Here is a 72089-nt window from a genome sequence, read left to right as displayed (position 1 = left end):
GCTCCATTGAATTTGTCTTTGAATAAAACACTTGTAAATCTATCTCAGCTGTATGGAGAAATTTACACTTACCGTTGCTGTACAATAGTTGTAGTTTGTAATGTATCCCATTGTTAGTTTTTTCACTGTTAGGTTCCTAAAAAAAATAAAAAAATAAAATAAAAATAAGGATTTGTTTGGGGTCAGATTGGCATTCTTTTATTTGTGTCTGTTTTTGTATATTTAGAAAACGCATGCATTTTATTTGTATATGCATGTTCTTTCTGCACAAGGATGAATATGTACGTAAATGCTGTTTTTATTTAATAAAGTTTATATTTCAGAAGATTTATACGGCAAATGGTAATAATGTTTCCCATCACTATTGTACTAAAAGTGTGTATGCATAAATATATATATATATATATATATATATATATATATATATATATATATATATATATATATATATATATATATATAAATTCTGTGATATTCGCGATTCTCATGAAAACTCTTTTAGGGCGCACGTGTTTCCAAAAGTGTAGATGTGGGAGTTTTAGCGTCAAAATTCAAAGCAGTATTCCGAAGTGGCGCGCTTACTTTCTCCTTTTCCACAAAGTCCACAAAAGCTGTCCTTTCGATCTCCACTGGCTGTCCCTGTCTGTCATAAAGCGCCAGGACGAAGTGGAAAAAATTGGATTTTCTGAGGTTGGATGGCGGTTGTTTCTCATAATGCGCCCGTGCCAGACCAACTCCACTGCGGGGAGGAAAAACAAGACACCAGTGTGGGTTAAAACAAGAGGCATACACTTGAGATATAGATGCAGATAGAATGAAAACACACTGGAGATGGGAGAATTCTTGATTTGTCACTTAAACTGTAATATGATGTAATGAACAGGGGAAAGCGGCGAAGAGGTGCATGGGGAGAGTGTAATTGATACATGGCATATTGGGGATTTAGGGGTCGATCTGAAAAATGCATTAAAAAATCGGATGATTTGGCAAACGTACCTCTGGGCGGCTGTGTTCGCATCCACCACCCCAGCCGTGTGCATCCACGATCGGACTGAATTCATGCCACTGCCCAACGGTTCCTCTTTCATAGTGGTCCCCCCTCTTGGTATATTTTCCTGAATCCCAAACATTAAAACAGTTCGCGTGCAACCCACTTCCAGCCAAAGAGATGAAATAAGATTGTGAGCAGGGGCGCGTCGTTCCTCCAAGAGACCCTTCGGATATCAATAAGTGTTTGTGATTTGTTGAAAAGAGCAGAAGAAGAAGAAAAGAAAAAACACCCGGTTCTCAGTCCCGATTCCTTCTTCAGTCCGTCCTGCGTTGGCACCACATGAACGATTTAGTGCGTAAAGATTCTCAAGCCCCTCCAACAGCTTGTTTGGATAGAAGGATGGAGATACTCCCGTGGAAGAAGCGCGCGAAGAAGTCGCTCAAATATAGGGGATATTGTTGCTCTTTCTTTCTTTAATTCAGTTAAACATTTCTTGTAACTTTGTGTTGTTGATGATAATGCTCTTAGCTTGGTGTCATCCTATAACAACAGCATCAAAAAAGGCTTCGGGACACTGCTGAATCCACCACTTCTGGCTCCAAAAGACAAATAAACGCGTAAATGATCACCGTGGAGGTGTTCCCGGACACGGGAGAGGATGATGAGGGGCCTTTAGCGCGTCTTTGCAGAATGGATGGAAGCATACAAAACTCAACCCTCTATCCCCCAGGACTGGAACCTTTCCCGGGAGCCAAAAACTCCAGACCCACGGGATACACGCTGTCAGAGGATGACGCGCAAGTGGGCGTGCCTATGACCATATATGGAGAGGATCGACGCTTCCTGTCGCTGGGCTTTAAGCTTGGACCGTGAGTACATACACGACTACATTCACTACACTGCTGCTGCTTTTCCAGCGGCTTCGCTGTGATTTGGTCCCTTCAAATGAACATCGTGTCAAGTAATCACAGATTAACAAATATCAATGAGAATAAAAATGCGCAATGCATAGGAACACCCTATAGATATAAAGATATATATATATTAAATAATGGCAATGCACCAACATGCAGTTGGTGGGCTGTTCACATTAATCTTGATGCAAGTTTATAGAGTGCAAAAGGGGGAAAAACGAGAGAGATAAGGAAAAAGAGAGCTGACCACCCATCCGCTTGGCCCAGAGGATGGGCAGTTGCAACTCTTGTGGTTTGGTTTCCAGATTAAAATTCTTACAATCAAAATATCTAAGGTGCCTGTTTGGAAATGTCCAATGCATAACCCACTGATCACTTTTCACTATATTTTATCTGCGATTTATAGGCATCACTCTGAAGTCAGAAAGATGTACTGGCATTTTAAGAGTAGTTGCTCCTTGTAATAAACACCCTAAGCATCTGCATAATGGCGTAAAGCGTGTCTTAAATTATGGGAACATTGACTGATAGAGTCTGAAACAGTTTGCGTGTGCGAAGCGATCCGATGAGATGTCAAACTCCTCGCCCTAGTGCGTAAAAGGCGTTAATTTAGTAAATTATTGCAGAATTACTTCTGAAACTGTGAAAGGACTCGGGGGAAACATTGCGTCCACCCTCTCCTTCCATGCGCTATAAGTAGGATGTCTTTTGTAATAAAAATATAATAATTTATCAGGACAATAAGGGTTGTTTTTCGCTTTTTTTGGTATAAGGTTTGCGATCTTGCCAGCGCACCATGTATGTTAATATTTGAATTGATGGATGAAAATGGAAGTCCGATGTTGGTTATCTGGGGACCCTGTGCGCTGGAGGGAGGGATGGATGGACGGAGAGAGAAGAAGAGAGATGTGTTTTACAGAGCAATCTATTCTGCTAGTGTTGGGGGTTAATGACTATTGCCAAAGATAAGTGAATTATCAAAGCTGTTGCTCTTGCCTCGACTCAAAATCCATCACATTGCATCGTCGCCTAATTAAATACGTAAGTAATAAAATTATATTTTACGACAATTTAAGATTGATATGTTTTTATTTTATTTTATTATTATTCGGAATGACTTTGATCCATGCATACACCGAATGCCTCTGTGAACTTTAATGTTAAATCTTATTAAGTTGCAACGTAATCGCGATGACATATGAAATGCTCATCTTGATCATAAAACAGTTGTTTTATGTTTTAAATAAAATGTTATTATAAATTATTGTTCTCTGAATATTAAAACAAAATTCTGTTTATGATGATAAATACATCTAAAGTATCCGTAGACCTATTTTGCACTGTCTAATATGAAATGTGATATCAATTTGCGTTATGGCTGTCGGATTATATGCATTTTTAATAAATACATCCTCTACACATTTTACTTACAATAATACATATTTCACATTTGCTAACTGTAGGCCTTATCTACAGTATCTCTAATACAGATTACACACCAAAGCGATTTCAATCTGATTACCAAATTAGGGTTTTAGGCTAAATCCCTTTAAATCTGATACTGTTGACTAGAGAAGTTCAACAATCCCATCGCGTAGGTAACGATCCCGTCCTGAAAAGGAGTTTTAAACCTTATTTGACAACAAATGCAGCTGCCCCTCTATTTTGGAAGATATTAGGCGAAAATGAATGCAAATCTGTGTTCAGAAGCCATCTGGCCGGAGACGGCAGAATCAGCTGCTCGCCTGAATCCATCTCGGCTCATTTCTGAGGCTCATCTGGACCCCGGAGCCAAAGCGTGCAAAATGCGCTCTTTAATTCACCAACTTTCACTTCCACTCCTCGACATTCACCGAGCAGCGTTTGAAAATAAAGTGCGGGACCGATTTGGGTGTTTTATGACAACAAAAATGCATTACGCAATTTAACTGCAATATGCATATTGCAAGTTATAAAAATGTGTGTAATAAGTCGTAGACCAAGGTTTTTGTTATGCAAAAAAACAGTGCCAGATTCAGAAAACCATAGCAAGAAAAATACCACCAAATAATACAAATGTATTATTTATTATTGTTATTATATTATAACGTGCTTTTTAATATGTACATTTTACGCATTAAATATTTAGAGCTTTAACATTTGTATATGCGTGCATGTTTATGGTGTGGATTTAGCTCTATTATGTCTACCCATGTTAGATCTTATTTGGAGAGGTGTACTAACAGAGAGCGCCGGACAAAGGAAAAGTTAGTCATGCAGAAGGTGTGTGTGGGTTTGAATAAGATTTGCTCGGCGTTGCCAAGACCTCCCGAAGAAACGACCCTCCTCCTTATTGTGTGTGAAGTGTTCCTTTTGTGTGAATTTACGGGGTGAGGCTCCAATGATCCCCAACAAATTTGCATTTAAATAGCGACATCAACCGATTCGCGTGCCACACACCAGTGGCTTTCCCAGATGTCCAGGCAAAGTCAGTCAGATGGCCAGTGCCCAGATGTCCCCTCCACGTGCATCATACCAGCGCACCACGAGCGCGTAAATACACGCGGACGCGGATTTGCATCTTTGTGCACGGCCAGCTCATTCAAAGCCCAGTTTTAATCTTAGAGGTCTGAAGCAGAGGGGACACCTGCAAGACTCTAGAGAAGGTGACTGGAGAGCCGTGATCATAATAAAATTGGTTGGATAGGGTGAGATGTCACATTCTGATCCTCAGTCGTCGTGTTGATAGGCCTGTCTGTCTCCAACATCACAGAAACGCGTTGGCATGTGCGTTTGGACTGATATTGGCATTGAGACATGAAATTAAATTACCAGCCGTGAGATTCTGAGCTGCATCATGTGCGCAAAAAACGGACAACTGACCACTTAGAGAGCGCGTTATGTATTGAAAGGCGTGAACCAGCTCATCATAACTCATATAACAGATTCTCACACCAATACATGCCGAGAGATTATTATCAATTCCAAGCGCTCAAGTTTCTAAGCGTGCCATTTCATGTTCTGTTGTCAGGCTGTTTTCAAGAACCAGAGTAAAGAGCATCTGTCTTGACTTGAGCCTTTTCATAACATCAAAACAGAGAGTTTATTTGGTTTCAAGTGTTACATTTCATGTTTATGTTTGTGTTTCATAGACAATCAAGTCCTCTTATTTTAAAACGCGGAAATAATTTTAAATTTGCCGTTTTTTAATAGGGCACGTGACAGAGAAAATCAAATATGCATAAACGTCAGCGCATGACAAACAATCAATCATTCGTCTTTGCATTTTTAAACTGTTGCATATCTTCTGTTCGCCTTAATCATGACAACTAATTACATCGTTAATGACTAGAAAAGGAGAAGAACAACAACAACAACAAAAAATAAAAAAATAAATGAGGGCAAATAAACTCTAGATGAATTATGAGCATTGCTATTTGGCTCAAGTCACAATTTCCGATGCAGATTATTGTTATTTTTGGTGCTATTATACAAAGTTGTGCATAGAATAAATAAAGATGTTTAATAGTACATATATGCATAAACTAAATTAGACCAGTTTATGTATTGATTTATGTATTTTATGAAAAAGGTTAAATGCATATTTAATTTAACTTTATCTCACTGCGTATTTGCAGCGGGTCTAAATAAATCCCCTAAACAAATAGTGAATAATTAATACTTAGCCTATATAAAATAAACAACCAATATCCTTCATTTTAAATTATTTTTATTGTTTACAACAGCCACCAGCCATGTGAAAATATCAAAGACATTTGAGCATCAGCCTAAATGAATAAAATGTGAAAATGTCCTTTATTTGTTTATTTATTTATTTATTTTCCGGGGGGAAACGGCACCGGCTTTTTGGTGGAGCAGCCTTGAAATCTTGAAGAGAAATTTGATAAAGAGCGCCTCCTTTCGACAGAGCTGTGGAACAGCGTTTCACATCGCAACCCAATTAGATGGGGAAGATTTGCAACTCCAATCAATACTCTAATATCGATCAAACAAGAACCAACCAGTTTCCGATTTTCTTTTAAAGAGTTTCAAAATGTATCACCTTACAATTGTAGTAGTTACATTAAATATGTCGGTGCACATGAAATAATTTTAAGTAGAAAGCGCAGATGGACTGCAGCAAATAAATAAAATGATAAAAGGCTTTAGTATAACTCTTATGAAGTGGTTGGCAGCATTTCTTTAAATATATGTCGAACTTTATTTCGGTTTTCAATTCATGAAGAGTATTTTTGTCATGCAAAACATATTAAACATGCCTCAAATAAAATTTCAGCTCATGTATTTAATGCATTTTTATGAAATAGTGTACATAAATCAAAGAGAAGAAAACCTTAAATTAAAATGTACCGTGTGACGCAGGCCGTCGTGCCTAATATCTGCTGATGCTTTTATTTGCGCATAATAAATAAATAAATACAAATCACAATAGCAGAATCGGTGTGCAGAAACAAAATGCATGTGCTGCAAAATGCATGTGTTATTTCTCGGTGAAACAGATCGTGCTGGGGGCACCTTCACTGCAAAAACAGGTTTCGATTAGGTAATTTTAGATATTGTAATTGGCTTTAATTAAACATGTATCGCGCTAATTAACTCAGATTTTTGCTCAACCGCTGGGACTCTCGTGTCGGCTTTGATACAGTCGAGCAGATGTCCCAATACAACTCCAGTGACAATTAGAAACTTCAGCTCTGAAATTCTCTGGAAGTAACTTCAAACCTTATATGCTGTCTGACAACATTAAGCAGGTCACAGTACATGCCGTAAAAAAATAAAAAAATAATAAAACATAATTATATATATATATATATATATATATATATATATATATATATATATATATATATATATATATATATATTATTATTATTATTATTATTATTATTATTATTATTATTATTATTATTATAGTCTACTTTTATTATAAACTATATATGTGCTATATATATTTTATAACATTTGGCTATATTTGATAAAGCCTTTCCCTCATTAGACATATCGAGATTTGATGTTTCCTTCACAGCTATTTGATATGCCACAAATGTTTCGTTATTTAAGACGTCAGCTGATATTTATAACACACTCACATGCTCTCTAATGCACAAGACAAAACGAGTCTATATATTGTCTTTAAATATATGCTTTTTTCTATGTGAAAAATATGTATTAGCCTATTATTATTATTATTATTATTATTATTATTATTATTATGCTATTATATATACGTTGCCATTATTAGATTAAAGTTGGCTCTTTGTCTGTCAAATTGACAGTGTCAGTGTAACAAAGATCGTGATCCACACTTCCTGATTTTAAATGAAAACAGCAGAACATGTGAAACTGGGCTCAGTTATGTCGAGGGTCTGGGTTGCCATATAATAATTAGCATTTTCATTCAGCTCTTGAAATGAAGAGAGAGAGAGAGAGAGAGAGAGAGAGAGAGAGAGAGAGAGAGAGAGAGAGAGAGAGAGAGAGAGAGAGAGCCCGAGGCGCAGCTCCAGGCAACACCTATAGAAAGAAAAAGCGAGCGAATAAAGAACGGGGCAGCCATTCTAGACAATTAACATGTAAAATATCCAGTGGAAATGGGGTCTGAAAAGAGACGGTGCGGGTCAGCTCCACCTCATTTCAGAAGATCCAGTAAACTCCCGTGATTAAAAAGTTTACCGGGAGTAATTAACGGTGCGGGGCGTCAGCTGCACCTGCGCTTCGGTCCTCCTACACACACACACACACACACACACCACCGCAGAAAGACAGGCAGCAATGATTTAAAACATTCTCTAAAAGCCTCATAGTGCAATAAGTTTGTCATCAGCAGCACGTCCTTGATGAGACGTGATTGACCTACTTTCTCGCAGTTATTTTCACAAATCAGCGACTCGTTGGGAGGGCAACGAGCTTGAACATCTGGTAACCGAATGGAAGTGCCACCGGTCCATTTATTCAGGCCTTTTCTATAGGCGCTCAGTCACTTTTGCCCCTGTAGGTGAGACAATCTCGGGGTTTTCTGGCGTGGAAAAGGAGCAATTATGTGGTGTGCCAGTGCCCCACCTACAGGCCTGAGGGGTTAGAAAGACCCTGCAATCTGTTCCTTAGGTCAGGGGCTGCATCTGCTAGTGAATAGAATAGAATAGAATAGAATAGAATAGAATAGAAGACTTAATTTTGCACAATTATCATAACTTACGTCATATGGAATTTTATACGCATATTTCTCACAACAGTTACAGTTTAAAAGCTATTTAAAAACATTGTTTAAATGTCTTTTGGAATCACATGAACAAATATTCATGTAAATGCAGAAATAAACAATAATTATATATATATATATATATATATATATATATATATATATATATATATATATATATATATATTTTTTTTTTTTTTTTTTTTTTGCACCAATATAAAAGTGTAATTAAAGGATAGTTCACCCCAAAACGAAAATTATGTAATCATTTACTGACCCTCAGGTTGTTCCAAACCTATATGACCTTTTTTTTTCTCCATGACACACAAAAGGAGATTTTAGGTCAAATGTTAGTCTAAGTCACCATTTACTTGCAATGTATGAGGAAAAAACTGTAAAACAAACAAACAAACAAACAAACAAACAAATTTCTATCTTTCTACCATTCTACCTTTCTCATTTTACGGAAGAAAGAAAGTCATACGGTTTTGCAACAACATGATGAGTTAATGATTACAGAATTTTCATTCTCTCTCTGTGTGTGTGTGTGTGTGTGTGTGTGTGAACTATCCTTTTAACAATTAAGCAAATGTGGTAATTGTTTTTGAACATTATAACCATTATTTGAAAACGAGAAAACATTTATATGCATTTATTGATTTCTAATTGATTTTTACATCTCTTTTATATCTAACATTGTTTATTATATATCTATTATTATTATTTACTAACGCAGAAATATTATTATATTAAAACATGTTTAAATGTCTTTTGGAATCTCATGAACAAATATCATTTTCACAAATGTATATTCTTTGCACCAATGCAGAAATGACAATGTAGAAAAGTTTAATATTTAAAGGGAGAGTTCACCCAAAAAAAAAAAGAAAAAAAAAAAGGGGAAATTCTGTCATCATTTACTCATCCTTGTGTTGTTCCAACCCCATATGAATATATTTTCTTCCATGAAATACAAAAGATGTTAGGCAGAATTTTAGCCTCAGTCACTATTTACTTTCATTGTTCAGGGAATACAAAAACACATGTAATGAAACTGAATAGTGACTTAGACTGTCTTTGTATTATGTAATTATGACAGAATTTGTATTGTGTGTGTGTGTGTGTGTGTGTGTGTGTGTGTGTGTATGTGTGTGTGCGGGTTTGGATGGTTTACAAGGACATTTTTTAGGTTACAAAATGGTAATTACAAGGGTATTATGCTATAAATGTGGTTTATGAGGACATTTCTAGTGTTCCCATATTTGAAATAGCTTAAAAAACATACTAAACAATGTTTTATTGAAAATATAAAAATGCAGAAAGTTTTTTTTGTGAGGTTTAGGGGTAGGGTTAGGGTTAGGGGGTAGAATCTATAGTTCATACAGTATAAAAATAATTATGTCTATGGAGAGTCCTCATAATGATAGCTGCACCAACATGTGTGTGTGTGTGTGTGTGTGTGTGTGTGTGTGAACTATCCCTTTATGCATTAAACAAATGTGGAAGTGATTGCTTTTAAACATTATAACCATTGCTGTTTTCACAGAGGCGAGTTAAAATCCAGTCTGCTGAGAAAAAGTTTCAATTTATTTATTAATTTCTATATTGATTTTGACATCTATTTTATATGTAATATTGTTTAGAAATAGAAATAGAAATGTAGAAATAGTATTTGCACCACTGCAGATGTTAGGCAGAATGATAGCCTCAGTCACCATTCACTTTCATTATATGGGGGGGGGGGCATGCAGTACATGCAATGAATGCAGTACATGCAATGAACTGAATGGTGACTTAGACTGTCAACCTTTCTACCATTCTACCTTTCATGTTCCACAGAAGAAAGAAAGTCCTACTGGTTTGGAACAACATGAAGGTGAGCAAATTATTACATAATTCACATTTTTATTTGAATGATCCCTTTAAGCATAAAGTGAACATGGAAGTAATTGTTTTTAACCATTATAACCATTGCTGTGTTCACAGTGGAATGTTAACATCAGGCAGTTGTGACAACGTTGATAATTTTCAATTTATTGATTGATTCTATATTTATTTATATATGTACTGTACTGTATATCTAATATTTATTCATTCATAGCAGGGACTAATAGCACAAAGAAAAAAAAACAATTTAATTTAAAAGCGAATAGAACTAATTTTTGGTTATATGTGTGAGTTTTCATCCTAAATGCGATATATAAAACACTGCATGCTCAGTTTGATTAGTGGATTCTGACAGTTCAAACACTGCAAACGCTCCTTAGTAAACACTTGTTTACTTGCAGATTTAAAAAAGCAATTGTTTTATTCCCACGTAAATTTGTTGGTGTTTTGCTTTATTGCATGTTATTGTCACAACTTATGAGACAAACCATGACGCAATGTGACTGGTAAATGTAGTCCACGATATATTCGGAAAGTCATGCTATTTCCTGAGACCACATCACCCAAACACTCCACATGACAGAGTCAAAAAGGTCAACCCTATGAAATGAAAACTACGGAGGAAAGAAATTGAAAAAGTGAGAAATGACAACTCGTACCACGAAGCGGGACTGTTAGTGACTGCCTTGCTGTATCAAAATGAAATTCCCCAGCTGCCAGCTCTAATAGGGAGGGTCAACAGGTCAAAGTTCGCGCAGCCCCTTATTGCTGTGTTACGCTGCAGTTTCAATTCCCAGTGGCACTGTCGTAAGAGTGGAGGCACACACTCGCTTAGAGACGTGTCTTACACTCACGTAATGGCAGGTCAGATTGTGTCATGGTGCATTATTAGCCCATCCATTATTAATTATTTAACCTTAATATAGATATAAGTTTTGATAGTTACATTAAGGCACTTTTTTGATATCACTGAATATACAAATTGCATATCAAGCCTGAATTGTTTCAGTATTCTTTCTCTGATATACCTGTACATCATTGCACACCCAAAAGGGCCATTTTTCATTTTTCATTCAAAATCTATCCACAGATAAAGGGGTGCACTAGATGGTACAGGATTGGCTTTGTCTAAACAGGCTGCTGCAATGACAAGTCCCACAGCTGTAGAGATGGCAAGGCAGTCTGATTGAGTGTGTGCGTGTGTGTGTCTTTAATGCCATGGGGATAACTCCATCTTCAGTGGTTTCAACTGTATCTCTGCCCCAAACAGATTTGCAGTTACATTCTAAAGATGCTCGACACCACCCACGTGCATAACTGAACCTTTAATCATGCAGAGGAAGCAAACAAACAGCCTCTTTAATGATATTCCTCAAAAGATGGAGATGAAAACAGCTGCTGGATTTATTTATTTCCTACAAGCAGCATTTTATGCATTTTTAAGTGTAACACAAAACATCAGACTTGGATTCCTCGAAATTGCCATGCGGCCTCTTTCGGGACATATTACACTCAGAAATGTAAAAGGATCTTAGCATAGTGTCACTCTAAACTCAGAATATTTTTTAAAAACGTGTTGGAAAAAATATACAGTGGGGTCCAAACACCTGAGACCTCTTATCAAAATGCTTCTATTTGCCATTTTTGTAATTAAATGCAAATGGTTTTGTACAATAGGCATAATAATTTACAGTAAGCGAAAAGTTGAACATGCATTTCAGAATTTCATATGTACTTTAATGAGAAAGCATTCGAGCTGGCATGGACTTCAAAGTTTATGCGAAACCAGATGATCTATGTTTTTCAGTGTTTAAAAATGAAAGAGCGTCTTGTGTGCTTCAATGAAAGTAAGGGACTCTTAAATTTTGCACAGAGGAAATAGCATGGTCAATGTCAATGTAAAAAAAAAAAAAAAAAATATGTATGTATATACATATATATAATGAATTTACATTTTTTAAGAATATTCAGAAAACAATGCCAGTCTGTTAGATTAAAATCTTGATTTTTTAAGCACATAAAATGTTGACTATTGTGTGACTTTAGCGTGCTGTAATATTCAACATGCAATTTTCCTTCCCAACTGTTGTTGTGTTAAAGTTCAGTGTCAGCTACTTTTGTGTAATTTATTATTATTATTATTTTATATATATATATATATATATATATATATATATATATATATATATATATATATATATATATATATATATATATAATAAAAATAAAATAGGTGTTTTTTAATTGCTGTAAACAGATGTTGCAATTCTGCTACGCTGGGTCTCTCAGGGTTAAATATATTTCTACTTCATTTTAAAATTTCCAATATCCTAAAACTGTATTTATTTCTAGGTTTAAATGGAAAAAAAAAATCCCAGATTTTTAATGTGATCTCAGACTTTTAGACCCCATTGAAGCTCAATCTACACATTATCAAATGATCATTGATGTGGTTGATTACATTTCTGCAGATTGATTCCTGTAATGAAACGCAAGAAAACGGCTTAGCCATCAAGTTTAGTGGTGTGGTTCCACATTGTGTTTGTGGTTTTATAAAGCCTTATGCAGTAGGTTTTGGCAGCAGCTGTCATACGCAGCTTGAGAGTTGACAATTTCCTGCAGATTTCATAGAGAGAAGGAAAAAGGCATAGGAAGTACAAAATAAAATCTGCTCTGTTGGAAAATGCAAAGATCATTCTCATGTGTGAACTCTACATTATTAACAGACAGAAAGATGAAGATGCAGCCGTGAAAAAAGAAAAGAAAAAAATCAGAGTAAATGCTTAAAATAGGTGCTGTCAGTTCGACACTGTGTACCGGGACCACAGAGGTGAAAAAAGCTGTGAAAAAATTCTGAGAGCTTTAAATTAAACCGTGAAATGCAACATCTGCGTTCAAAAACCTTTTACCCCCAATTTCACATGTATTGTTTTCTTCTTTTTAAATGCTTGTTTGAATATGTATGTGTGGATCTTTTCAGAGATTGCAGGCGATGAATTGCAGCAGTCATTTGCACTGATTTAAAAATCTAAGGGAATGAACAACGACGTGATTGTGGTAAACACATTGCCTTCGTGGAGCGCCGTCCCAGTTTCCTGAACTCCGAGGAAGAGGGTGTGTTTGTTAGTACGCAACTGATAAATGGATTAATTGGTTAGATTAGGCTTTGATCACAGAGACCGCGCACAGAAATATGTTTATTGTTTATTATGATTTTGTTCATTGAGCTGTAGCATGTGGTAAATGTGCAATAAATAAAAGTGATGCACTGGTGTGTACTAGTACAGAAACTCATTGTGAAATGGTTTGGAAGGTGAAATACAGACAATAAATGAGATTTGCTGGTTTTAGATGTGGCACTCTAAAACAATGTTTTTGGAGAACAAAAGACAAGGGAGGATGTTTCATTCATTGAAAGCACACTTGATCAATTCTGATCATAAACTGAACGAAACAGCTCATATAATGTTAGCTACCTTAACTGAGTCATTCCTATTGTACATTTTGCACTCTATAACTTGAAATAAAAATATACTTGTGTCGGAATGTATGGAAGTTTTTAAAAAGGGGGTTTTCCAGGCTCTATTGATTAAAACATATACACTATTTTAAACACAGTGGCAAGAAAATTTAAAGGATGCCAAATAGGATGGAAATGAGGAGCGAAAGTTAGCAACTGGTCAGAGAGAAACTGAGAGTTGGCTTACATGAGGGTGTCAGCATAGTTAATGGCAGTTAATGCACATATTTTGCACATCGGAATTTTCATATGCCTAATGATGAATGTAGTTTCGTCAAACAGGATGGAATGTTTTAGACATAACAGGATTCAAGAAATTCATTGCTATTACTTACTGATATCTGTGCTGTTGCTATCCCACCAAAATGATGTCACTTCCTGGAGGATGATGTAATTAAGGAAATGGCTTTTGTTATTTATTACGAAAAGAATAATGGAAAGTGAATACCCATTAAAATAATATTCCCAAGAAAACATTGTGATGAGGAGGATGGTGTGGCTGGGCTGAAACGATGGACGCCCGGAGCTGAATCAGGCCAATCAGCCAGGAGAGGGATAAAGAGGAGCCGGGACGCCAGTTCGAGAGAGAAAGAGAGAAACGCTCATGGTCGCAATGTCTGTGTGTTTTATGTTATGTTTAAGTTCCTTTGTGTCATTAAAAGTTTACGTTGACTGCTCAGCCGGTTCCCACCTTCTCCTTGCCAGTTGTATGAATATGCTACATTGGTGCCGAAACCCAGGAGGGAGGAGGGATGTGCTGTCGGAGAGCCCTCGCCGCAGATGGAGAGTTGCGACGCTGAGGAGGTAAGGTCCAGTGGTACCGGAGCGGTTCACCAGAAGGCGGAGGAGCCCACTGCCATCCGCCAGGAGACGAAGGAGCCGCTGCCGGCCGATAGGGGGAGAAGGACTTGCTGTCGTCCACCAGGAGGCGGGGGAGCCATTGACGTCTGCCGTGAGGTGGAGGAGCCCGATGCCGTCCACCAGAAGGCGAGGTCCAGTGCCATTGCCTGGTGTTGTGGAGGGCCACTGCACAGCTGGCTGAGGACCAGTCAACAGCGTGTTCGGAGACCGGCATGCCATTTTTCTCTCTCTCTCTCTCTCTGTCTCTCCCGCTCACTCTTTCCCTCTCCCATCTCCCTCCCCTCATCGTACTCAGATTCCCAGGAGGCGGGGAAGACTGGCTGAAAGGGCAACACCTCCCCTCCAGTTTGGGGGGGGGGGGGTTGGGGGGGTAGGTGGGGGGTAAGTCAGGCCAGAGATTTCCCTTGGCATTGGGGGTATGTGACGAGGAGGAGGGCACGGCCGGGCCGTAACGATGGACGTTCAGCCCAATCAGCCAGGAGAGGGATAAAGAGGAGCCAGGGACACCTGTTAAGAGAGAGAGAGAGAGAGAGAGAGAGAGAGAGAGAGAGAGAGAGAGACGTTCGCGGCCGCATTGTCTGTGTGTTTTATGTTATGTTTAAGTTCCTTTGTGTCATTAAAAGTTGACTGCTCAGCCGGTTCCCGCCTACTCCTTGTCCATCATATTAAGTCAGTAAACTAAGAATTTGTAGCATAATTGATTACCACAAAAATGAATTTTGACTTAAAAAAAAAAAAGCAAAAATCTGGGTTCCAGTGAGGCACTTACAATGGAAGTGAATGGAACTAATCCATAAACATTAAAATACTAAGTTTTAGTAAAATACACTGGCTACCACCCCTGGAGTTCGCTAGTTCGAATCCCAGGGTGTGCTGAGTGACTCCAGCCAGGTCTCCTAAGCAACCAAATTGGCCCAGTTGCTAGGGAGGGTAGAGTCACACGGGGTAAACTCCTCGTGGTCGCTATAATGTGGTTTGTTCTCAGTGGGGCGCGTGGTGAATTGAGCGTGGTTGCCGCGGTGGATGGCGTGAAGCCTCCACACGCGCTATGTCTCCGTGGCAACGCGCTCAACAAGCCACGTGATAAGATGCGCGGGTTGACTGTCTCAGACGCGGAGGCAACTGGGATTCCTCCTCCGCCACCCGGACTGAGGCGAATCACTATGCGACCACGAGGACTTAGAGCGCATTGGGAATTGGGCATTCCAAATTGGGAGAAAAAGGGGAAAAATCCCCCCCCCCCCCAAAAAATAAAAAAAAATAAAATAAAAAAATACTAAGTTTTAAAAGTACAGCCACAAGATGTAAGCAATATGTGTGTTAGCATGATTTTAGTGTGATTAAATCGCTTACTAATCTTTTCTGTGTAAAGCTATGTCCAATTTTACAAGTTAGTTGCCATGATGATGTAACACAGTAAACACTCTAATCCAAAATTTAGCAAAACTGAGCAAAAACCTCAAAGAGGACACAAGTTTTAACACAAGAATGAATGGAAGTGCTTTTATCAAATTATAAACTTTCCATTTCTGCCTTTAAACCCTCCAAAAATTGGCCCCAAGTTTCTCACTGTAACCTTGATTTTTGCTTTTTTTAAAACAATAGGAGGGATGAGTCAAAATGTATTTTTGTGGTAATCAACATTACGCCACAAATGCTGTCGTTTGAGTTTAGCTTGTATTGAACCCAGAATATTCCTTTAAGTGCCATCTCTCTGAGTTCATATGCAAAAGCCTTAAATAGACTAACACATTTTCACACCCTTGGGTAGATTATCTGACTTCTGGGCCTCCTTGTTTTGCCCTGTAAATGCTTATTTCTGACAAAAATCATTACCCAAAACTGTCAACACAGCAGTTAATTTGGAGGAAACTAAATGCTATCTGGCCTATATCACCTCCAGGTGTTTTTCAGCATTTACACTGCCTGCAATTTATATTTCAAGCTAATCAGCAAACATCTAGCAACATGTTCATCCCATTTTGGCTGCTTGAGGTAAGTAGAAAGATATGAATTGAATCTGCGCTTTGTGTGAATCGACAGAGCTGTCTTTGCCAGCAACCGCAAAGTTTCTCACCCAGTAGAACAGCATGCGTCTTAATTCTCTTTACCTTTCCGTGGTTCCCCAAGGGACAGGCTGCAAGTTCGCCCCTCTTTGACTCAGATTTGATTTAACCTTTAAAGCCAGGTGCGCTGCTTCCTCGGTAAACATCTTCCAACATTTTCACCGCGACTGCTGCGTAGATACAAACAAGACAGGGGAGCTGTGAACTCTGCATGCATTATTAATCTATAATATGCTTTATTTTCTTTATAAGTAGGGTGAGAGAAGATAAAACGCAAGCATTAGCTGGTTTTGCTCCCTTCCTGCGTGACACACGTGGGCTTCCGTTTCTTTTGTTCACTTCAGTCTGAGCTAGTCTTCTGACATGCAGCCTAGCGTTAAACAGAGCGAGAGTGGCCTGTTTTTTTATGTGTGTGAGTGTGTGTGTATGTGTACGTGCTCTTACACTTCCAGCTTTTCAACTGTTAGCTGCATCTGACTCCTGACTGACAGGTCGACACGGCAGCGCTACTTTACATGCTTTCATGGCATCATGTATGTTGTGCGGGTCTGTGGGGAATGCTTTGAGCGCCTGGAGAGCTTCGAGCACTGTCAAGGCTCACTTAGAGCCACAAAGGTGATCGAGGCTAAGTAAAGAACCTTAAAATACACAGGCATCAGTTGTGCTATTGTTTTTTTTTTTACCGTAAGGAAAGAGGTCTCACTGAGGTCTATGTTCCCAGGAGAGCGTGCGATGCTAAAAGATGTGTTTTTCGAAAATAAAAGCATATTTTACATGATTTGATGTGTGTTTCTACATGGTTTGTGACTGATCAACAAACACAATAGAAAATCTAATAAAAACAATAGAAATATTTTGGATTACTTGAAAACCTATCAAACAAAACATCAATTATGATGAATCACAAAACCTGTCAAGAACACGTCCCCTGTTATTAAAGACCATTTTTGCATTGTGACATGATTTTAATTGCAGTTAAGCTCATACCCCAACCCCCACTCCATTTGCATTACTGTAATGCAATATATATATATATATATATATATATATATATATATATATATATATATATATATATATATATAATATATATTATTCTCATTACTGTAATACTGCAAAATATGATATATTATTTAAATTGTAAAATAATGAATACATCTTGATAGTATTTGTTGTACTTACCAAAATGTATGCTTATTTAAATACTAAATATAATAGAGTATGACAATCTAATGGGGGTTTTATGGCATTCACCATTATAACCCTTGATTTATTCATCTTTTTTAATGTCTACTGGCATTGACATCATACTGTCTAACATTTATATTTCGTAAAGATGTTAGGCACACTATATGATTGCTTTCACCCTGAGAAGGTTTCCTGATGTAGAACAAAAGAGAACCTGTGTGATTGTTTTATATGTTGCAAGCTTTTAAGCTTTAAAATGATCCTTAGTATTGCGTTTCAGAATAATTAAAGGGTTTAACCATACTGAGAGAATATGATTTGTGTGGTGTGATTAATATATTTCACAGCTGTTCAGGCCTCTCTTTCCACATTTTCTTCTGATGATGAATAAAACATATTGGCTAAAGGTTACACATTACAATATCTCTCTCTGCAATGGGATATTGATTCTATTAAAATTAAATAAATAAATAAACAATCCTCGGAATCCCTCCTAGATCATCCATTTATGAAAGCAATTTAACAAAAGCCAAGACACCATTCCTCAAATGCATATTAAAACGGTCTGTGAGAGCATTGTCGGGTGTGATTTTAAATGGACAGATCTTAAGATTTAGGACAAAGGGCTTCCATGAGAGTTTGAATGAGGCGACCGCAAGGACACAATGAATCAGTGACCCACATTCATGTCTGTGAGTCTCTCTTTTACAGATATACTGCAGACACCTCTACAGGTCTTTATTCTTTGCTACAATGTGCAGCTTTAAGTCCATTCATAAACAGGAAACATCAAAAGATTAGGCTGAAAGATGTAGATATCTTAACGGTGCCAAATGGTCATATATACACACAGGTCGACCGTGTGGTGCATTTACACTTTTCGCTCTCTTTAAATGCATTCACAGTGTTACACCCTTTATTTACGAGGGTTTTGATAATGCGCCGTTATCTAGCAAAGTATCTTTAAGTGAGAGCAGAGGTAGCAAATTTGACTCATTAAAGGAGCATAAAATTGTGTCTTTGTGCATGACCTTTTGTTCAGCATCTTTGGAGAATTCTGTTACTAAAGAGAGCAGTTTTTTGAGAGGAGAGAGGAAAGGCTCCACGAGTATTAGGTTCCCGTTGGGAACAATGCTGACAGGTTCACTTTGCAGTGCATGGGTGTAACTTAGCCTAGAATATTGTGGATCAAAGCCTCATAAACAAAGTAGGTGGAAATGGTGTAAGAGTATATGAGATTGAGAAAAGAACACAGCCATAAAAGAGACGGGCCTAAACTTCAGGAAGAGGCAGAGAAAAGACGGAAATTTTGTCACTGCTGCATGTCGGCCTTTGGATTCTTGAAATGAGAATTCCTAACAAGCAACAGACAAATCCAGATTTTAGGAGATTCTTAAGTCTAAAGAAGGGTCTGCCTAGAACAAAAGCTTCTTTTTATTCTCTTTTAATGACCGAACAATGGCAATGTTCAGAACATCATGCAAACATGATACAAATAATAATAATTGAAAATGCAAACCAGCTCATTTTATTTCCTAGATAATAGCTGTATGCCACTCACATACAAACAGTAGTATGCTTTGTTTTTGTAACATGACCTCATCACATTGCACGTTTAATTCTGCGAGCGTGTTACGTTGTGGGATACAGCAGAAAAATTCAAACATTTTGATGCCAAGGACCTCTAAATATGGTGATTTGCTTATGAGGGATCCCCATTCAAAATAAATAAATAAGATTAAAATTAAAGGGCAGCAATATATTTTCATGTAAAAAAAAATCACTTTATAATCATAGTGAGAAAAATAGTAAATGTGATATTGGAATGACAATATGTTGTTTGCCAGTGTTAAATTATTGGATTTTATATTATCAATATTATCACATATACAAATTAAAATATTTTACCACATATCTACTTTCTACCCACTACTAGCATACTGTTAGATGTATAAAAACATTTTCAATTCAGATGAAATCTATTTGTAGTCATCAGAATACAGAACGAAACAGTAATAATGTTCGATTTGGTAAATGCTTCTTTTTTGTACATTTGTTTTAACACTTTTTTTTTTTCGCCTTGTGGCCCCTGATAGATGATTTATTAACATAAAGATGAATTACTATCAAAAGTGTGCTTTGTTGCATACTGTGCATTTTGCAAATGTAGTCATCTGGGTATAGGCGTCATTTATGGGTGGGACGGGTGAGACATGTCCCTACCACTTTTCGCCTTGGCCAATTTTGTCCCTACCACTTTTTGAAATAGCTTTTGACAGATAATTTTCTAATGCAGAAGAAACATTGCCAGTTCTTGGGCAAGAGTTTCCATTGCGTTCACGTGTGTTATAATAAGTGGCGATCTGGTGCTGGAATGTGTTATTTTTATTGTTATGATGAGTAGTGGGTACAAAAGGTGACGCTGAATGACAGGTGACGTGCAGTGTTATAAGTGACATTGCATGACAGGTGACGTGCAATGTTTTCTCGTGCACACATGACGCACACTACTCGCACCACTGTTCCAACAGCTTGCGCTCTTGTCCAGTTAAATCTCAAAGCAAAATGCAAACAAATGTGTCCCGATTCATGATATACTGTACATCCACTGACATACAGATGCTTATCTTGGTTTATTAAAATAAAAAATTACTCGGGTGGATTAGAACAGGGAACAGGGGAGACCAATCAGCAGGCCCAGACAGAATCTGCTGGCACAGAATTGCGACACGTCATTCATAAAAGTTCTACGCATTTCCCATCCATTGCATTTTTGTTTATGAATTATTTTGGCTAATTTCATGATGCTTTTAGCTATCAATAGGAGTGTACTTTCAGGAACAGTTAATACATCTGGCTATGTTTAAATCCCTTACACAGAATTCTGCAGACTTTCCCTAAAAATCAGCGCAGAAAATGCAAAAGAGAGTCCGCAGATTATGTCTGGCCCTGCCAATCAGTCACCATGTGTAATTAATGATTGACAAAATCCTAGGACCCCCAACCCCCAGCACCCCCCACAAACAACTGTCCCCACCACTTTTTAATACAAAGTGACGCCCATGCATCTAGGTATTTTATACAGAAATTGTGCATATTATGCACAGTAGGCTATACATCATATGTACTGCCGCAAATAGTAAAAGTAGTACGATAATATGCTTTCACTTACTATTTTGAAAGACTACTAAGCAGAATACAATGCATACTGCACTGTATTAAGTAAACTAGCAAACCATTCTGAACACAGCAAATGTTCCTATCATCATTAATACGCATATACAATAAACAAAGCAACTAGTCAGCACATTTGACCGCTTGATTGGCTTTTCTCTGTGCTGACAAATGAAAGACGAATGGAAATTTCCCCTGAATGTGCACACCGTGTACCATGACCCCGCTGATCTGTACAATAAACTCATAATAGCCTTTTGTCTCCCTAAGGAAAACACACCGGCAACCTGGGCCACTTACGAGAAAAAAGCAAGAACGGGCCTGCGCACTGGCAGGTCACTGTGAGAGCAGAAGGGGCGGAAAAGAAAAATAATAATTCATCTATAAGGGCCGATATAACAGATATGCACGTCACAAGTGCTGGAGGGGAATACAAGAAGACCCCACTTTCATATCCATGGTGTAAGATAGCAGTTGTCAGGCTTGACCGGTCTGATCTCCTTGTCTTGCTCCTCAGCATCTCATTACTGTCCCTATGAAATGCTCTTATGGGCCACACTTGATCTCCAAATATGAGTTTTGAAGATGAGTTGTTGTTTTCCATGTCCTCTTTCCTCACGGCCTCTTTTATTAGCAGCTAAGCTCTTTACACTTGTAGCATATTGCAGTAGGTTATAGCACTAAGCTTTATTGTCCTACATTATTGAAAATCTAGGCTCTGAGAGTTGGCCCCAAGAGGTCAAGCTTTGTCTGAAGCCTGCCTCTCATTTCTCCACCGACAAAAGCTAACACTCGGGGAGGGTGAGGAAGATTGAGCTGGTAATACACTTAAATCCATCTTGGTTGACTTAGCACAAACTTCGACCTGTCCCCACTGCTCCTCCTGAGCTGAGGTAATTCCTTTATAACTTACAGGAGCAGAAACTATGACTTATGAATACACGGCGACTCAGCCACACTTATAAATCTTCTCTTGTCGGAGAAGCTTGCTTTATGAGCTGGGCCGCTGCTTGAGGAAGTCATATCTGTGAGAAGAGCCGCTCGTGTCAAAACGATTAAAACTTCACATCTGAGGTTCCTTAAGATGATTAAAGGAATATTCCGGAATCAATACAAGTTAAGCTCAATCGACAACATTTCTGGCATAATGTTGATTACCACAAACATTTATTTGGACTTGTCCCTCCTTTTCTTAAAAAAATAAATAAATAAATAAATAAATAAAAATAAAAGGAAAAATCTATGTTATAGTGATGCACTTATTGGGGGCCAATGTTTAGAGGGTTTAAAGGCAGAAATGTGAAGCATATCATTTTATTAAAGCACTTACATTAATCACTTCTGTTAAAAGTTATGTATTATTTGGTTGTTAAGTTGTTTAAAAAGTTTTTACGGTCGTTTTAGGGTTCTAGCGTTTATGCTGTTACATCGTCATGGTAACAAAGTTGGAAAATTGGATATAACTTTACACAGAAAAGGTCGTTAACATGCGTATAGTTTATGTCTTGTGGCTGTACTTTTGAAACAGTGAGTATTTTAAATGTTTACGGTTTGGCCCCATTCACTTCCATTGTAAGTGCCTCACTGAAACCCAGCTGTTTGCTTCTTGTTTTGTTTTTTTAAGAAAAGGAGGGACGAGTCGAAATTAAATTTGTAGTAATCAATATTATGCCTCAAATGCCGTTGATTGAGCTTAACTTGAACCCAGAATTTTCCTTTAAAGTCCTTGCTCCTCATGGAAAAATCATCAACACACAATGCAGGTGTTATCGCACAAAATAATTTCCAGAACATGATAAATGCTGATTCTCTCTCTCTCTCTCTCTCTCTCTCTCTCTCATATTTTAATGTCGATAAAGGGCCAGGCACATTTCAAGTAAATAATCATACATCTCTGTTTAGGAGTTAATAAAATGTTAACTATTCTGTAGTTGAACACTATTGATGGTTCAAAGTCCCCCTGTGAAAAAGGGAATAAGACACTGCCATCTTGTGTGCACTTTTAGGAAGAGCAGACATTGTCCCATATATTGATTGCCACTCAAACTCAGAAAATACAAAACACAAAAGCTTTACTCAAATTAGACTTTATGCAATATATTTATGTATATATGTATATATATATATATATATATATATATATATATATATATATATATATATATATGAGACATTTAGATTTTTAGTCCCACTTTATATCAGGTGTCTTTAACTACTATGTACTAATATTGAAATATATGCAATACAGTGTACTTGTGTAACTACATGTTGCTCTGTAAAATTCACACAAGGTTCACATTTGCTGCTGCTGAGCCACGAGTAGGCTTAGGGTTTAGATTAGGATTAGGGTTTAGGGTAAGAGTTGGGGTAGGGTTAGGTTTAGGATTAAGTGTAAAATTAACAGTGTAACTACAGATGCAATTAAATGCAGATAGTTCAAATGTAAACACAATACAACAACACGATTTTACATAATAAGTACATTGTATCAAATGCTTAAGTACATAGTAGTTAAAGACACCTAATATAAAGTGGATCCACAGTTTTTGGTTTATATATATATATATATATATATATATATATATATATATATATATATATATATATATATATATAGTCTTGATAAAAACACACACACACATTGATTAAGATAAAACAAAACAGTGACACCTATCAATTTTACCTATCTAAAAAAGGTCTCATTTTAAATGAGGTAGAAATTAGCACATTTTTGTTATCGTACAGACATTTTACAACCAAACCTAATTAAAAACTTCATTAACCATGGTGACTTCACAAGGACACAGTTAAAAATATAAAAATATACACTTGAATTATCATGCATCTATGCTCAAAACTATTCAATTATTTACATTTATAGAAAAATAGTCTATCAAATTACTTACCCAGGGTCATTTAGTTGCATTGACTTTGTTTACAGTAGATATACATGAGTAATTCTATTTTGAAAATCAAGACCAAGCAAATGTATAATGTATGCAGTCCTAATCAGCACGGTATAAATTTGTCTACACATTTCACTGCAGTGTGATCCAAACCATCATTCATTGCTTTTCTCATGACTGGAGTGCTCTTGGTATTGTAAACTACATATTGCTACAAAACAATACAATACTAAAAGTAAGGTGAGGTGTAAATCTATGAAAGGCACAAAGTGTGCGGAGAAACCCACACAGCACGCATCAAGTGCAGACTGCTCCTCCGCTTTCATTGCATCGCCTTTTCCCTTCCCGTTTATTCCGTCGATTCATTTTCTCCAGGAGTCATTGGCCCGGCTGATCAATACCTCATGATATGGTTTATATGGCCCTGCCAGAGGAGAGAGAAACATTGATGTGACACAGGTCAGTTTCACTCAACACCCAATGCATTGTATGTATAATGTTCGTTAACCCTACATAAATTGATATTCATATATGCTGACTGGTCCTGTGTCGTAGGCACAGCAGAGTGGTTAGATCAGCTGGTAGGTACTGTGGCCTGCGGGAAAACCGTTCAAAATGTGCATTTCTTTATCGTCATGAATAAATATTGATTTGCAGGAAGTACAACATTTCCAAAGGCAATCAGATTGCTTATATTAATAATGGTATGTATGAAAATGCTGTAGGTAGAACTCTTGTGTACATGTTGCACGGATACGTTTTTGATGAATCTGTCATATTATAAAAAGTGACATTATCTACAAATTTTTGGCTTTGTCTGACCATAAATAACTTAAAGGAATAGTTCACCCAAAAATAAAAATTCTGTTAGCAGTTACTCACCTTCCTGCCATCCCAGATGTCTATGATTTTCTTTCTTCAGCAGAACACAATCGTAGATTTTAAGAAGAATATTTCAGCTCTGTATGTCCTCACAATGTAAGTAAATGGTGACCAAAACTTTGAAGCCTCAAAAAACACATAAAGGCAGCATAAAAGTTATCTATAAGGCTCCAGTGGTATAATCCATGTCTTCTGAAGCGATCCAATCAGTTTTGAGTTATAACAGACCAAAATATGGACTACATTTTCACTATAAATCTTGACATCTGCAATGATTTCAAGCTCGATTATACTTTCTAGCGCCATCTAGAGCTCTGCGCATGCATCAGTTACTAGGAAGTGTAATCAAGTTTAAAATCATGAACGCCAAGGAGAATGTAGATGAAAAGATTTATGTGAAAATGTAGTTTATTTTTTTTTTTTTTGTGCACTTTTTATGTGCTTTAAAGTTTTGGTCACCACTTACTGATGCATTAACCTACGGAGCTGAGATATTCTTCCTAAAATCTTCATTTTTATTTTATTTATTTTTTTCTGCAGAAGAAAGTATTACACATCTGGGATGGCATGAGGGTGAGTAAATGATTTGAATTTTTATTTTTGGGTGAACTATTCCTTTAAAATAGGGAAATATTTAAGTCAACATGACAAGACATTCATAACTAATTTCACTTCCATAATGTGACATATTTCTGAAACAGGATATTCAAGACAAAAAATGTAGGGCGGGCCTTGATCTTATGCATCAGCAACTGATTGGAACATAAAAAGTGGGCATTCCAGACCAGAGTTTCAGTCAACATCCAGCCATCAAAGGTACAGTTCACCAAAAAATTCAAATTTTGTCATGATAAACTCACCTTCCCCTTTCGTTTTATGGAAAGCAGAAGCTCAGACATTCTGCCTATCATCTCATGTTTGTGTTTCACGGAGGAAACACCACATGAGTGTGAGTAAATTATAACATTTTCATTTTTGGGTAAACTATACTTTAGACAGTGTGAACAGCTTGCAGAGGAACATGAAATATTATATTACTCACAGGTTCACCTGCCATACACCTGGGGCAACATTGTCCAGCACCACGTCCTGGGGCTGCCAACACCTGCTGAAAAGTCCAAACACATATTATTTAAAGTTTTGCAAATAGATTTTTAAGTGAACATGTTGGAAGACTAAAACAGTTGCTATAGAGGATCTTTTCCTCTTGTATGACACTTTTCTTTTACCAAGTATTCCAACAGCACTCAGAATGTATTAGTTGTCAATGATTACTAACTTTCTATGGGCTAAAACAATACAGCACATTGGTCATAACAGATACTGTGCAACAAAATAGAACACCTAATAGCCCACGACCTTTAACCCCTGCATTCCACATACTCCATTAACACAAGAACATCAGATAAGAGCAATATAAATGTTCATCATGACACTGTAACCAAGAGAAGGAATAGAAAAAGAGAGCGAGAGTGTCCTAGTCAAAAAATCCCTACAGGTATGTGTAATTATTCATAAATTGACCAACCAATCCTATAAGATCCTAATGGATAAATTCTTACAGATGTTTTTATTTTATTCTTAGAGTCCTACTGGATGTTGTGTAATCTTTAACCCTACTTGCATAGTATTTGAATAATGGGCTACAGGAAAGGGGTTTTAAGGGGATTTCTCCCAAAAATGAAAATTCTCTCATCACTTACCCACCCTCATGCCATCTAAGATGTGCATGACTTTCTCTCTTCTGCTGAACAGAAACGGAGATTTTTAGAAGAATATCTCAACTCTGTAGGTCCAAACAATGCAAGTGAATGGTGGCCAGAACTCTGAAGATCCAAAAAGCACATAAAGGCAGCATAAAAGTAATTCATACGACTCCAGTGGTTATTCATATATTCAGAAGCGATGTGATACATGTGGGTGAGAAACAAACCAATTTAAGTACTTTTTTACTGTAGATCTCCACCTTTGATCAGCCCCAACCAGTAGGTGGCGATATGCATGAAAAATGCGAATCGCCAAAGAAAAAAAAAGAAGAACGTGGAAGTGAAATTGTGCATTAATGGTAAAAAATGACTTAAATATTGATCTGTTATTCACCAACACCTATCATATCGCTTCTAAAGACATGGATTTAACCACTGGAGTCGTATGGATTACTTTTATGCTGCTTTATGTGCTTTTTGGACCTTCAAAGCTCTGGCCACCATTCACTTGCATTAGCCTCATTTCCACTATCGGGCCAAACGAGGCTGTGCTAGTGCGTTCCAGGGCCAGCTGTATTCCCACTGTCACTTCCGGAGCTTCATCGTGCCTCCTCAGAGCTTTCTCTGGTCCAAACAAGGCCAACCGGGGATTGAAGCGAGTTCAATGTCAAAGGCGGAGTTTCCCTGGTTGTGTATCCAGCGCACAACATTACAGGTTCGAAAAACAGGATGGACAAAGTGGTGCCCAAAGAAATTACTTTATGGTTTGGTGAACTTTCAAAGACGGTGTGCTGGGACATCGTCCAGCTTTTAGTGGAGTGACCACTCAGACGGTGAGTTGTTAATGTTAACTTATCTTGCTGTTTACATTCTATATAAACTTGATATTCTAGATAAATAGATAACATGATACCTCAGCTTGAGCTTCCCTCTTGTTTGTATAATGGATGGTGTGTGACGTTGGCACCGCATCGACATATTAAGGGCATTTGGGCAACGTTTCAGAGTTATTGGCCCGATGTGGGAACGCAGATCGATTTTGGTTTTGCAGCTCGAGGTCTGAGGCTATTGGCCCCGGCTGGCCGGTTGATAGCCCTGGCTTGCACTGGCCCGATAGTGGAAAAGCGGCTATTGTAAGGACCTACAGAGCTGAGATATTCTTCTAAAAATCTTTGTTTGTGTTCTGCAGAAGAAAGTCCTACACATCTGAGATGGCATGAGGGTGAGTTAATGATACAATATTTTTTCATTTTTGAGTGAACTATCCCTTTAAAATCCTAAACATTTTATCGTATAGGAATCCTATTGGAGCTATGTGTCACAAAAGATATTGCCGCTGTTTTGTGTTCTGTTAAAATCCTATATAAAAAATTTCCCAAATTGTGATAGAAATACCCCAAGGATTTCAAATCCTTTTATTGTCACTCAACCATATACACAAGTGCAACAGTGGGTGAAAGTCTTGGGTGAAGTTCCAAGCAACAAAGCAGTCATGACAATTACAATAAACATCTAACTTACATATAACACAATTTACACATCTTGTTCACCCCACACAATATACAATATTCACCTAATAATATACAATATACAGTATACAATATACAACATTGGGGGGATTTTTGACTGTTGAAAATGAACACACATCCTAGATCGTACCGTGCCAGGGATGTGGCCATTGGCACCGTGTCCATTTTGAGGAGTGTGATTTGGGGGATTCCACGTGTCCATTGGAGTGTTCATCGCTGCTCCATATTCAACCTGCTCACAGCCTCCCAGTCCATTGCACACTCTTTTCTAAGAAATTCAGAAAGATTAACCTGCATCAAACTATTTGTAGCTTCATTATGTAATGTGATAATGCCAATGAGAGCAAATGGGGCTGCCGTGCCATGATGCTCTGCATAAGCACAGGGAAAATAGCTCACTGTTTCCATAAATCAAAACAGCTGACTATTTCCAGAGATGATCATACAGCTGGGTGTTTAATATTTGAACTAATAATAACTCTTTGTAAAAGGGCAACGGTTCATGCAATGCCACAAAGTCAAACTGAGTTAATATTAGTGAATGTAATGAAACATGCACTATAATGCATATCTTACCTGTATAAAGCTTAGTTTATTAGTATTATTATATTAGTTGTAGTAAATAAGTTTAAGCCCATTTACCGACTCAGTGTGCCACTGTTCCAATTCTCCACTACGCCTTCTCTTGTTCTGCATGGGACTTTTGCAATCCATGGGTTTCTTCAAACGATATAAAGTCTTGCTTTATCTACACAGTTTACCTTTAATTGAAACCACTTGAGGAATTAATGCAACCCACCAAAATTACGTTATGGGTCAGTATGCAATGTCAAAAACACATTGTATTAACCAGCCAGGGGGTCTTTTATCCATAGATAATTTATTAAAAATCGTATAATAGAGTCAAAACAAAGCCAGCACTGGTCGTCCCTTCTGACCCCATGCGATTCTTTCATTCCTGGATTTTTAATTCCGCATTACGTTTCATGTACTGTTCAAGATACCCGACAGACAGTTAATCTAGCCAATCAACAAACAGTACAGCCTAATAAAGGCGGGGCTATAGTGAATAGAGCCTTTTTATTGGACAATAAAGTATAGGCGCGAAATAGCTGCCCAATAAGCTAACTTTTTTTAAATGTTTTTTTATTTTATTTATTTTTTTATGATTTATGAACATGATATTGAGGTGATCGTTGTTAAACTGTAATAATTAATGCTATTTAATTTGTTTCCACGTAAACAGCACTTGCATTTACAACGTAATAATATGTATATACCATCCGAAAGATGACTCATAAACACTTCTCATAACGCTGAATGAAGAAAAGAGAGTATGTTATATTTAACCCACCATTTTTTATTATATCCAACCCATTAGCTGTGAAAGAACTGTGTGAGGGTTATGTTCGATGATAGTGGTTTCGTATATCGTTTTGTAATGTCTTGCGCCAGTAAGAGTCTCGTAATGGGTTCTGTGATCGGTTAGTAATGTCTGGCAGCATGGCGAACTTCACGGATGCGACATCACTGCAGCAGTTTGAGGAATTACTAAAAAATAACAGCAAGTAAGTGAAATATTCATTGATTATCAAGTCGGTCATGACATGTAAATGAACTCGAACAGCTCTGGAAATGAATTAACACATATGCATAAGGTTTAAACGTTTACAGAAGGCTAGATGAAAGGACTTAGAATTGATGGCCTGTAATGATAAACACACATATACAGTACATGTGATATGCAATTTTATAAATGCTTTTATATGGTCTAGAATAGATCATAGTATCGTTCTAATTACTTCAATATTGCATTAGATTCAATGTAAGCTTTCCTTTACATTGTTGTCTCTTTGGTTTTTGGAACATTTGAGAAATCCATGCTGTTTTAGCGCTGCTGGTTGCATTCAAAGTATGTTATTATTATTATTATTATTATTATTATTATTATTATTATTATTATTAATGATAATAATTATAATAGTTTGTTCTTATAATCATCATTCTTCAGGATGAGTCAGTTTTATAGAAGTGACCTGAGTGTGTTTATAAAAATGTTTTCGCTTATTCTGTATTAGTCATCTTAAAGTCACATGACCTGAGAGTGGTTCATTATAATACTGCTGATATTAAAGGGATGGTTCACCCCAAAATGAAAATTCTCTCCTTGTTTACTCACCCTCCTGCATGCCATCCCAGGTGTGTATGACTTTCTTCTGCTGAACACAAACAAAACATTAGAAAAATATTTCAGTGAATCGTGGCCAGAACTTTGAAGGTCCAAAAAGCATATAAAGGCAGCATAAAAGTAATCCATACGACTCCAGTGGTTAAATCCATATATTCAGAAGCAATATAGTAGGTGTGGGTGAGAAACAGGTCAATGTTTAAGTCCTTTTTTACTATACATCTCCACTTTCACATTCTATTTTTATTTTATTTTTGTATTTGTTGTATTTTCTTTTTTTATTTCTTTTGGCTATTCACATTATTTGTGCATACTGCCAACTACTGGGTAGAGAGGATAATTTATAGTTAAAAACGTTTGTGTTCAGCAACATCTGGGATGGCATGAGGGTGAGTAAATTATAAGAGAGAATTAATATTTTTGGGTGAACTATAAATTAAAGGCACAATTCTTTACATAAGTTAGGTTAAAAGTGTCTTGAAAAAGAGTGCAGTGGTTCACGGATCACCCCTTGTTGTTCGAACTCCGCCCATCATCAACCTCAAGGCTACAATGCCATTCACTTGTAATCATGCCCAGTTTGCCTCCAGACTTTTAGTTTGTTTCATCAGGAAATACTGGCTGATCCTGTTCATCTTGTATGAATGCAGAGGAATAGAGAAGTAATTGATCAAGTAATTTAGCATAACTCTTTTAGGTGGTGTAGCTTAGAGTTTAAGATCTGGGCTGGTAACTGTACGAATTTACATTTAGTCATTTAGCATTCACTTTTTAGTCATTTTAGTATTCGACTTAGAAATAAAAATAAAATAAAATAATAATTCGACTTACACATAAGCAATTTGTCATACAAAAGTCAACAATATCTGCAGTATTGCACTGCCAAGTTCCTAGAGTACCCAGGTTGCAGGTTCAAATCCCACATTGGGTTAACTATGAACTTCTTGTGCAAAGCATTTAACATCCTGTTTTTCCTGTAATAATTGCACTTTGAATAAAGCACCATTGGTTAAGTCACTTTGGATAAAACTCTCAGGTGAATTACAAATTAGACGTTATTAATTTAAATTTTTTTTGGATTAGTCATTGGCTTCTTTCTGTGTTAAGATTTTGTTTTCTGACAAACTACTAATAGTACATTGTCAAAGGCTGATCTAATGTTCTCTGCATTACAGTTTGTTAATGCAACTTAGACTAGCATGGATTTGCTTAAATGTGTATTTCCGTTAAACTATCTTCCCTACTTGTAGATCTAAGAGTTGACCTTGAAAGCTCATCTTCACCCGTATTCTCTTGTTAGGTCCCTCACAGTTGTCCATTTTCATGCACCATGGGCTCCACAGTGCTCCCAGATGAACGATGTGATGGCCGAGTTAGCCAAGGAGCACAAACACACCATGTTTTTAAAAGTAGGTGGACCATTGACCCTCACGGCATTGTAAACCTTTAATGTGATATGCACATGTACATAAAAAAAGAAAACAAAAAAAAACATGTTTTTATTCTCTCTCTTTTCTTTTCTTTCCTTTTAAAATTGTAAGTTATTTGAGATTTTTCTGGAATTTAAATTAGCATAAGTTGTATAACCCAGTTTCACTTAATCAGCCAATCAGACTGATTGTTAAAACTCACGAGAAAAGACTAACTCAATTTCATAATGCTACATTAGTTTAAAAAAAAAAAAAATAGAAGTGCAGAGCTGTGTCCCAAATCACATACTTCTGCACTTTTCTATGGCATTTTGTAGTGTAAGTAATAGGGCTGGGCGATATGTAAAAAATATTTTAACGATAATGGCCTTAAAAAATATCGCAATATTCAATTACATCATCAACCCCCCTGCCGAGGGTTGGTGAATTTTTTTTGCTTTATTGATTTTGCTTTACAAATGTAATTCATTTATTGAAATGAATTGAAAAAAACATGAAAAACATAAACAACATTTCTGAATTCAAATTACACTTTAAACTAAAGGAGAAAAGCAATAAAGTAACGAAGTGATCAAAAATTCTTACAGTTGAAGTCAGAAGTTTACTTACACTTTGGTTGAAGTCATAAAAACTAATTTTTTTAACCACTCCACAGATTTCATATTAGCAAACTATAGTTTTGGCAAGTGGTTTAGGACATCTACTTTGTGCATGACCCGAGTAATTTTTCCAACAATTGTTTACAGCAAATTGTTTCACTTTTAATTGACTATATCACAATTCCAGTGGGTCAGAAGTTTACATACACTAAGTTAACTGTGCCTTTAAGCAGCTTGGAAAATTCCAGAAAATGATGTCAAGCCATTAGGCAATTAGCCAATTGGCTTCTGATAGGCTAATTGGAGTCAGTTGGAGGTGTACCTGTGGATGTATTTTAAGGCCTACCTTCAAACTCAATGCCTCTTTACTTGACATCATGGGAAAATCAAAAGAAATCAGCCAAGACCTCAGAAAAAAAATTGTGGACTTCCACAAGTCTGGTTCATCCTTGGGAGCAATTTCCAAAGGAAATTTTCAGCAAAGGACCTAGTGAAGATGCTGGAGGAAACATATAGACAAGTATCTATATCCACAGTAAAACAAGTCCTATATCGACATTACCTGAAAGGCTGCTCAGCAAGGAAGAAGCCACTGCTCCAAAACTGCCATAAAAAGCCACACTACAGTTTGCAGGTGCACATGGGGACAAACATCTTTACTTTTTCTTACTTATCTTCTGGTCTGATAAAACAAAATTTAAACTAATTTGGCCATAATGACCGTTGTTATGTTTGGAGGAAAAAGGGTGAGGCTTGCAAGCTGAAGAATACCATCCCAACCGTAAAGCATGAGGGTGGCAGCATCATGTTGTGGGGGTGGTTTGCTGCAGGAGGGACTGATGTACTTCACAAAATAGATGGCATCACGAGGAAGGAAAATTATGCGGATATATTGAAGCAACATCTCAAAACATCAGCCAGGAAGTTAAAGCTCAGTCGTAAATGGGTCTTCCAAATGGACAGTGACCCCAAGCATACCTCCAAAGTTGTGGCAAAGTGGCTTAAGGACAACAAAGTCAAGGTATTGGAGTGGCCATCACAAAGCCCTGACCTTAATCCAGTAGAAGATTTGTGGGCCAGCCTGTTGTGGGTAGATGAGCAAAATTACCCACGCATGAAATACATTTGGACGAGGAGCTTGCGAACTGGATTCAGCCTTGTCTATTTTGCGGTTGGCGGCTGCTAGTTTCACACCCTGGCCACTGTTTAATATATTTGGCGACATCCCAGATCCATGGTTTTGCCATTTCCCGATATTGTCTATCATCGTCTGTTCGCAATCAGGATCTTTGTAAGACATCGTCGATATCCGATTACATTGTCCTATCACCCAACCCTAGTAAGTAATGTGAGTAGTGTGTTCACACTTCAAATGCAATGAAAAAAGTGTACTATGAGTACCCGGATGATGTACTACTTCAACCGAAATAACAGAGTGTGGAATGTTGGACACTTCATGTACTCAGCGGTCACGATTTGCACTTTGTAGCAGAAGGGGCAGAGTTATGTGGCCGCATGCTGGTTTTACAAAACAATTGAAATAAAAGATGAATATGGCAACTATAGAAACTTCTGTGAAGATAGCACCTTACAAATATGAGTTGAATGCCGTATCATCACCCCATGCTTTGTGAATATATATAAATTTGAGATATGTGTTGGACTAAGATTGGCTAACATGCTAAGGCTAGATGCAATACATATGGTCTGTTCCAAAATTTAGTGAGCTGCCTCGCTGTCTCCTGGCTACATAGGTTGCTGTGTCTTATCGCAGCATTCTAACTGAAATGGAGCTTCATAAGAGACCAATTTGAAACACTCTTCATAGGCGGCAACTCCACGCATCATTCAAATAGCGCTTTTCATGCACAGCGCACGGGAGACTCGACTCGCAACTGATTTGAATACAGGTGACGCAAGATGAACGACGCAATACTCTGAGCATAAATTCGAATAGCACACACCTTTTGGGTCAAATATTCAGTTTTCTTTCATTTTAAAAATGTTTTTATCTATACTTTTTAGTGTTGAATGGGATTATAAGTATACTGGTACTGGTATATTTATAATTAAAATTGTTCTTGCTTTGTCCGCCATCTTGAATTTATTTTTCCACCAAGCTCATCACGGTGCATTCTGGGATTGCCTAACTGGGCAAGGATAAATACGATGATACCTTAGAATTTGGCCAAAACAACATATCTTAGGAGGCAGCATAATTTAGATACCTGTTGGAACATACTTTGTGTCGGGAGCGCTAAACTAAGTTTTGGAACAGACCCTTTGTGTGCATTTGAAACGTCACTTCTGTCTGCTGAAAAACTGCAACACGGGGACACTATACTGTGAAAAATGCACCGTCCTTTGGATGAAAAGTTAAACTGAGGTCCTGACTCTCTGTGGTCATTAAAAATCCCAGGACACTTCTCAAAAAGAGTAGGGGTATAACCCCGGTGTCCTGGCCAAATTCCCCTCATTGGCCCTCATCAATCATGGGCTCCTAATAATCCCCATCCATTAATTGGCTCTATAACTCTCCTCTCTCCTCTCCACCAATAGCTGGTGTTTGGTGAGCGTACTGGCGCACTATGGCTGCCGTCGTATCATCCAGGTGGATGCTGCACACTGGTGGTGGTTGAGGAGAGTCCCCTGTTCACTGTGTAAAGCGCTTTGTGTGTAGTGTCAGAAAAGCGCTATATAAATGTAACGTACATTCATTCATATATCTTCATGTATATACAGTGGGTGTATATATATATATATATATATATATATATATATATATAAATTAGGGCTGGGGAATTTAACTGCATGAGAGAGACCCAGCATGTGCTGGAAAATAATACTTTTGAGATTTAAAACTTCAGCAAATTAAACTTCAGTTTATCTTACCAATAAAGCTAGAATCAGATAATTTACACCCAATGCCGAATAGGACATTCCAGACTCACACATACGTTTTTAGTATCAGATGAAGATCCACCATTATGCACTGCATGCCAGAATCCACTATCTTTGAAGCATATTTTATTGGATTGTGCTGGTGTAATTTCTTTAAGGAAATTATTTTACTTAGCAAATACTTTTGAAGAGATTTTTAACAAAGTCAAGCCTGAATTAGTTTCAGTTCTTACAAAAAATACATTTTAAGAACCATATATAGGTTTTTAATTACCTTTTTAAAATATTTTTTCTTGTTTTTCGCCATGAAAATAGCCATGAAAGCTGGCATGGCATAAGATCAATAACCAACTAACCAATAAAGCTCATCATAAAGACAATAAAGACATAAATTGAATCTGCCCATTTTATCCTACTATTAAAAAAGTCCACTGGAAAGTGGCAGGAGATTTTGCCAAACTTTTAATTTCAGCATGTCCACTGATTTAATGGCATGTATACATATATAGTACTTGTATAAAATCAGAATCAGAATGAGCTTTATTTCCAAGTATGCTTACACATACAAGGAATTTGTCTTGGTGACAGGAGCTTCCAGTGTACAATACAAAAACAGCAACAAGACTTATATATATATACACACACATACATATACACATACATATACACATATATGATTATATATACATACATACATACATACACACACACATACACATACGTAGTGCAAATCTAAATACAAATTGGTTATATACAGATGCAAGGGAATGTAATGGCAGAAGAGGTAGGATGTGTTGGATTATATATAAAAAGACTAAGCTGTATATTGCACATAATTATTGCTCAAAGGGGCAGTTTTAACTGCTCATGAGGTGGATAGCCTGAGGGAAAAAAAACTGTTCCTGTGCCTGACGGTTTTGGTGCTCAGAGCTCTGAAGCGTCGGCCAGAAGGCAACTGTTCAGAAAGGTAGTGGGCTGGGTGAGTGGGGTCCAGAGTGATTTTTCCAGCCTTTTTTCCTCACTCTGGAAGTGTACAGTTCTTGAAGGGTGGGGGGCAGGGGGCAACCAATAATCCTCTCAGCAGTCCAAACTGTCCTTAAATATTTATACCTGTAAAAATGTGTCTAATTAACTCAATTCACAAAACAAATACATGTATATATTAAAATAATGATGATAAAGTTTTTGATTTATGATATCAACTTTAATGTTTGTTTTAATGCACCATGATTAATCGCGATTAATCACACAAAACTGTGCGAATAATTAACCAGTCTGGCAATTCTCTGTTGACCTCTCTCATCAACAAGGTATTTCCATCCATCACTGGATGTTTTTTGTTTTTGGCACTATTCAGAGTAAATTCTAGAGACTGTTGTGTTTGAAAATCCCAGGAGATCAGCAGTTACAGAAATACTCAAACCAGCCCGTCTGGCACCAACAGTCATCCATGCGTCATCCATGCGATTATCTAATTTACTGCAGTGCGTAAAATCAGGCAGATGCGGGTCAGGAGCTTCAGATAATGTTCACATCAACAATCAGAATGGGGAAAAAGTGTGATCTCAGTGATTTGGACCGTGGCATGATTGTTGGTGCCAGATGGGCTGGTTTGAGTATTTCTGTAACTGCTGATCTCCTGGGATTTTCACACACAACAGTCTCTACAATCTATTCTGAATGTCGCCAAAAAAGAAAAACATCCAGTGAGCGGCAGTTTTGCAGACAGAAATGCCTTGTTGATGAGAGAGGTCAACAGAGAATGGCCAGACTGGTTCGAACTGACAAAGTCTATGGTAACTCCTATAACCACTCTGTACAATTGTGGTGAGAAGAATATCATCTCAGAATGCTATTCTGTGATGTGGGCACGCTGTTTTGGCGGCACGAGGGGGAGCGATACAATATTAGGCAGGATGTTTTAATGTTGTGGCTGATTGCTGTATGAATATATAATATTATTATTATTATTATTACTATTCTGTACTGGACAAGGCAACAGTCTTGGATAAGAGACTTTTTATTTGGACTATTTAGGGTTTGTTATTTCTTATCAGCCAACTTGAGATCGTATCTATTGAAGCTTTCATTGAATAACCCTGGGCTGAATGGGTTCTGTAGTTCCAGTAACACATTTTTCTGCTCTCTCCTCTCTGCCCTGGGTCCCAGTAGAGTGCATTAAAACACCTCGGGCTGTGAATGACTTTACCTTCCTCATGGCTTTAAACCAACAGAGAGCAGTTTTACCTTCTGTCATGGGTTAATACTGCCTTTAATCCAACAGTCAACAGAGCATTAGAGTTCTTCAGGCCCAAGTTCTGTCCTTTTATGGACTAGCCTTTTATGAAGTTAATTATTTTGAGGGGGAAAATAATGTTTTGAGAGACGTTTCTGCCCAGGACTTCATTCCATTATAATTTTTTCTACTCTGGTTTATTGTGGTATCTAATCTAGCTATTTCACATAAACCAGCACCTAAAAAGACTAACTTTTGTTGGTCACTTTGCATGCTTTATTTTTTATTTTATTTTTTTATTTTTTTTATGTGTAAGTGGGCAGTTTTTGGCCAGAATAAGCTATAATGTGGACCAAACTTTATGCTTTAGTCTTGGCTATGCAAGACTAAATTCACCACGGCATGAGCCTAAAACCTGGATAATGTCACCTGTTCTTCTAATGTTCATTATTTCAGTCCAGTGTCCTGACCTTTGCCCTGACCAAAAGCACAAAAGAGCCAATGTAATTATAAACATCACCCTGCACAGATTTATGGATTTTAATATCTAGTGGCTGGATGTGACAGGAAATTTAGAGTCAGTGCTGTTTTATGCCTTTTGTTTCTGTCTCTTTGCCCTGAGGTCTCGGTCGGAGACTGAATAAAACAGAAGCCTGCAGGGTGATGTGAAACAGGTCTGTTTCTTTGACAAAATGGCCTGATCATATGTTTTCTTAAGTATTGTCTTTAATGAACCCATTTAAACAGACCACATTGTGCATCCTGTATTATTTTCAACGGCATCAGAAGGTCAGAAGACGGACTGTGGATGGTGCGTGTGTGCTGTCTGAGGCTACTTTTCATTCAACACTTTATATTCCATGTAAAACTTTTTTGTGTTTGTGTGTTTTAAAATGTTTTTTACAGCCAAATAAACTGTCAGTGTGTATGTTTGACATGTTGATGTTTGTGTGATGTTTTATTAATGTGAATTATAAAGAATCATTAGTACAGTAGTTCTCTCCGTCTCTCTTTAGCTGGAGGCAGAGGCAGTCCCTGAGGTTTCTGAGAAATATGAGATCGCTTCAGTTCCCACCTTCCTCTTCTTCAAGGTAAAACTTCACCCCATGTCAGGAGTGCTGTTTGACTTCAAGATGTGCTCAGATTTGCCTTAAATTATGATTTTTATAAAGGCACAATTTTCACTTTTGACAGAGTAGGAGGGTAGTTCAGATAAAGTTGGGAAAAGTCCAAGCAAATTTGAGAAAACAACCAATTTTTAATTTGTTATTTTCTTTTGACAACATTTGTGTCATTATGTCGATTACCACAGGAAATAATTTAGACTGTACCGCAGTTTGTTACAGGGAAAATTATTTTTCCTAGTAACATTCTTACAATGTTAGTAAAGAGGGCCAACATTCTGGAGGGTTGTGCCATGTCCCTTTCTGGTATCTATTAAGCCGCCTTTTCACTACATCTGACAAATGACAGACGATAGACCGGAAGTCATTCATTTCCAATGGAGATTCGCACGGGGACTGCGTGGGGTTCCGACCATCTCCGGATGCCACATTTTCGGATCCTATTTGAGTTTCAGCTGCTTTAAAATATGTCAACTTGTGCGATTTATACCGTATGTGACCACCCGATCGGATGTGATGCGTTCATTCAAAACTATCAACACAAAGTGAGCAATTTCAATCGATTTGACTTAGACAGACAGTTATGAATGTAGAAGTAAAATAAATATTGTTTTGCAAAATATTGTTGCAAATATATCACAAAAAGCTTGTGTAATTGCCCTAAATGTGCGATGAAATGTGTACATATGTAATTTTTTTCTGCACACGCAAAACCTACGTATTAATAATAAAATCTATGAAGTTTGCTTCCTATTTTCTATATTATGGTTGCTGTTTATTATCATAATTATAACTATAAAACAGTATTAATAATGAATAATACTATTAATAATAAATACTGAGTGAATATTTATCATGGATTTATTGAATTCATCCATCTGCACAACAAAATCACACACAGTAATGTCATTCTGAAGTAAACCTATGGTAGCTTCTCCCTTGGCGAATAAAATGAATTGCGAGCAAAATTACAGTTCAGCACGAGACAACGGCAGTCGTATGTGAAGTATCGGAGACCGTGAAAAGGCGGCTAATGCATATAATGTGAAAGTTACTGGGTTTGTTGTCTTCATGTGGTCATGACATTGAAATTGAAAGATTGGATAATGTGTGGGAAATAATGTAGGGCGAGACGTGATTTTTGTGATTTGATTGGATCGTTACTTGTTAGGCTATAACATTATTGGTTAATATGAGTTATTTTTTTCCTCTTGTTTACTTTACAACAATGTGCACTGATGAATCATGATCAATGGAGTGCAACAGTCTGGTTCCGGAAGTAAAAATCCTATTTAATCGAATTTTCTCCATAGGCAAGTGGATTTTTAACACTTACTCATAAACCTTTAAAGACAGACCTGCCGTGTTAATCAATGGCATATGCTTCTGTTAAATCCATGATTCTGTTATTTCAACCATTTATTTAAAACCATGTTTAGTAGTGGAATTTCTGGTGAAGAACTACACTACCCATGATCCTGAAGAGAAACGATCCACCTATCAGAGAGTGGTGACAAACAAAGCCAAACGAGCTCATGACACAATCGGGTGGTCTCCCTACACTCTTAAACTAGTTATATATTTGTATATATTTTAATATTTTGCAATAAAATTAAATAAATTGTTTCTATACTTACAATCAACAACTTTAAATCAGTAGTATTATACTTTTCCGTCATTGTAAATTTGAGTGTCATTCGCAATGCTTCATGGGATTGTAGTTCATTTTCTCAATAAACACTTTAGGTACACAGTCTTGTACCTTTTGTTTTTTGATTTTAAAGCTCTTTTTTTTTTGTTTCAAATCAAAGTTTGTAATATCGTGATTCACCTTGGAGCTGGTTGATTTGGATCATGGCTTACAACTCTTTTATGAAGGATTTTATGAAATCCCATGTGGCAAAAATGAATGTGAAAAATACTTGCGGAACCAAGATGGCTCAATGTTTTGCCCTATAAGACCAGGAACAGTTGGAAAGAAAATGTATGGCCAATTTTGATTTTGTGTTAACTTTAATTCTGGAATGGCACTGTGTTTCCTGTGTTCCATAAACCTAGGATATTGATTTGCAGGACGTTAAATCTAGATTTTTCTTTAGATTTTTCCACAGCTTGTATTCATGTTAGACATGCTTTGATAGTGTTTTGTGTAGCTGTTTATTATCAGAGGAGAATAGAGGTTAGCAAAAAACAGCCTGTAGGGAAGGTCGAGTTTAACGATCAAGTAATCTGAGCTTCAAAATCTCCTCGTGTTAGAATCACGAAACTGAGAAATAATCAGAGGTTAAAGAAACACACGGCTTGGCAAGACTCTCCCTCTCTTGGTGTAACGTGTCAAGAGAGCCCGCGGCCCGCTTTCTCTCTCTCTCGCTCCCTGCAAACAATCTAAACAAACCGGCAAGCATCCTAAAAAATTAATGCAGTTTTTTTTTTGTATCACTACTCACTGTTGAGTGTTTTTTATTTATTTATTTGTTTGCCGACAACCCTTAGGGCGGTAAGAAGATTGACAGGTTGGATGGTGCACATGCCCCTGAGCTGACCAATAAGGTGCAATGGTTGGGGTCCGGTGGGGGCGGTGGTGCCGGGACAGGGGACGTCCCAAAAGAGGATCTTAACGAGAGACTGAAAAAGCTGATCAACGCTGCACCCTGTATGCTCTTCATGAAGGGGTCGCCCCAGGAGCCTCGCTGCGGTAAACACATACGTTTACTCTAGCTTGCATAAATTAACACGCACACATCAGACACACACACCAAGGTAGAGGTTAGATTAAAGGTATCGTCCACCCAAAAAACATTTTACTCACCCTACTGTTGTTACAAACCTGTATGAATTATTTTCTTGGAACACTTTGTGGAACACAAAATGACAAAGTTAGCCTAATTAAATGTTAAAAAGATGCAAAGAAAGTAGAGGGTTATTTAGAGTTTTATGTCTGATCCCTGATCCCATTTGCTGTCATTCATTACTGTCACTCTAAATAAAGGGGCCATTCACTCTGAACACGCATTTTTGTCACGCATCTGTCTGTGCTGTTTTTCTAGTAAACCTGTGCTAGACGGATGTCTTTGACCATTGCACTGTCTTGCTGATTTTTCAGCATCTTGAGCAGAAGCTCTGCATTTTTTTTTTTTAAATGCTGTGTCAAGTTAAAAATAACTAAAAAACGTCTTTCGGCCAGTGTAGTTATTGTTGAATAAAACTAAAGCGGAAATTTAATTGAAATAAAAATAAGAAACTAAAATGATTGGAAACAACTGAAACTAAACTAAAATACTTTTTTCGTAACTCCGAAACGAACTAAAATAAAATAAACATGAACTTGAATAAATTTTAGTTTTTCATACATACAGTGGGGGAAATAAGTATTGAACGCGTCAACATTTTTTTCAGTAAATATATTTTTAATGAGGCTATTCACATGAAATTTTCACCAGACTTTGGTATTAATTCAAGAAATCCACACACATAAAGAAATCCAAACATTAAAGTCCATAAATTAAGTTGTGTGATAAAGAGGAATGACACAGGAAAAAAAGTATTGAACACGCTAACTGAAATTTATTTAATACTAAGTGGAGAAGCCCTTGTTTGTAATGACAGCTTCAAGACGCTTCCTGTATGAAGAAATTAAAACGGCCACAGTGTTCAGGTGTGATTTTGGCCCATTCTTCTAAACATTGTCTTTAAATCTTGAAGATTCCGGGGGACCCTCTTGTGAACCTTGATCTTTAGCTCTTTCCACAAATGTTCAATTGGATTCAAATCAGGTTAAAACATCCACCATTGTGCCTGTACCAAAGCAATCCAAAATCACTTGCTTAAATGACTGGTGTCCTGTTGCTCTGACCCCCATCATCAGCAAATGCTTTGAGAGACTAATCAGAGATTACATCTGCTCTGCGCTGACTCCATCACTGGACCCACTGCAGTTTGCTTACCGCAACAACTGCTCCACTGATGATGCCATGATGCATCTACAATACACACTGCTCTCTCCCACCTGGAAAAAAGGAACACTTATGTGAGAATGCTGTTTGTAGACTACAGCTCAGCATTCAACACCATAGTGCCCTCCAAGCTTGATGAGAAACTCCGGGCTCTGGGTTTAAACAGCTCACTGTGCAGCTGGATCCTGGACTTCCTGTCAAGCAGACGCCAGGTGGTTAGAATGGGCAGTAACATCTCATCACTGACCCTCAACACTGGAGCCCCACAGGGCTGTGTTCTCAGCCCACTCCTGTACTCCCTGTATACACACGACTGTGTGGCAACACACAGCTCCAATGCCATCATTAAGTTTGCTGATGATACGACGGTGGTATGATCACTGACAATGATGAAACAGCCTACAGAGAGGAGGTGCACAATCTGACATGCTGGTGTCAGGAGCACAACCTCTCCCTCAATGTCAGTAAGACAAAGGAGCTTGTGGTGGACTTCATGAGAAGAGAAAGAGAACACCGCCCCATCACCATCAATGGAGCACCAGTGGAGAGAGTCAGCAGCTTCAAGTTCCTTGGTGTCCACATCACTGAGGAACTCACATGGTCTGTCCACACTGAGGCCATTGTGAAGAAGAATCATCAGCGCCTCTTCTTCCTGAGACGGCTGAGGAAGTTTGGAATGAACAGCCACATCCTCACACGGGTCTATACCAGCACTGTAGAGAGCATCCTGACTGGCTGCATCTCCGCCTGGTACGGCAATAGCACCGCCCACAACCGCAAAGTCCTGCAAAGGGTGGTGCGAACTGCCAGACACATCATCGGAGGTGAGCTTCCCTCCATCCAGGACATTTATACCAGGCGGTGTGTGAAAAAAGCTCGGAGGATAATCAGAGACTCCAGCCACCCAAGCCATGGGCTGATTTCACTGCTACCATCAGGCAGACGGTACCGCAGCATCCAGACCCGCACCAGCCGACTTCATGACAGCTTCTTCCCCCAAGCAATCAGACTTTTGAACTCTTGATCTCTCACAATCAATATACATCAGCACTGCACTTTATTAATCTTATTATCTCACACTGGACTGTCATAATTATATCTCTCTTAACAACACACTGGCAACTGACTATCAACCGACAGCCTGAATGTCAATACAGTACAATACAACCTACTGTACATTTTATATATACTATATATATATATATATATATATATATATATATATATATATATATATATATATATATATATATACCATTTTTTATTGTATAACGTGTATTCTATATTGTTGATATTGTATAATGTACATTGTATGTTATTATTTGTATATTGTGTTGTGTGTAATTGTGTATATTAGATTTTAAATTGTGTTGTGTAAATCTGTAGTTAATTGTAAATTGGTATATGTCTCATCACTGTCACGACTGCTATGTTGCTCAGAACTGCACCCAGTAATTTCACACGCTATTGCACTTGTGTATATGGTTGTGTGACAATAAAAGTGATTTGATTTGATTTGAGGTGATTGACTGGGCCATTCTAAGACCTTGATTTTTTGCCTCTGAGACCAATTGAGAGTTTTCTTTGCTGTATGCTTTGGATCGTTGTCCTGCTGGAAGGTCCACCCACATCTCATCTTCATCATCCTGGTGGATGGCAGCAGATTCTTCTCAAGAATCTCCTGGTAAAGGGCTCCATTCATCGTTCCTTCAATTATATGAAGTCTGCCAGTACTATGCGATGAAAAACAGCCCCACACCATGATGCTTACACCTCCAAACTTCACTGTTGGTATAGTGTTTTTAGGGTGATGTGTAGTGCTATTTCTTATCCAAACATGGTGTGTAGTATGACAGCCAAAAAGTTCAATTTTGCTAACGTCTGACCAGACTACACAGACTACACGAGCATCGACATGTAATGGAGTCTTGCGGGGTGAGCGTGCATAGAGGCCATGGCGGTGGAGTGCATTGCCTATTGTATTCTCTGTGACGATGGTACCTGCTGCCTCCAAGTGTTTCTGGAGCTCTTTCCGAGTGGTCCTTGGCTCTTGGGCTACTCTTCTGACTATTCTTCTGACTCCTTGGTCAGAAATCTTGTGAGGAACTCCTGTGCGTGGCTGGTTGATGACGGAGTGATGTTGCTTCCACTTGCGGATAAAGGCCCCAATGGTGCTTACTGGAAGATTCAGAAGTTTTGAAATACGTCTGTATCCGATTCCATAAATATGTTTCGCAACAATAAGGTTGCGAAGGTCTTGGGAGAGCTCTTTGCTTTTACCCATCATGAGATGTTTCTTGTGTGACACCTTGGTAACGAAAAGCCTTTTTATAGACCATCAATTTACTAACCCAGCTGATATTAATTTGCACAGATAGGAGGTATAATTACTTTCTAACTACTTACGGATTTCAGCTGGTTCCTTGCCTTACCTTGCCTTGGAGAACTGCTTTTTCTTAGCGTCTTCAATACTTTTTTCCTGTGTCATTCCACTTTATTACACATAACTTTATTTATGGACTTTAATGTTGTGAATTCTTTACATTTGCGGATTTCTTGAGTTAATACTGATGTCTGGTGAAAATTTCATGTGAATAGCCTCATTAAAAATATATTTACTGAAATAAATGTTGCCGCGTTCAATACTTATTTCCCCCACTGTAATAGGGTGAAAATGGGCAATGTGGGATACTTTTGGAAACTTTACTTTTCTTGGCACTTTTGATTATGATTCAAATGCCACATAACCTGACATTATACCTTTATTGAAAACGTTGTATGTCTCCTACCTTAGTCAAAAGCAAATATTAAGAAATACTCAATACTGGGAAAAATAACTTTTGAAGACCCTCTTTTGACCAGTTCCCAGATTTGTTTTCAGGCAGAATTCTATAGAAAATATCTACAAATTTGACTTTTATTTTTTACATTTTCTTATATGCTTTCACATCATAAGTCATCATATGTAACATTTAAAAACATTAAGTAAACTTTTACTTTTTATAACCTTGAAAAGAGTAACCTCAAATTTCTGTAATTTTCTTTACCATTGCTTTTTCGAACGATGGTCATGAAATGCGCTCTGCCACACATCATGATGTAAAATCATCAATTTAAACCTCAAAAAGTTAATTGTTCACTTCTTAAAGATTAGTTTAGCAATGATTTTTAACCATTTAAGGAAATAGATATGGATACAATTGGGATCAAGCTTAACTGCCCCACCTTCTTCACCCTATATTATAAAACTTAAAACATTTACAATTAGGGATGTCATAAAATATTGATTATTGATAAGCATATTATTTTATCTATATATTTTTGAGGCAGCGGCATTTTAAAATTAGCCGACATTTAAATCAGAATCCCAATTTGCATGCTTTCCAATTCACTCAGTTGGCCCTTGTTTAACAGTCTGGCGTAATAGCATTGGGAGACACACACACACACAAACACACAGGACGAGCTGAAATGGCGCAGGAGATGGCAGTCCAAAATTACGAAGTTTGATGAGTTTGCTGGTTAGTGAAACTTTGCAAACTGAACAATTAGAAATGGCGACATTTATTATGCAATTTCTCTGTATGTAGCATTAAATAGGTCTTTCATTCAAGCTGTCAAACCACAAAATGACGTAACTGAAAATACATTGTGTAGGCTATATGAAAAATACACAAGATCTCACAATAGATCATCCATTGATGGCTAGAGTAAATAATGTTTGTCCTTTGATAATGATTTGGGTCGAATTTAATGGAAACTATGCTGGATTTTAGGTTGCCATTTTGATCTTTGATTGGCTGACTTTCTCTGGGCTATTTCCTTGTTACTACTTACACTTCCACCTCATGTCAAAGATGTTTGATTCAGCGTGCCAAAATATCCTCGCATTAATTTCATCCATTCAAAACGAAATACTTTTGATAGTTCAAAGTGCATGTTTCGTCATGGAGTGAGGCATAGTTAAGCGTTTGACGTTTTGGCTGTGTAAAGAAAGAGGTCTACAGAACAGAAGATGTGGTCTAGGGAATGATGCCGTTTGCCATCCTGAGATCAAAATAAAAACGATATTGAACTTTAATCTCGAACGTGATGTTCGGCTTTCAACGGCTGCCAGCTCCTCTAGCTCTGCTTTATTAATAGAAGATCCTCTGAGTTTACGCCGTTTCGTCTCCGAGCCCGAAACCTGTTGCTCAGCGGCATTGATGTTATTTGAAGCTGTACCAGGTGTCATCGGGTCGGTCCGGCTCGGAGATATTAAAATGTTGGAACTTATTGATGTTCTCATTCACTTGGCTCATATCCAAATCGGGAAATAACGCATCGAGAGCGAGTCATGTATGTTGATGGCTCGCTTTGGGTAAAAAAAAAAAAAAAAAACTTGCACACGCTTGTAGTCTTTAGTTCCACTTAAAAAACATAGGGCCAAATGATCAAGTGTTTGGCTAACACTAACTCTAAAGCAACTGTATATCGCAAATTAGAAGGTTAAGGTTTCGTATATCAATTAGGGTCTCCTGGTCTCTCTTGCTCTGAGTGGGCCGTCCTTCAAAAGGGGTACCAGGCTCGAACATCGGCCCTTTCCTGGAGCGGAGTCGGGCAGAGCGAGTGCTCTCCAGCCCCTGTAGGTGCAGGCGTAGAGGGAGAAAGAACTCTGCAAAATCAATGCAACGTGTCTGGTGGAGTTTGCCCGGAGCCAGAGAAAGCAGCTGCCCGCCTTTTTGCCCGCTCTGATAGAGTCGAGCTAATATACCAGCAAATGCATAAGCGCAAGTGAGCCGCCTGGAGCTGTTTTATAATGAAGTCCCTCATGAGCCGCACAAGATGAAAATGGGTGTTTTACTGCAGGGGCTACACAAACCCTACACATCACCTTACACATCTCTCTCTATCTCTATGTCTCTCTCTTTCACTCCTGATCTTGTTTCCCTCTCTCACTCACTCCTCCTCTTGTGTGCTGTTTCTCTTGCGTCTTGTTCTCTTTGTCTCCTCCCATCTACTATCTCTCTCTCTCACATTTATCCTCTTGTTTTCATCTCACTCTCTGCTCATTTTTGCTTGTAGTCATCTTGTATGAACAGAACTTCTTTTTAAAATACAGAAATCACCTCATTCAATGCTGCAATTTCATCTTTTATTGTGTTGCCCAATATTGCGTAATAGCAAAAAATGGACAACTGAATAATTATGATTGCAAATTATCTCTAAACTGTGTGATAATACGCCATACTTTAGCTCAAAAAAGTTTACCTGTAGAAGCATTACTATTACTATTTGAACAAGCCCCTAACCAAAAGTATTACACATTTGGTGTATAATTTGTCCTGCATTATTTGTGCTACAGACCTCAAATTGCGATTAATCTTATGACTTTCACGTGGCGGACAAATTATTGGAAAAAAATTACACTTGGAGGTGGGTTCTAGGGCTGGGCGATAGGATGATGTAATTGGATATCGACGATGTCTTTCAAATCTCCCGATGCTGATTTCAACACTCATTGACAGACGATGATAGACAATATTGGTAAATGGCAAAACCATGGATCTGGGAAGTCGTCAGATATATTAAACAGTAGCCCAGGTTGTGAAATTTGCACCCATCAGCCTCCAAATGCAACAAGGCTGAATCCAGCTCCTTATTTGCAAGTTCCTCATCCAAATGCAGGTATTTTATGAGCGGGTAAGTTTGCTCATCTACCCGCAATAGTGGTGGGTGACCTGTAAGACATCTCGGATTAACACATGACAAGAAATGCTGTTAAACACAAAGACACGCACTTGAAGAAACACACATTATTATATTTTTAAGACAAAAGAAAAGCCATCAATGCCCATGTCTGATGCGTTGTTTGTTCAGAGGCGTGCAGCGGGAGCGTCTTGTGGAACATGTTCATTTAAAGAGTTATTTATCTTCTCTGTTTCAGTCATCTGAAAACTTTTGCAAGAATAGTGTCGTGTATGAGTGCTGCAAATGACCTAGAACCATCTCAGGAGGTGCTCGAAGTTTAGTTCGCTTTATTTCCATGGAGCAGTTCACGCTTAACATGCATTGGAAACGCAACTCTGCAGGTTCGCTCGAATATAACTTTGTATTAAAGAAACAAAGATGAAAGTGATTAAATCATAAAATAACACAAGACCACGGTCACATTGAACCTAAAATTGAGTTCTATTTTATTGTCTTTAGGTAGCATTAATAGTATTAAAGAAACACAATACAAACATAAATTCGATAAGAACACACCTTTGGCAGCATTATTTTGGTAACACAAGTGAATTTATTAGGCTTCCACCTAATATGAAACTGTAATATGTTAAACTTTCTATAGGTAATGTTTTTTTTTTTTTTTTTTATATTATTATAATTATTGTTATCTTTACATTTATAATTGTATTTAGTTCTTAATTTTTAGGCTATTGATAATTTCCCACCTGTTGTCGTAGACGAATACTTATGTGATGGCAAATGGGGCCATCAGAGACGGTAAATGTTTGGATTTGTGGAGGTGGTTATATAAGATTTTTTTATCACTGTTATTTTAATTGCTTTTTTTTCTTCTTTTGTTTAGTTTAAAGTGCCATTTGAATTTAGAAATATATTTTGTTTACATTTTTCGTGTTTCAATAATGAATACAATTTTTAAAGAATAAATATACAACGACCCTCGGCAGGGGGGTTGACGATATAATCGGATATTGCTGTATTTTTTAAGGCTATTATAAATCAAATATTTTTTTTTAGATATCGCCCAGCCCCTAGTGGGTTCTTTGAACCTTGACCAGTAAGCTAGCCCAGAACACCCTAGCAACTGCATAGCAACACACAAAATACCCACTCAAAACCCCTTACAAACATTTTTAAAACAGCATACAGAGCATTGCAACACCCTTGCATTGTGGCAAATTGTGCGAGTGGAACCATTTGTATTTACTTCCAAAAATGTCAGAATTTTTTTTTTTTCTCTTGAAAATGTACCCTTGAAATTTAAAAAAAAAAAATTTATTTTATTTTTATAAACACAGTCCATAATAAATATTTGAGTTTTTGTTAAAAATAGATCTTAAACATATTAAATACTGTAAGTTTATTATTATTAATATTATTTTTATTTTAACTTGGATTTTGCCATGAAAATGGCCATAGAAGCTGGCATGGAGTTAAATATGTCTTCTGAAAAAAATGTATATATATATAATAATAATAATAATAATACAATATAAAGTTTTTGATTTTGTAGTGCATTAAATAAATTATAATTAAATGATTTTTTTTATTATTTTTTATTTTTTTTTATGATTTGTAAATCATAGTTTCCTCAAAGCTTTAACTGTTCAGACCAAGGAAAGCTAGTAAACAAGCACACAAGCAAACTAAACACTATTTTTAAATAATAAAAAAAAATGCTATCTAATGGTGTGCTTTTATTGAAAAAATGTTTTTCATTGTTCACAGGTTTTAGTCGTCAGATTATTCAGATCTTGAAGGACCACAACATTCAGTACAGCAGTTTTGACATCCTCTCGGATGAAGAGGTCAGACAGGGACTCAAGACCTTCTCCAACTGGCCCACCTATCCGCAGGTCTACGTCAACGGAGATCTCATCGGGGGACTGGACATCTTAAAGGTGTGAAAAGTTGGCGTCACCAACAGGATGCAATGAAAACCCTTAATAATGTTGACTGCGGTCAATGAAAATCCTCGCTTAGCAGTGTCTTCAGATATTGTCTTATTTTTCCCAACTTTAATTTCTTCATCGCTTGATGCTCTGCATTTCGTCCCATGTGTATTATGTTAAGTGTTCGTGTCTCAGGACTTTTAATGGCGTGTGTTCTCGGTTAGCTGTTATTAGTTGTGCGTTGTTCTACATTCCCAGCAAGACGATACTGCTTAAAGCAATCAGAGCACTCCTGCTGACAGAGGAGGGCTAGATTAGCCAGCATCCATCCTGTGTTCTCCTTTCTCTCTGTATCTCTCTTTCAAGGGGTCTTCGAGGGCCTTCCTCATTAAGATAGTGAATTAACTTATTACAGAGAGGTAAAATATCTCAGCAGGGAGCCATTACTCTTTAATGGAGAGTCTGTATGTGTGTGTTGAAAGGGAGTGGAAAATTTGGATTCTGAAGTATTTTATTTCCTACACAGGAGCTGGTTGATTCTGGTGAACTTGAGAATACTTTCCCCAAAACAATCTCGCTGGAACACAGGTAAAGACAGATACACACTCACACAAATAAACAGTTTACGAGATTGCACTTGTGTAAACATTCTCTGTCCTAACAGGCTGAAATCACTAATCAATAAAGCACCCATCATGCTCTTCATGAAAGGCAATAAAGAGGTGAGTGAACTTAGATACTATCTTGTACTGTATGTCTTTTCACCCTCCTTTATACAGTTTAACAGAGTGAGGAGAAAACAGAGGGTGTTTAAAGGAATAGTTCACCCAAATATGAAAATTCTGTCATTATTTACTCACCCTCTTGACGTTCACCCTCTTGACGTTCCTAGTCCGTATGCTGTTATATTTATTTTTTTCCAGTGGAACACAACAGGAGAAATTTTGAAGAATTTTCACGCATCTCTTTTCCATACAAAAACTCTATAAAAAAATAAATAAAAAAAAAAACACATCAAAGTAGTCCAAACAACTGCATATACTGTATTCCAAGTCTTCTAAAGCAATATGATAGCTTTGAGGAAGAAACAGACCAAAATTTAAGTCATTATTAACTGATAATCTTACCTTCTGCCGTAGCTGTCCGATTTCAATTACACTTGTGTTTAAATTCAACAGTGTGCGCTTGGACTTAAAATTAACTTACAGTTATTTAAACATGTATTAAACATTCAAGATTAATATGTTTGATGGGTAAGATTAAACAACATAAGAACCTTTGTCTTGAAAACTTGAGCTCCTGAAATAATAGCATATAATGAATATGTTGAAGCATTAGCTACTTTTAAGATGTTACTCTCTTGTAAATTCCTCACGTTAAGAATGTTTAGCATATTGAGTTATGTGTTTTAAAGGAAACAACGTGTTCTCAATGTGAGTTATGAGTTCTGATTGGTGTGTTCCTTAAAGAAACAGTTCACCCAAAAATTATAATCCTTATTTACTCACCCTTATGTCATCTCAAACTCGTATGACTGTCTTCCGCTGAACAAATGAAGATACTTTAATGAAGATATGATGTCTGTTTGTCCATACAATGCAAGTGAACCAAATTGTCAAGCTTCAAAAAGGACATAAATGCAGCTTAAAAGGAATCCATAAGACTCCAGTGGTTAAATCCATGTCTTCTGAAGTTATCCATTCGGTTGTGGGTGAGCACAGACAAAAATGTGAAAAAAATAAATAAAAATCAATATAAATATTTACGTCAGCAGTCTGCTTGGCAATTATAATTTCAAGATCGATTACACCTCCTAGCTCCATCTAGCACTCTGCACATGTGTCAAGCACTAGAAAGTGTAATTGAGCTTGAAATCATTATTGTGCCTAGAGACTGCAATGGCAAGATGTACAGTAAAAAACGTAGTTATATTTTGATCTGTTCTCACCCAAAACCAACTGGATTACTTCAAAAGACATGGATTAAACCACTTAAATCTTATGGAGTACCTTATGGAGTAGTTTGGTCACCATTCACTTGCATTGTATGGACAAACGGACATCTATTAACATATCTGTGTTTGTGTTCCGCAGAAGAAAGTAAGTCATACGAGTTTGAGACAAAGTAAGTGTAAAGTAATTAGCATTTTTGGGTGAACTATTCCTTTCATTTGCTTCTCTGTCTGTGCAGATCTAAGTTGTAATATTATGTTTATGTTGATGAAAATATAGATGATTAATGTTACATAAAGATGACTCATTTGAGTAAGGTAATTAACCCGTTAATAAAGTTCATAGTACAGGTATTTAGCTCTTGCAACTCACGCAGATGAAGTGGGTAAATCCCCATCATGCCATGACTGGATTATTTCAATCAATTCTTTCTAGATTTTTTCCTCCTTTAAAAAATAAACTGTGTTAGTGCATTGTTCATATCTTGCAGTATTATTTATTTCTCATATTTTTCATCAAAAGTGTTTTAGTATCGTCATGATGTCTTTTTTGCCTTGTTATCGTTGACAAAATAAAAAATGAAAAAGAAACCTTCAACAATGAATGTTTTTGTGAGTAATTTCAATGACTAGATTGACACTGCAAAGTTAGCTATCATATGGACTCCGAAGACTTGGGATACTGTGTACATGTAGTTCTGACGACTTTTATGGTCATTTTTGTCCTTTTGAATGCTTGACAGCTCCTGGTTACTGTTTGCTGTCATTGCATTCATTACATTCTTCATAAAGTCTACTTTTGTGTTCAACTGAAGAAAGTCAAATGGGTTTGGAATAACATGAGAGTGAGGAAATAATGACAGAATTTTCACTTTTAAGTGAACTATTCTTTTAACGTCCAGTAATGAATCCATGCAAAAGGAAAGCTGGGCTGGAAATCGATGCTGGGATGCTCCTGCACTGATAAAGACACGTCTCTCTCTCTTGAATGGAGGCGAAAGACCCCTCACCTCTCTCCTTATAACTGTATTGATCTTTAACACTCACACACTCATGAAAGTCATTCTTTGCAGTAGTTTAAAGTCATTCCCTAAGAGATATCTCTCTCTCTCTCTCTCTCTCTCTCTCTCTCTCTCTCTCTCTCTCTCTCTCTCTCTCGTTCTATTAGCACTTCTCTCTCCCCACATTTATGCACACTTCAGAATTTCTTTTGTAGGTGGTTGGAGCTGTACGTTTCTAAATGAAAGTTTGGTTCTTTTTCAGTTCGGGCTCAGAGGAACCGGTTGCGTCTTATGTACTCAGTTCTTTGAGTTTTTCAAGTAGTCTTAGAATGTTTTGGTGGAGTTAAAAACGAGCTTCATCTGATTGGCTTTCAAGAGTAGCACTTCACTTTGCTGTAGCCTTTCATGATATGAAAAACGTTCTATCGATTTACCCTCTTAACGCTTGTCTTTGTGAATACTCAGGCTGCAAAATGTGGATTCAGCCGTCAGATACTTGAAATAATGAACAGCACAGGGTGAGATTTTAACATTTGCTCTTAACATTTGTGATTTGTTGAAAGCCAAAGACTGCATGTTGTTATAGTAACAAACTGCTTTTATTAACTTTTCAGGGTTGAGTATGACACATTTGATATACTGGAAAATGAAGAGGTGAGAAATGTTTTTTTTTTTTTTTTTTTTTGGTCTTATGTTTATATTACATTTATGTTCTTAAAGGGACAATTCACCCAAAAGTGAAACTTCTCTAATCATTTACTCACCCTCATGCCACCCCAGATGTGTATGCTTTTTCTTTTGCAAAACACAAACAAAGATTTTTAGAAGAATATTTCAGCTCTGTAGGTCCATACAATGCAAGTGAATGGTGACCAGACCTTTAAAGCTCCAAAAATCACATAAAGGAAATATAAACGTAATCCATAAGACGCCAGTGATTAAATGTATATCTTCAGAAGCGAAATGATAGGTGTGGGAGAGAAACAGATCAATCCTTAAGACAATTGTATTTATTTATTTTTTTTAGCATAAATCCCCACTTTCACTTTTACTTTCAAAAATGTAAAAGAAAGTGAAAGTAGAGATTTATGGTAAAAAATAAATAAAAGATTGTCTTAAGGATTGATCTGTTTCTCTCCCACACATATCGTATCACTTCTGAAGACATTAATTAAACCACTGGAGACATATGGATTACATTTATGTGGCCTTTGGGTGCTTTTTGGAGCTTTAAAGGTCTGGTCACTATTCACTTGTATTGTATGGACCTAGCAGAAGGAAAGTCATACACATCTGGAATGGCATGAGGATGAGTAAATGATGAGAGCATTTTCATTTTTGGGTGAACTATCCCTTTAAAGCAAATAAAAGAAAGTGTATATGTAAAGGATAATGTACTGTCAGCCGGACAATGTCAACATATTGTTATGTTGTAATGACCATCTGACTGAACATTATACAATTTATGCTTATTACTTACTTTGCTAGTTGCAAAATAAACAAATCAATGGACATCAAACATATATATCTGAGTTTAAATTACACTATATGGAGAATAGTATGTGGACACCCCTACAAATTATTATTGAGTTCAGGTGTTTCAGCCACACCCATTGCTAACAGGTGCAAAAAAAATCCATATTAATGCCCATGGTTTGGGCCATATAGTATACTTTTATTTTATGAGAAGAAAGAGACCATGAAGTGATAAAAAATTAAACTCGCACAGAAATCAGCTGCCTGGGACAACAGTCAGTTATACACCGATGAGCCAAAACATTATGACCACTCACAGGTGAAGAGAATAACGTTGATCATCTCCTAACAAGGCCACAGGTCAAGGTCTGGGTAGATTAGATGGTGAGCCAACAATCAGTTCTTGTAGTCAACGTGTTGAATGCAGGAGAAATGGGCAGGAGTAAAGACCTGAGTGACTTTGACAAGGGCCAAATTGTTTTGGCCAGACTACTGGGTCAGAGCATCTCTGAAATGACAAGGCTTGTGGGGTGCTCCCGTTCAGCAGTGGTGAGTACCTACCGAGAGTAGTCTGAGGAGGGACAAACCACAAACTGGCTCATGTAGATGCACTAGGGCAGTTAAGTTCTTCTGTGGCACAAGTCACAGAAAATTTTAATGATGGTTATGATGGAGGAATATGTCACAACACACAGTGCTTTGCACCCTGCTGTGTATGGGGCTGCGTAGCCGCAGACCTGTCAGAGTCCCCATGATGACCCCTGTCCACCGTCGAAAGCGCTTACAATGGGCACACGAGCATCGGAACTGGACCTTGGGGCAGTGGAAGAAGGTCGCCTGGTCCGATGAGTCCTGTTTTTAGTGATGGCACCAGGATGCACTGTGGGAAGACGACAAGCCGGTGGAGGGAGTGTGGTGCTCTTGGCAAAGTTCTGCTGTGAAACACTGGGTCCGGCCATTCATGTGGACATCAATTTGACACGTGCCACCTTACCTAAGCATCGTTGCAGACCAGGTACACCCCTTCATGGCAGTGGTATTCCCTGATGGCAGTGGCCTCTTTCAGCAGGATAATGTGCCCTGCCACACTGGACACATAGTTTGGAAATGGTTTGAGAAACATGATGAAGAGTTCAAGTTGCCCTGGATCTCAAACTGATTGAGCATCTGTGGGATGTGCTGGACCAACAAGTCCGATCCACAGCGGCTCCACCTTGCAACTTACAGGACTTGAAGGATCTGCTGCTAATATCTTGGTGGTAGATACCACAGGACATCATCAGGGGTCTTGTAGAGTCCATGCCTTGACAGGTCGGCGCTGTTTTGGCGGCACGAACAGGACCAACAGCATATTAGGCAGGTTGTCACAATGATTTGGCTCATCAATGTATAATTCATATGTCAATAGACAAAAAAACATTTGTATACAGAATTGACCAATCAGAATCAAGTATTTCATAGAGCCATGTAATATGTTTGTGATATTGACCATTACCTAGACGCATAGAGCTATTTACACCAAGAAAAACATGAATACTATTGCAAGTATAGTACCAATGCAGTGTCAGATGTAAGTTAGTGACGTTCTGTCATTTTTTTTTCTTCTGAAATGTATTAATTAATAAAGGATCAAGATGCCAGCAATTTGGGTTCTGTTGGCTCAAATACATTTTTGTAAAGAAGTATGTAAGATTTGTAATAAAGATTTTAAGTCAGCTTCATAATCATGTTCCTCTAGATAATGTATTTTTTGATTTTTTTTTTTTTATGGTGTTATGGTGTTTTTATTGTCGCTGCAGGTAAGACAAGGATTAAAGGCATTCTCCAACTGGCCGACGTACCCACAGCTGTATGTTAAAGGAGATCTAATTGGAGGACTGGACATTGTTAAGGTGAGACTTGTCAAAATGCTTATGTGAAAATCATTAGAAGTGTACGGCTATTTTGAGCCGTTTGAAAACAAAAGCTCACTTTATTTAGTCACTTCAAATGGCATCATATTTACATTGTTTAAATGCAGCTTATATAAGAAATAAGGAATATTGATAAGCATTATTTGTTTTGTTAGAATTTTGTATTGTATACAGATGATATTTGAAGAGCAGATTTGTTAGACACTATCGGAGAAATACTGTGCCTAGCAGTAGTTGTTTTAGACCAGGAGAGGGCAGCAAAAGCTCTAAATTAAAATGCTGTCAGGATTGCCTCAGCACCTGACCACAAATAGGGGAAAAATACACAGACAAGATTGATCCCCTCTCATTATGCCACCTATGCAGCATTTAAGACTGTTTACTCACCATCATGCTCTATTGCCATCAATTTAGATTGAAAGAGAACAAAATCTGCTAATGTAAAAAAAAAATATATATATATATATATATATGTTCTTATCCCTTGGTTTTTCAGCAACTATAGTCAGAGTTGAGAACTGTTAACACTGTTATGTAAAAAAAAAAAAAAAATAAATATGTTCTTATCCCTTGGTTTTTCAGCAACTATAGTCAGAGTTGAGAACTGTTAACACTTTTATGTAAAAAAAAAAAAATATATATATGTTCTTATCCCTTGGTTTTTCAGCAACTATAGTCAGAGTTGAGAACTGTTAACACTGTTATGTAAAAAAAAAAAAAAAATATGTTCTTATCCCTTGGTTTTTCAGCAACTATAGTCAGAGTTGAGAACTGTTAACACTTTTATGTAAAAAAAAAAAAAAATATATGTTCTTATCCCTTGGTTTTTCAGCAACTATAGTCAGAGTTGAGAACTGTTAACACTGTTATGTAAAAAAAAAAAACTTGTCTGAATCCCAGTTCATAATCTAAGTGTAGAAAAGTATGTAGTGCACTGATAATGGGAAACTATGTACTTTTAAGGAAGTTGTAAAACAGTATATCAGTTGTGGGTCATAGTACAGCATCATAAAATTGTGCCTTGATCATAGAACCATCTGAAATCAATCCTCTTGTGTAGCCCTAGGTTTGTTGGTTCATATTAAGCTACCATAAAAAGCATGCCTGGATGCATACTTTGAAAATCCACTAAAAATAGTATGCAGTTTTGACTTACTATTTTTATCATACAACGATTTGGGATACAGTGCATTCAGAAAGTATTCAGACCCTTTCATTTTTTTCACATTTTGTTATGTTGCAGCCTTATGCTAAAATGCTTTAAATTATTATTATTTTTCCCACACCAAACTACACTCCATACCCCATAGTGACAAAGCAAAAAACAGATTTTTGATAACTGCAAACGTGTTGAAAAGAACAAAAATGAAATATCACATTGATATAAGTATTCAGACCCTTTGCTAGAACACTTGAAATTTAGCTCGTGTGTCCCATTTCTCTGGATCCTCTTTGAGATGTTTCTACACTTTTATTGGAGTCCACCTGTGGCAAATTCAATTAATTAAACATGATTTGGAAAAGCACATACCTGTCTATATACAGTTGTGCTCAAAAGTTTGCATACCCTGGCAGAAATTGTGGCATTGATTTTGAAAATATGACTGATCATGCAAAAAAACTGTATTTATTTAAGGATAGTGATCATATGAAGCCATTTATTATCACATAGTTGTTTGGCTCCTTTTTAAATCATAATGAAAACAGAAATCACCCAAATGGCCCTGATCAAAAGTTTACATACCCTTGAATGTTTGGCCTTGTTACAGACACACAAGGTGACACACACAGGTTTAAATGGCAATTAAAGGTTAATTTCCCATACCTGTGGCTTTTTAAATTGCAGTTATTGTCTGTATAAATAGTCAATGAGTTTGTTAGTTCACGTGGATGCACTGAGCAGGCTAGATACTGAGCCATGGGGAGCAGAACTGTCAAAAGACCTGCGTAACAAGGTAATGGAACTTTATAAAGATGGAAAAGGGTATAAAAAGATATCCAAAACCTTGAAAATGCCAATCAGTACTGTTCAATCACTTATTAAGAAGTGGAAAATTCGGGGATCTCTTGATACCAAGCCAAGGTCAGGTAGACCAAGAAAGATTTCGGCCAAAACTGCAAGAAGAATTGTTCGGGATACAAAGAAAAACCCACAGGTAACCTCAGGAGAAATACAGGCTGCTCTGGAAAAAGACGGTGTGGTTGTTTCAAGGAGCACAATACGACGATACTTGAACAAAAATTAGCTGCATGGTCGAGTTGCCAGAAAGAAGCCTTTAATGCGCAAATGCTACAAAAAAGCCCAGTTACAATATGCCCGACAACACCTTGACACGCCTCACAGCTTCTGGCACACTGTAATTTGGAGTGATGAGACCAAAATAGAGCTTTATGGTCACAACCAAAAGCGCTATGTTTGGAGAGGGGTCAACAAGGCCTATAGTGAAAAGAATACCATCCCCACTGTGAAGCATGGTGGTGGCACACTGATGTTTTGGGGGTGTGTGAGCTCTAAAGGCACGGGGAATCTTGTGAAAACGATGGCAAGATGAATGCAGCATGTTATCAGAAAATACTGGCAGACAATTTGCATTCTTCTGCACGAAAGCTGCACATGGGATGCTCTTGGACTTTCCAGCATGACAGTGACCCTAAGCACAAGGCCAAGTTGACCCTCCAGTGGTTACAGCAGAAAAAGGTGAAGGTTCTGGAGTGGCCATCACAGTCTCCTGACCTTAATATCGTCGAGCCACTCTGGGGAGATCTCAAACTTGCGGCTCATGCAAGACGACCAAAGACTTTGCATGACCTGAAGGCATTTTGCCAAGACGAATGGGCAGCTATACCACCTGCAAGAATTTGGGGCCTCATAGACAACTGTTACAAAAGACTGCACGCTGTCATTGATGCTAAAGGGGGCAATACACAGTATTAAGAACTAAGGGTATGCAGACTTTTGAACAGGGGTCATTTCATTTTTTTCTTTGTTGCCATGTTTTGTTTTATGATTGTGCCATTCTGTTATTACCTACAGAATCCCATAAGAAATAAAAGAAATGTGTTTTGCCTGCTCACTCATGTTTTCTTTAAAAATGGTACATATATTACCAGTTCTCCAAGGGTATGCAAACTTCTGAGCACAACTGTAAGGTCTCGGCGAAAAAAGTTGAAGGTGATTTAACTTTGTACTGACATAGATTATATCGGTTCTGTTGTCACACCAACATCTTTGGATGAGCTATCCTAGCTCTTGTGATCTAATGTTAGCAGTTCTAAAAATTCCACAGTAGACTGGAGGCACAGTCGGCAAAACAATGCTCATTGAACAAGTGGACATGTAGCATTACAATGAAATCTTTTAACATTAGATAAGTTAAATTAGTCATCATGCCGTTATTCTATACGCATTCAACTAGGCATTTATTTTCAGAATGAGAGAACTTGAAGAAAGTGATGCATTTCTTGTGCAACAGTTGGATGCAGGTTGCAAGTGCAGTTGGAAGTGGTCATGGCTAAACTTGATACCACAGTTGAGGTGAAATCAGTAAGGCAAACATTCCCACTGAATAACTTTTTCAAAAAAGTTGCTGACATTGTAGCTGACATTACAACAGCACATTATTCAGTATATGAGATGTAGCTCACCTTACACCAAAAATTTCTTTCCATTGTCATTTTGGTTCCCAAACAGTTCTGTATGTTGGTGTTAACATGTTTCCATCACAGAGCTTCTGCAGGTCTTAAAGTGCTGAATTCAGTTTCCTCAAGTGCTGAATTCATTTTCCTCAAGTAAAGACCTTAGGAAGTTTTCAAAAGTCTTTATTTTTTCTTGTTTGGTCTGTGCATCAGTGTAAAACTCAAATATATTTCATTTGCCTTTGTATATGACCTAAAAATAAAATAAAATAAAATCAGCCAATCTTTACATTTCAGCATCTAAAACCATCAAGTGTATGACATTTTTGCTTATGTTATTTTGTAGTCCTTAAAATAAAAAAAACATAATTCACTGTCTACCTCTTATTGATCTGACTATATTAAATAGAATATCACAGGCCTTCGTCACATGCTTACATGATATATAAGCGTTTATTTATTTATTTATTTATTTATTTATTTATTCGACTTTGGGTATCTCTCTCTTTTTTCACCATACATGTGTTTGCATCCCTGTTAAATGGAAGAAGTTTAGAACAACCAGGACTCTTCCTAGAGCTGGCCGCCCCACCAAACTGAGCAATGAGGGGAGAAGGGCCTTGGTAAGTGAGGTGACCAAGAACCCGATCGTCACTCTGGTTGAGCTCCAGAGATCATGTGTGGTAATGGGAGAAACTTCCAGAAGGACAATCATCACTGCAACACTCCACCAATCTGGGCTTTAATTCCAAGCGTCATGTCTGGAGGAAACCAGGCACCGCTCATCACCTGCGCAATACCATCCAAACTGTGAAGCATGGTGGTGGTAGCGTCATGCTGTGGGGCTGTTTTTCAGCAGCAGGGACTGGGGGACTGGTCAGGGTTGAAGGAAAGCTGAACGCAACAAAATACAGTGATGTCCTTAAGGAAAACCTGGTCCAGAGCACCCAGGCCCTCAGACTGGGCCAAAGGTTCACCTTCCAACAGGATAATGACCGTAAGCACACAGACAAGATAACGCAAGACTGGCTTAGGGACAACTACGTGAATGTCCTTGAGTGGCCCAGCCAGAGCTCGTACTTGAACAATCAAACATTTCTGGAGAGACCTGAAAATGGCTGTTCACCGACGGTCCCCATCCAGCCTGACAGCTTGAGAGTATCTGCAGAGAAAATCCCCAAATCCAGGTGTGCAAAGCTTGTCGCATCATACCCAAAAAGACTTGAGGCTGTAATCGCTGCCAAAGGTGCTTCAGCTAAGTACTGAGTTAAGGGTCTGAATTCTTGTCAATGTGACATTTCAGTTTTTTCTTTTTAATAAATTTGCAAAGTTAAATCAAAAATCTGGTTTGTTCTTTGTCATTATGGGGTATAGAGTGTAGATTGATGTGATTTTTTTTTAATTAATTTTTTAAAGCATTTTAGCATAAGCCTGCAACATAAAATGTGGAAAAAAATGAAGGGGTCTGAATACTTTCTAATTGCACTGTACATACAATTTATAATCTTGCATACTGTATAGGCTGAATAATATGCAAATTGCAGCCTGATATCTTGAAAATGACAGAACTGTAGTGACATTTTAACTAAAGTGTATTACGTGGTTCAGTTAGCTAAAAGTGAATCAAATGTTCTTCCAAGGTTATTTTTAAGATTATTGCTCTCTGAGATTTGAAATCAATAAAACCAACCTCCCTGCCATAAACGAAAAATGCTATTGCTGAAGCAACCATGTCATTTTGTGGCGCTTGTATGACACTTTCGTCTCATGTATCGACTCGTACCCTGGTTCTTTGCATTGCAGGTGCAATGCTCTCAGTTAAGCTACCGTTCAATTTGATTGTGCTAAAATAAGCTTGTAAATTTAATTGGTTGTGTAAACGTTAAAATGTATATGTCGCCTTACACTGTAGTACACTAAGTTATATACTATAGTAAAAGTGTTTAGATGTCATAAGATAGCATTGTGTGAAAAAAAGAGTAAAAATGTTTATGATTATCTGTGGTTTTATTGGTGATTCCAGTAAAGTGATGCAATATGTTCGTGGAGCTATGCAAAAATGTAGGTATAGAAATCTAATTCTCTGAGACTAGGTTTGCTAATTTAAATTTAGCCTACCTCTATTACTTTATAATGCCTCTTGATGTAGTAAGTATCATTACGGATGAAAGATGTGTGTTTATGTCTTTAAACAGGAGCTGAAAGAGAACGGTGAGCTTGTGTCCGTGTTGAAGGGGGAGAACTAAACTGTTCCAGCACTGAAGAACACCAGAATTACATCGTGATATACCTGTTACCTGCATATATTTAACCTCTGGATCAGAGGTCTTATTCCATCCAAGTTAGCCTTTTATTTAGAGACAAATTGTCCAAAACCCATTCATACAATGCTGACCATTAAAATTAAATAAAGCCAATTGTGTTTCAATCTGTTTTATGTTGGATTGACATATTCTGTTTACATCTTGAATGATCCGATCACAAGAGGTCAGCTGTGACAGATTACCAATTAACCTGTGAACACTTGTGATTGTGAATTTACTACTTTACTGTGTTACTGCATGCTGATAAAGTGCCGAAAAATGTGCACTCTTTTGCTCCCAAATACAGTATATAAATTTTAATCTGAAACGTAAGTGGAAATGTTTTACGCAAATTATTTCTCCTTTAATAATTGTACTTCAGATGTGCCTCAATTGATCTGTTTGCTTCATGTTTATTTCATGCATACTGAAGATATTTTTTTAAGTCTTGAGCATGAATGCGTTTTTTTTTTGTTTGTTTTTTTTTGATAAGTCAATTTTCTGTTAAAGCTGAATGTAACGGACAAAGGTTATGGTGCAATGGTTGTGTGTATAGGGGTTCTTTGCTGGAATGCATGAGGACACTGGCATTTACTCTATTTGGGCACATCCAACTACCTCCAAATGTGGTTTAAATGATCAGATCAAAAACACATTTTGCTCTGTCCACTTATGATCGGTTAACCTAAGATGATTGTCAATACTAGGTCAAGACCACCTAATGTAAGTCACCTAATCAACATAAATGCATTCCCTCCTTTTTTAATTTGTCTGTCAATTAAATGGTTTGGCATGTAAAAGCATTCAGTATTTGCACCGTTCTTTGCTGCTTTATTCGAGTTATCCTAAATATATGACCTAATGAGGACCGTAACGATAGATCTTCATTCTTGATCACATCCTCTCGCTTTAATGCGCTCTTCAGACATAAAGATTATTCAGAGCTCTTGGAGACAGGAATTGTGATTAAAGAGACATTAATATTAATCAGCAGTCAGTGGTTTTGGGGGAGTAGACCCACACCTAATCTGGCTTTGAGCCATGATTGTAAAGTGTCCATTACCTTCCTCTTACACACAAACACACACCTGTAGCCTGGGGTAATTGCTGCACTCTTGTGATGACCTGATGGTTCTGCCGAAGAAACCTTTTATACATGTTAACACTTTGACTCCCAATAACACTCTCAGATATTCATCCATGCATGAACTGAGACATACGGAGAAAACTGTTTATACTTCTGCATAATCACCACCTACTGCCACAGGTTCTCACCTAAACTAACAAGTTCATTACATCGCCTGAAGCTGTCGAAATAAATACCACACTATTTTAAATGCACACTAAGTACAGCTTGTAGAATAATGATATTGCACAAATACATTGAATGGATATTAAATTCAAATTTTGGTTTATACGTCTACTGAGAGGTTTTTAATTCTTGTATTTTTTTTCTGTGGAGTTATAAGGTTATCACTTTAGCCTAGTATCAGTATAAAGAATGGTGTCCATTACTTTTATATTTGTTTTCATTAGTTAATTTTACCTTATATAAATGATTGAATATTGTTGCTAGCCTGAAGGTTGAACATTGATGGTAAAACTGGTGGCAAAAAGGAATCTTAATATGGCCATATGGGCAACTAGGCAGCTGCCTACGGTTACGGAGTTGGACACAGCAATGGAGTCTCATGCAGAGGTCAGTGGCCAGCAGACAGTACACGCAAGCTTAATTAAAACCTATTGGCTGTATGAAATACATGGCATTATTTAGTTATTAGTTTGAAGAGTAAGATGAGGATATTCTGCATTTCCAGAGAGCTACAGAGGTAAATGCACTGTTGCATTTGTAATGGGGACATTTGGAGGTGAACGTGCATTGTAAGTGATTGCCATCTTCACTACTGTACTTATTCTTTTATAGGATTATTCACAGGCTCTCCTTCAATTTGAAGGCCTTACAATTATGTTCAGACAGAAAGGAAAACCAGTAATGCATCAATCCCTGCACAAACATTTCAGCTCAGTCCTGTAGTTGTGCAGCTTTGCCACTTTGTGTCATTCACTATAGCCTACAATATAATTCAAACCAGTACAAGTGGAAACAGACTCTTAGAGATCTAGGAGTTGGATTGCCGAACTAAAAACAAAGTAAAAATTGAGCACTTGGGATCTTAGAAGACGGTTTTTCAAGCTACAAGCATATTTAGTCTTAAAAGTTTTTTTTTTTTTTTTTTTTTTTTTTTTAAAAAGTGTAATGCATTAATAAGGCCTGTCTTTAATGCTATGTCTTTTTAGAAACATGACAGCAATAAACACTAACTGTACTTGGTGCACTCAATGTGCTTTTATTGAACATTTGAATCAGTCAAATGTTGTATAGTGATGCAGTTCTGATATATCTGCCAGTTGGATGATCCTGGGTAATGGGGTGAACCATGGGGTAGCAGTATTGTGGAGGTTAACAGTATCTATTCAGTCACTATCTACAATGCCCTCTCTGGCAACACAACCAGGCCACCACCACAGGCAATCCATGCCTCTGTATATGCCATGCCAAAGGCTGTTTACACCCTGACCCTAAGGACATCCAAGCTTGTGGCCATACACTTATGATGTCATCTGTAGATAACAGTGAAAATGTCTGAATGTCAAATGAACTGTCTCATAAAATAGGGTTACCTGTACAATGGGAATGTGGTTGGATGCTTTGTTAACAATCAATCACCCTGATGTTCACTGCAATATGTGGGCAATCTATTCCTCTGATGACTCTCAAAACATCACAGCATATGTTAAACATTTAATATTTTATTGAAGCCATGTTTTTTTGGCCATAGTGGGTTAATGACCTTAGAAAACAAAATGTCTTTAAAGTGTAAGAACCTTACAAATAGCTCTACAAACAGTTGTTGTTTTGTTTTTGTTTTCCTGGGTTTCTCAGGAGCGCCCATATAGGAATGTACCACTTGCAAGAAAGAGAGAAAGAAATATATGTATTTTAATTTGCTGCTCAAAATGCAGACATGGAGAAAATACTCCTCCCCTCCACTCCCTTTTAACTCAGCAACATATTTCTATGGCCAGATTTTCTAAAAAAGCATGTCTAATAGCTGCTAATAAATACAACAGGTTAATATAATAACTTTTTGGCAAATGCAATGATCATATATCCAACAAAGTGGTTACAGGTGAACAGTATTTTGTGTAATTGATCATGTTATTTGATTGGACAGACAAGGGCTTATATAAGACAACTGTTTGATTCTGAGTACATGCACTGGTTTGGAGATGTTGTGGTCCAGGTTACAAAGTCTCAAAGTGTATCTAGTCTGTATACCGCTGGGTCCCCTGCATATGCTAAGCTTTGTTCCACAGGTTCCCCCCACCCCTAGGTATTGCAAGCCAGTCCACCAGTGATCAGAGCTCCCAAAGCAGGGGTGGTGGTCGGCTGACAAATTTTAGTCAATGTGCCCAAACAGGGAAGTGGCTCTATGGATGGTTCATCTCTTCAGCTTCAAGGTGCACCTAGACAGTATGCTCCAGCAACTCCTTTGTATGCAAAAGTGCCTGTATCCAGTCAGTATACCCAAATAACTCAGTAGTTCCTCTGTGTCTGAGCCAACCATCTAAACTGCAGCCCTTGAAACCTTTTTAGACCTCTGGTATTTCTAGCCAGTCTACCAGTGATCAGAACACTTACAGCCTATATACATCTGGCTCCCTGAGCCAGGCTGGCACTCAACTGGCATTGAGTCATTTGTGTGTCTGCGCAGGGAGGAAGCCAGCCACACTCTTGATGTGAAGAGATGAGCCACTCCAGGTTTCTCCAGACTGTATGTCCCTGCACCTCCATCCCTGGATGTAAACGTGCCTGTGTCCAAGCAGTACAATAAAATTGATCCCCTATATCTTGGGCAGTGTCTGGCTCCACAACCAGTAGCCAAATGTCACCTGGTCTCTTTGCTTTGTTTCAACAGTCCACCGACTCCATCTTTATGCTCAAATGTCCAAGCAGCTTCAGAAGGTATGTTCTCTTGTTTATCTTTTGGCTCAAACTACTGGTGAAACTACGTTGACTTGAAGCAAAACAATTTAATTGCAGATTCTCCTGTAACTATGATGCATGTAGTCTCTATTAGTGGCCTTTCTAAAATGTATTGACAAATGTTCTAGGATCATCCAGTGGCTCAACATCTGACTCTAGTTGCCTTGATTTCACCCATGGCCAGAGTGCTCCTGTCTACAGACCACCCAAAAGCTCCAATTCAGGTGGATACTACCCCCTCAGTCAAGGGCTGAGGGGCTAACTTGTCCTACATCTGTACCTTTTATTGTTTTTGGCAATCTAGTGTACTAGTGGAATATTAAAGTCCAATAAAGGTTTTGCTTTTAAGTTGTGTGGGCTTGTTTGTCCCTGACTAATCTGACTATGGTCCTTTTTCCACTCTTTTGGTAAGGGCTTAACCTGTGAGCATTTAAAACATGCAGTGCTGAGACTCTTTACTACTTTCAGAATGCATGGCAAGTGATCATGCCGAGGGTGTCAGAACTGAAGTGTCTGAGGGCTACGGAGTGCAAATCTTTGGGACAGGGGCTCTTTAGGGTGAGAGAGGTGGATTTTGCTGAAGAACTGGTGTGTCTGACTAACCTTGCCCTGTCTTTGCTCTGAGCATCTTTAGTGGGTCTCACTAAAGTCAAGAGAAGATGAAATGCAGTTTAATATTCCTCTGTCAGAGAGGCCAGAAGAGGCAGTCAGCAAATGTCTTGGTCACTCAGCATGATATATAAATTGATATTGCCAAAGTTTTGCAGTATAACTTTGTAGACTGGTGCAAAATAACACTAGTGCAACTGGAGTAAACATCATCAACTGCTGTTTGCAAAGTACACTAGGAAAGCAGATAACTATGATTAATGAAAGGGAACACATTTAGGAAAGTAAGATTTAAGTAATTTGGAAGGATATAGTAAAAATGAAAGACTCTGCATAATTACAATGGACATAAGTTTTGGGATAGATAAATGGCAAATTGTGGCAGTTTATTGTATGTAGCCCTTTAAAATGCATTTTTTTTTTTTTTTTCTTTTGCAAAAGTGGAAGAAATTTAAAAAGGACAAAATATATGATGTATACTTAAGGTAAAAAGGATAAATTTAAAGTTTCTTGCACATAGGAAAAAGAAAATGCTGCTAATAAAAATATTAAGAGCCACAGTAAAATATGGAAACACAGACTGATGTCCGTTCACTTACTATCCCTCATTCTGTGGCGGACAGACCAACATGACACATTGTGCTGCTATCACACATCAGTCCTTATGTTCACCTAAAAAGGAGGGCAGTGTTTCTTTGCTCATTGAATTATCAAATATGCTATGTTTAATTCTGCATTTCCTGGATGTCTGTTTATTTTGTGGATTCCATTAGAAAATGCAGTCTCGATTTTGTTTTGATCACAGTGTGGACAACCTTTGTTTCCTGTGGCAGCCATGTTTTCCTGTCTGCATGTTACTATAGCAAGTCTTTACCTTGTCAAGGTGGCTCTGTGTTTTATCGGACTGCATACAGATAGTCTGCTATGGTGTACTCTCTTTTTAGGGCCAGATAGTGTTGCATTTCACTCTACTGTTATGTTTGAGTTACCTAATGCCTGTAACATACCATATATTACCACATGCACATGTACATATGCCATTCTACGTTATGTCCTTTTATTTGTATGTCTATTTATACTCTTACCTTGTTTTATATTTTGTCTCGCTGTAATGTTCTTTTGTGCACTTGTTTCTCCTATCACTAAAAAAATAAAATAAATTCCTTGCATACATGAGAACACTTGGTAATAAAACTCATTCTCATTCTGATCCAATAGTTGATATAATTATGTTCCATTGGTGCTGCAGTTTTGTTTAATTAGTTTGGTGGTATTGTACTGGTCCAGGGCTTCAGTGTGATGAGGGTTAGTAGATTTTAATGAAACATGAGGACTAAAGCTCTGGGCCAGCTGCAAGGGTGGCACTGATTTCTTTGTTTAATTTGCTCAACTTTGCTCAGGTATTAGAGGGCTTTATAAATGAATGAGCAGGGATGACTGAGTTTTATTTGTTTCCAGAATTTAACTGCCCAATTTTGTATTTCTACAATTAGTGGATATTTGCCTGATTGTGCCCAGCATTTTTTTTTTTTTTTTGGTGATGATTCTCTCTCTCTCTCTCTCTCTCTCTCTCTCAACTTGCACAGCTGGTGGAACTTTGGGATTACTTGCATAAATATCACTATTCAAACACTCAACATTAGCAATCACAGGGGCAGAACAGATCAATACTTCCATTTTCTCGTTAAAGAAGGCATTAAAAAACATTTGATCTCTTCGCCAGAGATGCTTGGTCCCCTTTCATTATCACAAATAACAGCAGCAAGGTGTTCTACCTCATTTTGATTGTAGTATTACCTGTTAGCCATACATATGATTCAGTGTTTAGCTCCACGACCGTGGAGAGACAGGCGACTCGTCGATTTGCTCAGAATGTGGTCAGGTGGTTGACTGATATAAGTTTTGCAATAGCCGATATTGATATGTAGAGAACAGAGTAATCCTGATTTGCAATGTTTTCAAAGTTTTCTTTTATTTTGGATTTTGCTTTATTATCCATTGACTAGGTCTTCGGCAGATTGTTGAACTGACCACCATTTTTAACCGGCCAAATGGCCAGTGTTAATAATCTCAAAATGGCCAAATATCGGCCTGGCTGATATATCGGTCTATTCCAAATTAGATATGTACTGATGACCCCAATAAACCCATCAGCAGCACAGTGGCATTGATCTTCAGAGGAAGTGAAGACATGACCAGCGTTGCACACAGGCTTTTCATGACTATAATGATACCTGACTCTCTGAAGATCCTTTCATGTGTTTGAGTAAACAGGGAGGCGAAAGGGAAGGACCTCAATTTGTTGCATAATTTAGTGAGATGAGAAAGACAGCCTGGGAGGTCTAGGTGTGTGTGAGCACACTGTGATTAGCTGTTGTGCGACCATGGTTTATTACAGTATATCCAGGGAAAAAATGGCACACAACCCCATATAATTTATTTTAAAAAAAAAAGAAAAAGCTAATTTTCTCTGAAAATAAGGCCAGTAACTTGATTAAAGCCACTGGGCAGGGCGAAAGACATATTACCTGTAATTCTCATCTGAAAATCCCATCTAACTGGAGAGATTGTTTTTTGCTTTGGGAAATGAAAAAGACCCCAGAACAGAGCTGACTGAATGCGGTTGGATGAGATTTAGAATATTTTAAAAAAAAATTACTTGTAAGGCCTGTAACATACCAAGTCTTAGCACACGCACACAAGGAAGTGTAATCAAGCTTTAAATCACAATCACGCCAAGAAGGCCACAGATGGCAAGGTTTATATTGAAAAAGGAGTTACATTTGTGACACAGTGACAAATTAAACTAATATAATTTTTAAAAGTTGTGAGGTTAGTATTTTATCTTATCTATAATGACAAATTATGGTGACATGAAAATATACTGCAATATACTGTAGAAATGGCTCAATCAAAATTATGCCATCCATTAACGACAGCTTCCTTTTCCATATATATATATATATTTTATTAACAAACGTCTTATGGAGTTTTGGGTTCCTTGCCACAGTAGACTTTTGCTTGCTCACTAAGAGCTTAAAGACAACAACAAATTTTAAGGCATGATATTCAACGTTTTTCATTGAAACTGATCAATAGGGACATTAAAACATTACAGACATTACAGCATAATTTTCTGTAAATCTCCTTTGAAACAATGTGTATTTTGAAAAGCACTATACAAAAAAAAAAAAAAAAAAAAAAAATGACTTGACATATTAAATGCATATATCTATACATATTCTCATTTGAAGCTGTATAAGCTACATGTTTTTTTTAAGTTCTCACCCAAAACCGATTGTATCACTTCAGAAGGCATGGATTAAACCAGTCAAGTCGTATAGATTACCTCACTGATTCTTGAGATAAGGGACAAAACATGTCCTACATACAAAGTCCTATTTATGTTAAAAATCAAGAAATTCATAATAATAAAAATACTGAAAAAGTTCAGTCTGAAGGAAATGTGTATACTTAGGTCATTTATTACTTACATTTTTAAATAATTTCATTAGAATATTTGAAAATGCATGCTCTATACTTGGAAGCACATGTAACTTAACCTGTCCTCAGCAAGAGGTCACAATGTTACATTGCCAAACAAAGTGTTTAAAAATACAACAAATTCATAAATATAAATATCAAATGAATGGGAAGGATCTGTAAGATATCAAACAATACAAAGTAAAATTACAAATATTTTTTTCCATAAAAAAAAAAAATAAATAAAAAAAAAAGCCTATTAAATTTGTCCTCACTTTGTGTCAACTTTGTCAGATTGTTTTTATAATCCTGAATATATCAGAAAATGTCATGATCAGCTATAACTCTGAGTACCTCTTTCCCACTTCCTGATCATGGTAGATGCAACAGTAGGACACGTGGTCTGGTCATTTTTCTTTTTTTCAAAAGTCTTTGCGGTCACAGCTTTAAAATGTCAACACCATCATCATGTGATAATTTTTGTTTAGGCTTGTAGAATCATTTTGCCATTTTAGTTTAAGTTATAGGGGCAGTTTCAACTGAAAAAAAAAAATAAATAAAAAATTGGCTGTAGTGTACAACACATGGTTAAGATGGAAAAATATTCAATTTTGTCAACTCCGGCAGAATTTTCAGAATAGTGTGAAAACAGTAGCAAAAATAAAAAATAAAATAAAATATGGAATGTATTTTATCACTTAACTCCTTTACTGAACACTATTATTCGTCAATTAAAGACTTTACACTCTTGTTGGATGGATTCAATTAAAAAAGCATGCTTTTAGTGTGTCTGACAGAGTTGAAAAATTACAGTAAGTTATAAAATGAATAAATGTCAATTTTCAAAAAAAAAAAAAAGAATTTTTTATAAAAGCCTGTTCCCTTACATGACATGAAACCTTTGTCTACAAATACTGTATATCCATTTTAAATTAATTTATTATTAAAAAAAAAAATACAAATCTTAAAAAAAGATATTTAAAGTGTTGGACCCCATTGACTTGCATTGTATGGACAGAAGCACCTCATATCTCCATCAAAATATCTTCATTTGTGAAGAAAGATAGTCTTATGTTTGAGACCGCAGAAGAGTGAGTAAATGATGAAAGAATGATAATTTTTTGGTGAAGTATTCCTTAAAAACAAGACAACTTGATAAGTTTTATTTTTTTATTTTTTTATTTTTTTTGAGAAATCTTACAAAATTTTAAACATTTATGCTTGTAACAAGAACTATTTGCCAGTGGGGTTAGATAAAAGAAAAAGCTTGATTCAAAGTGGAAACAAGACTTAATATGTTTTGTCATTCTGCTTCTCATATATATATATATATATATATATATATATATATATATTATAAGGATGTTTAGATATTTTTATTAGAAAATTAGACAAAATAGCCTACTGTCAGTCCCTTACATTCTGCCTAACATGTTATGCGGGTTTTGGAATGTCATGAGTGTAAATGACAGAATTTTCCTCTCTGGGTGAGAAACTTTGTAATATTCACGGTCAAATCTGTTTGTTGGCTGATAATCAAGGTTTTAACAGCGTCCTGCTTTCAACCCCAGATCTTCTGTAATTTGTTTGATCAGTGCCCCCAAAACAGAATAACATCAGCAGAGACTCTCCTTTTTACATTTTAATAATTCTCCTGCATTTGTATTTTTATTTTTCTTTGGAGCATGCTGGAATTGCTTTTCAGATGAGAAATGACTTTTTCTCGAGATTAAAAGCAACCGTTTAGCAGGAATTAAACTGTAAGTGGAGAATCCCACAAGAGAAAACGAGCACATAAA

General features: G+C 37.2%; 4 protein-coding genes across 20 annotated transcripts in view; 2 read left to right on the top strand and 2 right to left on the bottom strand.

The window, feature by feature from the left end:
• The window catches only part of LOC127423641 (transcription factor COE3), a 114934-nt gene extending 113351 nt beyond the window's left edge, over window positions 1-1583 (bottom strand). For 7 of the 15 annotated variants that reach the window (XM_051668128.1, XM_051668140.1, XM_051668138.1 and 4 more), the window contains exons 1-3: window positions 997-1582; window positions 583-739; window positions 73-136 (exon numbers count right to left, since the gene is read on the bottom strand). In XM_051668128.1, coding sequence (XP_051524088.1) covers window positions 73-136; window positions 583-739; window positions 997-1130 — 355 coding nt within the window. In that variant the 5' untranslated portion in view covers window positions 1131-1582. Of the gene's footprint in view, window positions 1-72; window positions 137-582; window positions 740-996 lie in introns of all 15 variants that reach the window. The other 8 variants (XM_051668130.1, XM_051668132.1, XM_051668133.1 and 5 more) reach the window with 3 other exon arrangements.
• A 6-nt stretch (window positions 1584-1589) lies between these two features.
• On the top strand, window positions 1590-14703 carry LOC127423646 (uncharacterized). 2 transcript variants are annotated; one of them, XM_051668149.1, is made up of 3 exons: window positions 1590-1860; window positions 9941-9977; window positions 14214-14703. In XM_051668149.1, the coding sequence occupies exons 1-3, from the start codon at window positions 1613-1615 to the stop codon at window positions 14691-14693; spliced, it is 765 nt and encodes a 254-aa protein (XP_051524109.1). In that variant the 5' UTR covers window positions 1590-1612; the 3' UTR covers window positions 14694-14703. The 2 variants fall into 2 exon arrangements, 1 of the variants encoding a protein (XP_051524109.1); XR_007894361.1 differs by lacking the exons at window positions 1590-1860; window positions 14214-14703 and adding an exon at window positions 2716-2946 and having other exon boundaries at window positions 9941-12093.
• An 8242-nt stretch (window positions 14704-22945) lies between these two features.
• On the bottom strand, window positions 22946-28783 carry LOC127423648 (uncharacterized protein C10orf143-like). Of its 2 annotated transcripts, none has more exons than XM_051668151.1 (4): window positions 28463-28783; window positions 27951-28088; window positions 25628-25693; window positions 22946-24127 (listed from the first exon to the last, which is right to left on the bottom strand). In XM_051668151.1, exons 1-4 carry the CDS (start codon window positions 28532-28534, stop codon window positions 24098-24100), a joined length of 306 nt encoding a protein of 101 aa, XP_051524111.1. In that variant the 5' UTR covers window positions 28535-28783; the 3' UTR covers window positions 22946-24097. The 2 variants fall into 2 exon arrangements, with proteins under 2 accessions (XP_051524111.1, XP_051524112.1); XM_051668152.1 differs by having other exon boundaries at window positions 25628-25690.
• Window positions 28784-29316: 533 nt separating this feature from the next.
• LOC127423645 (glutaredoxin 3-like) lies at window positions 29317-63563 on the top strand. Its single transcript, XM_051668148.1, has 11 exons — window positions 29317-29388; window positions 31309-31417; window positions 38191-38265; window positions 40792-40993; window positions 49707-49879; window positions 50397-50458; window positions 50535-50592; window positions 53288-53340; window positions 53437-53476; window positions 56098-56190; window positions 62043-63563. Exons 1-11 carry the CDS (start codon window positions 29324-29326, stop codon window positions 62091-62093), a joined length of 981 nt encoding a protein of 326 aa, XP_051524108.1. The 5' UTR covers window positions 29317-29323; the 3' UTR covers window positions 62094-63563.
• Window positions 63564-72089: the final 8526 nt, after the last annotated feature.

The sequence above is a fragment of the Myxocyprinus asiaticus genome, chromosome 32 (genome assembly GCF_019703515.2).
Source record: "Myxocyprinus asiaticus isolate MX2 ecotype Aquarium Trade chromosome 32, UBuf_Myxa_2, whole genome shotgun sequence".
NCBI classification, from domain to species: Eukaryota; Metazoa; Chordata; class Actinopteri; order Cypriniformes; family Catostomidae; genus Myxocyprinus; species Myxocyprinus asiaticus.
The sequence above is the reverse complement of the archived record's forward strand: the minus strand, read 5'-3'. Positions and strand labels throughout refer to the sequence as shown.

Bases quoted from the DNA above. Each gene is read 5' to 3' on its own strand.
- LOC127423648 (XM_051668151.1), bottom strand. From the start codon at position 28,534: ATGGATTGCAAAAGTCCCATGCAGAACAAGAGAAGGCGTAGTGGAGAA. The intron at 25,694-27,950 runs GTACGATCTAGG...TGGACTTTTCAG, and splicing joins ATGGCCACATCCCTGGCACG to CAGGTGTTGGCAGCCCCAGG. The intron at 24,128-25,627 runs GTGAGTAATATA...CTCCTCTGGCAG, and splicing joins GGTGTATGGCAGGTGAACCT to GGCCATATAAACCATATCAT.
- LOC127423645 (XM_051668148.1), top strand. From the start codon at position 29,324: ATGGCGAACTTCACGGATGCGACATCACTGCAGCAGTTTGAGGAATTA. The intron at 49,880-50,396 runs GTGTGAAAAGTT...TTTCCTACACAG, and splicing joins GGGGACTGGACATCTTAAAG to GAGCTGGTTGATTCTGGTGA. The intron at 56,191-62,042 runs GTGAGACTTGTC...GTCTTTAAACAG, and splicing joins GAGGACTGGACATTGTTAAG to GAGCTGAAAGAGAACGGTGA.
- LOC127423646 (XM_051668149.1), top strand. From the start codon at position 1,613: ATGATCACCGTGGAGGTGTTCCCGGACACGGGAGAGGATGATGAGGGG. The intron at 1,861-9,940 runs GTGAGTACATAC...CATGTTCCACAG, and splicing joins CTGGGCTTTAAGCTTGGACC to AAGAAAGAAAGTCCTACTGG. The intron at 9,978-14,213 runs GTGAGCAAATTA...TCTCCTTGCCAG, and splicing joins TGGTTTGGAACAACATGAAG to TTGTATGAATATGCTACATT.